A 72,089-nucleotide genomic window follows, 5' to 3' on the forward strand; every position below is an offset into this window, starting at 1 on the left:
TGTGGAGACCAGAGGGGTTAACAGTGTCTCCTTAGGAATTTCAGTCTGGTTTTGCTAGGTGGGGGGAAGTCAATCCAACGATCTTGTTTTCTCTGAGTGTCAGACTGTCCATCTCTTCGATTACTTGCCCCAAATTAGACAATCTCTTCTTCGAATTGAAATTGTCAATAATTGTTCTAATGGTGTTAATGTTGAAAGCTGTTCTGTGAAAGAGTTGGTCGGTTATCAGACTGTGGTGCTGGGAGTTGATTTACAACATCCTGCCTTTCTGTGGAATTCGGCTCATGTTTCAACCAGGCTCCCGATCGAATCTTTAATTTGTCTGGTTCACGCTACATTTTATACAGGGTGCGCGACGGCTGAGGCCTTTCCGCCCTGTGCGAGTTCCTTCATGGGATTTATCCATTGTGTTGCAAGGTTTATCAGGGCATCCGTTTGAGCCCTTGGAAACTATACCGGATAAAATCCTGACTTTAAAGACAGTTCTTCTTGTGGCTTTATCCTCCCTCAAGAGAGTTGGGGATTTACAGGCTCTTTCTGTTTCGCCCTCGTGCATGGATTTTGCACCAGGTGCTGTGAAAGTATTGCTGCGACCGAGGCCTAACTAGGTCCCTAAGGTTGCTTCGAACCCTTTTCACTTTCAACAAGTGGTCTTGGAGGCTTTACCCCCTGCAGAGGCGGGGTCAGGAGATCTGAGTCTTTGCCCTGTCAGAGCGCTGAAGACTTATGTTGATCGAACAGCCCCATGGCGTGAGTCTGACCAGCTGTTTGTCTGTTTCGGACACAAGAATAGAGGCCATGCTGTCACAAAGCAACGCATGTCTCATTGGCTGGTGGAGGCAATATCTTTGGCCTATGAGGCGCGCGGACTCGCTTTGCCCGTAGGAGTTAGAGCTCATTCCACGAGAGCAGTGGATTCTTCACAGGCTTTTCTCAGTGGATCTTCTATGGATGATATCTGTGCTGCGGCAGGATGGTCCTCACCGAGCACTTTTATCAAGTTTTACAGTCTGGATGTGAGGATGGCTCCTGGCTCCCGGGTTCTCTCCGCTTGAGCAGATGCTTCCTTGGATCCCAGGTATCAGGTACATCAGTCATTATGGTATAGGGTTCCCATATGGTGACGTCACCGCAGCATCGAAGTGACCTATGAAAGGGAACATCTCGGTTACGTATGTAACCACGGTTCCCTGAATAGGGAATGAGATGCTGCGGTCCCGGCCGTTCCATACCTTGATAGCGTTCTTCTTCAGTTCATGAAATCTGAGCGAAATAGCACGCGGCACTCAGGTATACGATGCGTACGCATGCGTAGGGTGGTGCCAAGCGCTATTTGGCCAATAGGATTGGCGGGATGGTATAGGGCTTCAGACATTCATCACACCGAGAGGTGTTCCCATACGGTGACGTCACCGCAGCATCTTGTTCCCTTTTCAGGGAACCGTGGTTACATACATAACCGAGATAGGTTTTTTCACATCCGCATTTCGACTTCAGCTAATCAGTTTGGGAGAATGCAAACAACGTGATTCCAACATCCAGCCATGCAAGAAAACGTGCATTTTACCTGAGGGAAGACAGAATCAATAAGGAAAGTCATCTTTCTTTAATGTAGGTAATGTTATTAAATACCTAGATGAAACAATTTATAGTTTAGATTCAAGATGAATGGCGTGCTCAATCCCTTTTAAGTTTGATTTGGGTGCTCTTCGTTCCAAGGTAGAACATCTTAAAAGGCAGTGTAGAGAAAAGAAGATCTCTGATAGCCGAGGCACTCCGTAATTAAAATGTCTTTATTGCAAAAATGACATGTCCTAAATGGACAACTTTAAAAAGCTCACGCGAAGCGGCATGGGGCCTTCTTCCGGGCATAGTGAAGCAAATAAAAAACTGATCTTATAATGACAAAGACACACAGGTAGAAGCAAACACACAGGTGCTGACAATCAGTATTGAATGTCTACAGGTAATTACTAGGACACGCCTCTCACACCGTTCTCAGCACTAAAGCTTTTAGTCACAATAAATAACAGAAACACAGGCAACAGATAGCATGCATTTATATTCATGCATACATTGCTAGGGCACGCCTCTCACATGGTTCTCAACACTGAAGCTGCTGGTCACAACAATAAATAAAGAAGCAACAAATAGCATGCACATACATTCATGCATATATTACTAGGGCACACCTCTCACATGATTCTCAGCAATAAAGCTGTTGGTAACAATGCAAGCAAAAAACACAAGCAACAGGTAGCATGCATATATTCATGCTTACACCTTCATGTATGCATATGCATACACATATACATATACAATATATGGAAAGTTACAGGAAAGAACAATATTACAAAATCACAGAAAAGGTCTATAATCTATCTCCTCATTTAATCCTGGATAATCCATTGCTTTGAAACTCTATATCCAAAAAGGTTTCACATTGCAATAACTGTTTTAAAATATCACCTCCACGTATTGATTTTTTAATAATTTCAATGCCCTGAATTCTCAAAGATGAAGGGTCACTATGGTGTATTTCTTTATAGTGTTTGGCCATGGGGTAATCTTCGTTATTGACTCTAATTGCGTATTTGTGTTCATAAAACCGCTCTTTTAGTTTTCTTTTAGTTCTTCCCACATAGAAACACCCACATGGGCATTGTAGGCGGTAGACCACATATTCAGAGTTACAGTTAATAAAGCCATTGGTCTTAAATTCTATCTGCGTTCTCAGATCACAAAAAATCTTACTTTGAATGACACCCTCACAATGACTGCAAGATCCACACCTATAGGTTCCCCACAACCCTTTTTCTAGCCATGTTTTTTGTCTAGGACCTGGAAGGTAACTTCTTACAAGTTTGTCCCTTATGGATGGTGCCTTCTTGAACACAATCATAGGCGGCTCTGGAAAAACGTCTTTCAAAATAGAATCACTTTGAATTAACCCCCAATTGGACTTAATTATTTGTTGCATTTCAGAGGCACTACTACTATATTGGGTAACAAAGACTGGTCTAGAGTTGTTTTTACCTATGTCTTTCCTCCGCTTTTTTTTCTCTAGTAGATCAGAGCGTGTTGTGGAGCGTGCTTTTATTATTGCTTTTTCTATTATCATTGGTGAGTAGCCCCTAGCCCTGAACCTTAATGTCATATCTTGAGCCTGCATTTCGAAATCAGAGTCATTATTGCAGATGCGTCTAAGACGCTGAAATTGTCCAAAAGGAATATTATCTTTCAGGCTCCTTAGATGGAAACTGTCAGCCCTCAATAAAGTGTTTCTGTCTGTGCCTTTCCTATATATTGTTGTGTGCAAAAGATTATTGTCATCTATAGAGATAGTCAAGTCCAAAAAATTAATAGATGTTTTTGAATGTTCAATTGATAATTTTATATTAGGGTTAGTTGTATTGATATACTCATGAAATTGCAAAAGTTCTTCCTCATTCCCAGACCAGACAAAGAGGATATCATCAATAAAGCGTCCCCAAAATACTATCTTGTCACAGAATTTGTTACTAGATCGATTATATATGTATTGCTCTTCCCAGTGACCTAAAAATAAATTGGCATAGTTAGGAGCAAAACATGCACCCATCGCTGTGCCCTTGAGCTGTCTAAAGAAATCGTCTTGGAAGAGGAACACATTATTGTGTAAAATCCATTCTGTGAGAGAAAGTAAAAAATTATTGGGTGGTGATGTCTCCGACCTATGTGACAGATAATGTTGTAAGGCTAATAGGCCTTCCTGGTGGTCAATATTGGTATATAGGGAGGCTACATCTAGAGTCACCAAATAACAATTTTTGACTTTTTCAGTATTATTTGGTTTATATTGTTGTTAGGTTGTGTCTTCAATGAAAGAAGGGAGATCCCGCACTAGAGGTTTTATAAAAAAGTCCACAAATTGGGAGCAGGGCTCAGTCAAAGATCCATTGCCTGAGATAATGGGTCTACCCTCAGGTTGTTCTAAATTCTTATGGATCTTCGGCAACATGTAGAAACATGGCATTTGGGGATTCTCATTCATTAGAAAAGCAAATTCATTGTCTGAGATCCATTTTTGGTCTCTACCAAAGGATAAAATGTCCCTCAGTTCGTTTTTCATTTTTTTGTTGTATATTGCAAATGTCAAAAATTGTTATTTGGTGACTCTAGATGTAGAGGGTGTCATTCAAAGTAAGATTTTTTGTGATTTGAGAACGCAGAGAGAATTTAAGACTAATGGCTTTATTAACTGTAACTCTGAATATGTGGTCTACCGCCTACAATGCCCATGTGGGTGTTTCTATGTGGGCAGAACTAAAAGAAAACTAAAAGAGTGGTTTTATGAACACAAATACGCAATTAGAGTCAATAACGAAGATTACCCCATGGCCAAACACTATAAAGAAATACACCATAGTGACCCTTCATCTTTGAGAATTCAGGGCATTGAAATTATTAAAAAATCAATACGTGGAGGTGATATTTTTAAACAGTTATTGCAACGTGAAACCTTTTGGATATGGAGTTTCAAAGCAATGGATTATCCAGGATTAAATGAGGAGATAGATTATAGACTTTTTCTGTGATTTTGTAATATGTTCTTTCCTGTAACTTTCCATATATTGTATATGTATATGTGTATGCATATGTATACATGAAGGTGTAAGCATGAATATATGCATGCTACCTGTTGCTTGTGTTTTTTGCTTGCATTGTTACCAACAGCTTTATTGCTGAGAATCATGTGAGAGGTGTGCCCTAGTAATATATGCATGAATGAATGTGCATGCTATTTGTTGCTTCTTTATTTATTGTTGTGACCAGCAGCTTCAGTGTTGAGAACCATGTGAGAGGCGTGCCCTAGCAATGTATGCATGAATATAAATGCATGCTATCTGTTGCCTGTGTTTTCTGTTATTTATTGTGACTAAAAGCTTTAGTGCTGAGAACGGTGTGAGAGGCGTGGTCCTAGTAATTACCTGTAGACATTCAATACTGATTGTCAGCATCTGTGTGTTTGCTTCTACCTGTGTGTATTTGTCATTATAAGATCAGTTTTTTATTTGCTTCACTATGCCCTGAAGAAGGCCCCATGCCGCTACGCGTGGGCATTTTAAAGTTGTCCATTTAGGACATGTCATTTTTGCAATAAAGACATTTTAATTACGGAGTGCCTCGGCTATCAGAGATCTTCTTTTCTCTACACTGCCTTTTGAAACAATTTATATTTAAATAACTTACAGCGTACTCTTAACCTTGAATATCATTCTTAAAACACAAAACGACCAATGAAGAGTCAAGCACGCAGAGCAGTCCATATTAATTCTATAAGTTATCTTTAATTGTAAAATAAGCATTTCCATTTGTACTTTCTGTACTGTATAGCTATTACACACACGCAAATCAGAGTCAGAAAGAGCTTTATTGTCAAGTATGTTTGCACATACAAGGAATTTGTTTTAGTGTCACAAGCTTCCAGAACACTGAGAAAACAACAACACACAGATAATAAAAAATAAGATGTAAACAGATAATAAAAAAAATTATAAAATAAAGAAAAAACAAATTTTGTGAAATAGCCTATTATTGCAATTTAACATAACAGTTTTATATTTTAATATACTTTAAAATATAATTGATTCCTGTAAAGCCATGCTAAATTTTCAGCATCGTTATGATCCTTCAGAAATCATTAAATTATGCTGATTTATTTTCAGTGTTGGAAACAGTTATTAATAAAAATTATATTTAAAAGTATAATAAGAAAGGAAATCAATATTAGAAATTGCAATAATATTTCACAATATTACTATTTTTGATCAACTAAATACAACCTTGATGAGCATAAGAGACTCCATTAAAAAAATTACAAATCTAAACGATATATACCCGTTTATATATATATATATATATATATATATATATATAACCCGTATATATATATATATATATATATAATGTATGTATACAATATATCTCACCTATATAGTATCTTTAAAACCTAAAAACTTAAATTCTCTTTTCTTAAGATTTTTTGTATGTTCTGTACATTATTCTTTCTCTTTTCTGCATTTCACCTCTGCATTTCACCTCTTTTCACTTCATATATTAAAAATATATGTCAAATAAATATTTTTTGAGTCCTGTATGTCTTACAAGGCCATCCTGTTTAACACTGCACTGAGGACACTACAACCAGAGAGGTATAACATAATTCAAAATGAGACACAGATGATAATAAAAAAGTGCTTTGAAATTAAAATTAATACTGGTAAGACAGAACCGAGTACTGTGACTGTGCCTCACTTCAAAGTGAAACAGTCTGTAATGGTCATCTGTCATGCCAGATCGATGGTGAAGCTGGGAATTATAAGTAAGATTTTCTAAACTTTAAATGTAGTAAAGTGTTTGTTCAAGTAGACTTTGTTGCTTGTGGAAACCTCACACGAGCCTGAAATGTGTTTTTAAACTTAAAATCTTATTTGCACTCTTGAAAACTGTTCACCAAAGACTAAATTTCAGTCCAGCAGAATTTTCTGCACACTTCACCACCAAGATCAAAATGAGCATTGTGAATGTAAAAGCTTCACATTACATTTTCACCACCAAGATCAAAATGAGCGAAATTATATTGAATTATATTATGCCTTGATAGTGGACAATACCAGATTTTTTGACCAAACATATTTAGGGTTCAGATCGTGCTATACGTGGAGAATAATGCACTTTTTTTTTTTTTTTAAATGGCATTTATCAGTTTTTGCAAATTGAACTTTTCACACTTGCCATACTCCAACAGGGTGAACGCACTGACCAAACAAAACAAAATTGGTGGCAGTGTGAAATGACCATAATGCTGTATGTTAGGTGTGAGATTCATTAAACCTGGTTTGCTATAAAACATCTATTCAGAAGTGCACCAGTGTGAATCATAATTTCCCCCACATTTGCTGTATATCCATAAAGTCATATATATTGCCGTGTTTCCACCGAAATTACCCGGAACAATTGTACCAGGAACTATTTTCCCCTCAGACCTGTTGCTTTTTGCGTTTCCACTGTGGTCTAAAGTACTGTGAAGATTAGACAAATAGTCTGGTGAAGTACACCTGCGCATGTTTCTCAATACAGAGTACGCAAATTTCGGACTTGCATCCTCGGTAGTTCGGAGTTTGCGAGTTCGACTCGGGAGTGTGATCTCCCGCGGACGAAACGACGCAAGTCTGGTAATTCTGCAAACAACAGCGTACTTAACATCAGTCAGCTCGCCTTGGCTACTGCAATTTTCCTCACTGTATATTTACAATAAGACGAAATAGGCTATGATATCAAATACCACTGCCTCCTTTCGTTTTCATTTAAACATAATAATAGCCGCAGAAATGTACTTCGTTCAGGGAAATGTGTATATATACAGTCTACAATACTATGAAACGAGATATTATATCAATTTCCTTTTTATTTTCTTTTTAAAGGGTTAGTTCAGCCAAAAATGATGTCATTAATGACTCACCCTCATGTCGTTCCAAACCCGTAAGACTGTTGATGTACGACGCTGCTGACGTGTTTTCTTTGTTATTGGGCGCACCAGAAAACACGTCAGCAGCATCATACGTCAACAGTCACAGCAGTCAGTCGCACTCACAACAGACCGGGAAGAGAAGACAATCCTGAATAAAGTCATCATTTTTGGACCAAAATGTATTTTCAATGTTTCAACATTCTAACGGACCCTCTGATGTCACATGGACTACTTTGAAGATGTTTTTATTACCTTTCTGGACATGGACAGTATACCGTACATACATTTTCAATGGAGGGACAGAAAGCTCTCGGACTAAATCTAAAATTTCTTAAACTGTGTTCCGAAGATGAACGAAGGTCTTACGGGTTTGGAACGACATGAGGGTGAGTCATTAATGACATAATTTTCATTTTTGGGTGAACTAACCCTTTAACATATAGATCAATTGAATGAAGACCAAAGATTACCTGTTAGATTTACACAAAACTAATTATATTTTAAGTTTAACCACTAAAGAGACATCAGAGTCAGCGGCACATATCAGAAGGACTAGCCGAGTTGAGACTGCTCTAGGCGGATACATAAGCTCTGAGCTTCCGCTGATGGCATGGAGGTGATCGTCTCCGAAATCGGCGAAACACATTTTTAAATAGGCGCTGTCTTTATAAATAAACCACAGATTTGAGTTTTCAACTACTACATTCTCGCCTGAAATACTTTTAAATCTACATTTCATGATACAATAACAGTAATATTTTGAAAATTATCCGAATAAATGGTGGTTGAAATCACAATGCTGCATGAACTCAACCAATCAGCATGTTTAGAGCTCAAGTCCCGCCCCCGAAAGTTCCGGACCTTTGAAAAAGTACTACCTCGTGAGCAGGGACTTTTTGAGGGGCATTTTTCTACCCGGAACTTTATTTAGATCTTGGTTCCTGCTGTGGAAACACACCGAGTACCAGCACAAAGTCCCTAGTTCCTGGGTAAAGTTCCAGCGGTGGAAACGCGGCTTATGTCCTAGTCTTCTTTCAGTGGTTAAGATCCAATATTTTTTTATGACGGACACAAGTTTCGGAGGCATTGTGTAAATGTGATTGACACAACGTGAGGTCGTATTTATTTTTTAATGTGTGAAAATATCTGACTATAGTGTGCAGTGACCTTAAGGGTTAAGGGTACAAACACTTGACCAGAATCATGTCAAGTAACAACTGACTAATCCAAATGTTTTTTATCTTCTTTCTTGTTTTGTTTTGTTTGCAGATGCTGTCATGAAACGCCATGAAAAGGCAACTGCTGGACACCTGGGACAGGCCATCAATTCCAAGTTGGCGGAACTGAGGTTCCAACTGAAGAAAAAGGAGAGCCTGTTAGAGTTTAGAGTTGTCTAATAGAGAGGGTGAAGGAAGAACATCCAAACCCTGCCCCTGCTTCCTTCAAGATTTTTTGTGGATTTATATAATGGTGTTTTTTCGTAAATTAAAGGCAGTGGCTAAATTAACATGACACTACTTTGATGGTTTGTTCTACAAATTAAACTACACACACACTCCAAAAACACCAATTTTGATACAATTTGCATTTGCAAGAAAAAAAAAATCAAAGTAGTGTCATGTTAATTTTGCCACTGCCTTTACTTTACAAAAAAAACACCATTATATAAATCCATAAAAAATCTTGAAGGAATCAGGGGCAGGGTTTGGATGTTCTTCCTTCACCCTCTCTATTAGACAACTCTAAAATTGTGTTGTTTTGTTTTTTTTTAACACAGACTTTATTTCATTAATTAAAAAAAAAATAAAAATTCTCTTCAAGAATTACTTTTCAGGTTTTAGCATCATCCTTTAGTATTCATAATAGCAATTTCAGTAAAGTTGCTGGTTTGATTTATGTTTTAATTGTGCAGTTTATGTGCACTCTGTTCTTTTGTCAATGTCAATAAAATTCTTAGTTTTTCTATAGTAGGTGTTATGTCATATGAATATACTGCTCATTTTTGCAAGTGAATTTATACTGTCACAGTTTTTTAAGTTTGCATTGTCTGGGGATTTTTACATTTTTCAGTCTGCCCAATTTCTGTTTCAGTATTTGAATGTTTAAATTCATATATATATATATATATATATATATATATATATATTATATATATATATATATATATATATATTTACTTACATGTACTGAAATGTAATATGTTAAATATTAGAAATTAATACATAGACATATATTGCAAATTAATACATAGTCTGATATCTAAATGTATTTACATATATGGGAAATAAATATATGTAAATATTTACAATATAAAATATATTTACATGTACTGAAATGTAATATGTTAACAAATATTAGAAATTAATATATAGACGTATATTCCAAATGAATATATTTACATAGTCTGATATCTAAATGTATTTACATATATGGGAAATAAATATATGTAAATATTTCCAATAAAAATATATTTATATATGTTTAATATATGTGGAAAATATTAAAAAGCAGCCAAAATCAAATATTTTAAATATATTTTTGTAATATATTTTAAAATATATTTACATATATTTAATAAAACATATTTTCTTCTATTTAAATTTAAGATATTTCAATATATAAAAATGTATTTATTTTAAATATATTTCGATCTATGTGACTTCTGTATGGGTCTGAATTGTGAATAGCGAACATGCAATAAGGGATGCTCTTGATATGCATTGTGACGCAGCTCTTGCAAATTACCTTTTTTGTTCGTTGTCTAGCTTAAGTTACATAAGGTTTTTGTTTAGTTTTAATTTGCCTAACTATTGAGCTGACCCCGGTTTTATTTTTATTTTATCTTTATTTTTTTAATGGTGCGCGTTTACGCAGTTGGCTAGAGCAGAGCTGATTGGGGAGAACGGAGGTGCGCTCCCTCTATTGGTTAGTAAGACTGCCACTCAAGGCTGGCAGTCATGCATATATGCTCTGGAACAGAGTAATATCGCGTCCACATCGCAGGCTTTTGCGATTAGCAAATCGCAACGTCTCAAATCGCGATTTCGATTAATTGCACAGCCCTACACGGGGAGCAACTGGGGGTTCAGTGCCTTGCTCGATGGCACTTCAGCCATAGGCATTGAGGATGGAAGAGAGCGCTGTTCATTCGCAATGATAAGACTAAAGCTTGCCAACTTCAAATATGTTTCTAAAACACGAAATGAAATGTTATTTGCAATGCAGAAAGACAGATTTAAATTTTTAGGAATTTTATGCTCATGAAGTAATGTTAGATCTTCTAAGCACAGGAGGCTTAATTTAGTGCTTCTGTGAATGGTAACACTGTTATTGCAACTAAGCAAATGAAGAGAATGTAGCATCATGAGCACCATAACCCATTTTAGATGTTACAGGCATGGATATTGAAGTTATTGATTTGATGAATTTGGCTTCAAGTTGCACATCCCTTCTTTTCAGACAATCAACCATTGATTGAACAAGTTCCTGTACAGACATTTCCACAACTTTCTTGCCTCTCTCACATTCACGTTCCATTTAATACAGCAAATGATCTTCCATCCCTTTACATTTGTTCTGGAATTCTTCTTGTGATAACCAACCACTCATCTTCTTCACACATTCATCAACTATTCATCAACTCGCCCCCCCAACCAGAGATGTTTGATCTGCCATTGTATATTAACTATTTTTAAACAACTAGTCATGGTACCTATTCGGGTGCCATTTATATAATCGTATCCTTAATCTCAAAAAAAAAAAAATTGTTGGTTATAAATCTGTTTTATAGGGAGGGATTCCCTAACTAGAGTTTGTAAAAGGCACAACAGAAGATGTCAATAAGGCAAATTAGCTCTATATATTGCATGCAATAACTAAAACCTGAGACCTATAAATAAAACCACAAATAAAGGCTTCTCATTCATTTACCTTTCAAACCCCTTTATAAACCATACTACAAACAGACATATTTCGCCAACAGAAAATCAGACCAGCATAGAAATCAAAATATATCTTATCTGTTCTGATGATGTGATGATGATGATGATGATGATGGACAATGATACAAATGCTGAATGTTCATTCCACACTGTGTAGAAAATCAGTGTCCATGAAATCCCACCGTTCAAGAACATCATCCAAAGATGTCCCCAGTGCAACACGTAATCCTTAGTGTAGGCATCAGTCCCAACAATGAGCCAGTCTTTGGAGTCACCTTTGTGGCATAACCCGGTTCAAGAATCCACAACAGTTGACAACATAATTCACAGTCTCAAAACCCACTTTAAAGTCATCCTTTTGATGTAGGCCAAAACCAGGCATATGAATAGAAGGATACATCCCACAGAATGTGGAGTCCTTCTGAATAAAATGAAAGAAATCACATTAGAAATATAATTACATATAAATTACCCAAAAGCATTCAATCAATACAAAACAAGAAACAATGCTTACTTCAGACTGAGCATAAAACGCAAGGTTTTTCAATCAGGACAAGTGATTGTATGGAGCTACAAGCCATGACTACTTCCCTCCATTACGAATCTGACTTCTTCTACTCTACTCCCTCCCCCCATTTTTATATCTGAGAGTATAGCTCCATGTTGGTGGGTAGTACAATTACAAAACATAAAAAAACATGCTAACAGGTTTGTGACTGTTACAGTAAGCCCACATATGGTTGCCCACATCAAAGATATTTCAAAACATGAAATGAAATGTTATTTGCAATGCAGAAAGAGAGATTTTTGTGTGTTAGGAGTTTTATGCTCATGAAGTTATGTTACAGCTTCTAAGCACAAGAAGCTTACTTTAGTGCTTCTGTGAACAGTAACACTATGTTAGTGCAAATAAGCAAATGAAGAGAATGCAAGCCCACTTATGCTGAAAACCTTATGCTGAGCCCGTTGTGTCCGAGCCCGGCCCGGCCCGACATGTTCACTGTAATTATGAGCCCGAGCCCAATATAAACCCGACCATTTTTAATATGTGGGCCGTTATAACCAGGGGCGGCGCCAGATGTTTTATTAACGCAGATGCTACTGTGCTAGATCATTTAGGCTACAGGGGGGAGCTGCGCAATTATATATATATTATATAAATACTATTAATAAATGAGCAAAAATTGGCCACTCAATATTAAATATTCAATTATTTTAATTATCAAAATTAAAGTTTATTTTTATTAAATTGAACAAGCACAACATTCAGCATTCAATCAAATATTCTTAAAGATTATTTATTATTAATAATGTTACTTCAACATATTGTTATTTCAACATAATATGTGTGTGAGCAACAAGCGAAATGTGCATTTGTAAATCATTGTAGTTGTAGCTGAGGCTAAATAGAGTACAGTAGGCTATAGAAATGCCAGGGTTTAAGGATGTATTATGTGTCATTAAGAAATTTTCAATTTTGAGGGAGTTGAAATGTGATTTTTATGATTTTACTAGTAATTATGTTTGTTTACATTGCTACATTTCAGATGCTGTTGCAGTGAGCTGTTCATTGATGTAATGTTCCTGGTTTGCAAAGTTTGCTCCACAAAAAAGAAAGTGGTCCAGGAAATATATGAAAATGAGGATGTTCATGATTCAATGTCAAAAACTAAAGCCTTCAGGTAAAATAATGTTTTTGTTTTTATTTATTATTATTTAACTATTTTTTTTTTATAATTATTAGTGTAAAATTGAATGCGCTGCTTTTATGGATTTAGTATTCAGTAATTATTTTCAAACACTTCTGGAGACTTTAAGAAACTGCCTTTGAGAAGATATCTGGCAAGGCGACCTACAGTATGCCTGGCCTGGTTTAAAGGGAGCACGTTTCAAACTACAGCAGTTTAATGATGCATCTACCTTTTCCTATGAAATCTTCCTGTGTGTTGTACATGCATTTAATTCACTGGATTTGTTTTTTATTGTTAAAAAGAGAATGTAGTCATACTTATACTTGATTATTTTTTTGTAATATTGGACCCGTAAACTGATTATTTTCAATCAACATTTAATTTTGTTCTTACACAATCTGTACAACAGACATTGAATGAAACAACATTTACAGCACAGTATAAAAAAAAAAAAAAAAAAAAAAAAAACGGCTTAATTTCCATAATTTAACAGCCTATGAGAACATTAAGTGGTTGCACATAGATTGACACCGGGAACGTTTTAAAAATCACATTTATGTGTCACCAAGTCAACTCAGGACTTCTCTCACAAATTCAGATGGCAATTGTTATTCATATAGACATATGTAAAAAATAATTTACATGGCACCTCAGTGATAACTCATGTATTTGATGATTTATTCACAGTGGAGAATAAAAGATGTGAGATCATTATGAACCTAGGAATGCACTGCTGACATGGCCAGTTGCATAGTTGTCTGCTCTAAATAAAATGCCATACTCTCTGGAATAAAAGATTTTAAATGTAATACTATACTATTTTTATTTATTTAAATCTCTCTGGTTAAAAATAGGGAAAATAGACCCAATATAGCTGAAATGGTTCTTAATTTTTATCTCTCAAAATGATGGGTGTCATTAAAAATGTGGAGATTAGCATTAATAAGTAAATGCAACCTCTTATTTACATGAGGTAAACAAAGCTGCTTGGTTTGCATTTTCAAGTACGTAATTGTAGGCCTATACATATTAAAAATGGTATTTGTATACCTGTTACTACTGCCATAATAATTACCCATTTCAAATGTTTACATGCTTTTTTCTGGTCTTTTTTGTTCTTAACAAGCATCCAATCACTGTGATGGAGCAGTTCTGAATTAGTATTCTTGTAAACATTCTAGCATTTCAATATATATATAATATATATATTATATATATATATATATATATATTATATATATATATATATATACTATATATATAATATTTTTTTAGTAATATGCATTCAAAGTACAATAGTTAGTATATGGTGTTAAACTGGTGAAAATGGATTTTAAACGGTTAATTTTTGAAACGATTTATTCTCAGAGATGTGGATTTGGATAGCAATTAAATTACCACATGACCTTGGTAATTAGGCCAGGGATTTTCATGGGGATGGTGGGGAGAAAAAACAGTGACATTCTGGATTCAGATGGCAGTAAAATCAGAATCGACTTACCCCTGTAAATGTTGATAATCGCTTAGGTCCCCATGAGAACCCATTTACCTTCCGAATTTGGCTATTATGTGCTTTTATCAGGTGGAACCAAACACACAACATTTTTCATACATCTCCATTTTTGCACCATTTTTTACTCATCAGCATCAGATGCCTCTTCAGTGTTAGCTCCTTTGAATTGTCCAGTTTCTGCCAGCTCCTCCAGGTAACTGGAGAATAAAATAAAAAGATCAATCAATAATGCAGAAATTGTCTATTGAGTTATTAAATGTAATGATTTGAAAAAAAAAACAAAAAAACTGAATACTCTTAAAAATATGCATACATTTACTAGCCTATAACTCGTTAATATAAACAGGAAAAACTCAACTCAAACTCATGTCAATACTATGTAGAACAAATTAAAAAATATATATTATCTATGCAGTGTAGACTACACTGTATATTAGACTACACTGGCGCTGACAGCCATGTTTAACGAATGTTGTTCATGACTGATATAATTTGTTGTTTAAAAGAATGAAACAAATGGTTAGGCTGTAGAGAATAGCACATAATGCACTTAAAAAAACAGTGATATGAATATCAAGTACTATCTCTGCCCTGAGAGCAGCACAAAGTTCAATAAAAATAATAGTAATATGAATATTGAGTACTCCTGCCCTGAGAGCAGCACGTAATACACTAAAAATAACAGTAATATGAATATTGAGTACTCCTGCCCTGAGAGCAGCACATAGTACACTTAAAACTAACAGTAAATAATGAAATATAGGAGAACTCCTGCCCTGAGAGCAGTGCATAGATCAGTAAAATAATAGTAATATGAATATTGAGTACTCCTGCCCTAAGAGCAGCGCATAGTTTAGTAAAATAACAGTAATATGACTATTAAGTACGCCTACCCTGAGAGCAGCACATAGTTTAGTAAAATAACAGTAATATGAATATTGAGTACTTCTGCCCTGAGAGGAGCGCATAGTTTAATAAATAACAGTAATAATGAAGAGTACTCCTGCACATGAAAGCAGCACATAATACACTAAAAAATAACAGTAATATGGAATATTGAGTACTCCTGCCCTGAGAGCATGCACAGTTTAGTAAAATAACCAGTAATATGAATATTGAGTACTTCTGCCCTGAGAGCAGCGCATAGTTTAATAAATAACAGTAATATGAATGAGTACTCCTGCCCCTGAGAGCAGCACATAATACACTAAAAAATAACAGTAATATGAATATTGAGTACTCCATTAATGGAGCCTGAGAGCATGCACAGTTTTAGTAAAAATAACAGTAATATGAATAGGGGAGATTCCTGCCAACACAATAGAACACTAAAAAATAACAGTAATATGAATATTGAGTACTCCTGCCCTGAGAGCAGCACATAGTTTATTAAAATAACAGTAATATGAATGAGTACTCCTGCCCTGAGAGCAGCACATAATACACTAAAAAATAACAGTAATATGAATATTGAGTACTCCTGCCCTGAGAGCATGCACAGTTTAGTAAACTAACCAGTAATATGAATATTGAGTATTCTGCCAACACATAGAACCCTTAAAAATAACAGTAATATGAATATTGAGTACTCCTGCCCTGAGAGCAGCACATAGTTTATTAAAATAACAGTAATATGAATGAGTACTCCTGCCCTGAGAGCAGCACCACTAATACACTAAAAAAATAACAGTAATATGAATATTGAGTACTCCTTCCCTGAGAGCAGCGCATAGTTGAGTAAAATAACAGTAATATGAATATTGAGTACTCCTGCCCTGAGAGCATGCACAGTTTAGTAAAATAACAGTAATATGAATATTGAGTATTCCTGCCAACACATAGAACCCCCCTCAAAATAACAGTATATATGAATATTGAGTACTCCTGCCCTGAGAGCAGCACATAGTTTATTAAAATAACAGTAATATGAATGAGTACTCCTGCCCTGAGAGCAGCACATAGTTTATTAAAATAACAGTAATATGAATATTGAGTACTCCTTCCCTGAGAGCAGCGCATAGTTGAGTAAAATAACAGTTATATGAAGATTGAGTACTCCTGCCCTGAGAGCAGCGCATAGTTGAGTAAAATAACCAGTAATATGAAGATTGAGTACTCTGCCCTGAGAGCAGCGCATAGTTTAGTAAAATAACAGTAATATGAATATTTGAGTACTTCCTGCCCTGAGAGCCAGCGCATAGTTTAGTAAAATAACAGTAATATGAATAGTGCGTACTCCTGCCCTGAGAGCAGAGAGCGCATAGTTTATTAAAATAACAGTAATATGAATATTGAGTACTCCTGCCCTGAGAGCAGCGCATAGTTTAGTAAAATAACAGTAATATGAATATTGAGTGCTTCTGCCCTAAGAGCAGCGCATAGTTTAGTAAAATAACAGTAATATGACTATTAAGTACGCCTACCCTGAGAGCAGCACATAGTTTAGTAAAATAACAGTAATATGAATATTGAGTACTTCTGCTCTGAGAGCAGCGCATAGTTTAATAAATAACAGTAATATGAATGAGTACTCCTGCCCTGAGAGCAGCACATAATACACTAAAAAATAACAGTAATATGAACATTGAGTACTCCTGCCCTGAGAGCAGCACATAATATACTAAAAAATAACAGTAATATGAACATTGAGTACTCCTGCCCTGAGAGCATGCACAGTTTAGTAAAATAACAGTAATATGAATATTGAGTACTTCTGCCCTGAGAGGAGCGCATAGTTTAATAAATAACAGTAATATGAATGAGTACTCCTGCCCTGAGAGCCCAGCACATATAATACACTAAAAAAATAACAGTAATATGAATATTGAGTACTCCTGCCCTGAGAGCATGCACAGTTTAGTAAAATAACAGTAATATGAATATTGAGTATTCTTGCCAACACATAGAACCCTAAAAATAACAGTAATATGAATATTGAGTACTCCTGCCTCTGAGAGCAGCACGGGGGGGGGGTAGTTTATTAAAATAACAGTAATATAAATGAGTACTCCTGCCCTGAGAGCAGCACATAATACACTAAAAAATAACAGTAATATGAATATTGAGTACTCCTTCCCTGAGAGCAGCGCATAGTTGAGTTAAAATAACCGTAATATGAAGATTGAGTACTCCTCCCTGAGAGCAGCGCATAGTTGGTAAAATAACAGTAATATGAATATTGATTACTCCTGCCAGCAACTAGTACCCCAAAAATAAAACAGTAATATGAATATTGAGTACTCCTGCTCCCCTGAGAGCAGCGCATGCAAAGTTTAGTAAAATAACCAGTAATATGAATATTGAGTGCTTCTGCCCTGAGAGCAGCGCAAAGTACACTAAAAATAACTGTAATATGAATATTGAGTACTCCTGGCCTGAGAGCAGCTCATAGTACACTAAAAAATAACAGTTATATGAATATTGAGTACTCCTGTCCTGAGAGCAGTGCTAATGCTAACGCTAACTGACTGATGAAATGTCAAGGATATATGAACAAGTTCTTTTTTCGCTCATATTGGTTTTCACAGACGTCGCTGTAGCATTGGAAAAGCGTTGTTTTACTCATGTTACCCACATATAAACAGCTTTGGGTGCAATCAACAGATGTAGCAGTCAAATAAAAATGCATGCTATATTATATTTAGACCATGATTATTTGTTCTGGTGCATCTTTGTTCTCTAATTATCTTATTAAATGTTAGAGATGTTCATTTTTTTTTTTTCATGAAAATACATGGTAAATTAACTTACCTTGCAATAAATGCATCCCACGAAAGCGCCAGTAAGTATCTGTCTGAAGTATTCCATCTACACTTTCAAATTTCCTGACTCCGCCTCTGCTTCAATTTCATTGGTTGAATCTGTAAACCAATCATTTTCCTTTCTGCCCTCAGAACATGTTTGAGTAAGTAAAACTCCCATCTGCTCTTCTCATGCTCTTCTATTCTTTGATGAACATGCCATGGAATGCCATATCTGCCATTCCAGATATAAAGGGGCTGGTGTCTGTGGGCTTTGCAAATGCCATACAAATGAAGCAATGTAATGCATGGTTCTCCTCACTGTCACTGTCTTCCTTGTTGGTGCCATCTTTACAGCAGAAAAACCTTTTGAAACCAAAGCTTTTCTTGAATTTTGTTGAGGGTGGAACTTGAAAAATATGTCTAGAGTTTTTCTGATGTTGGTACAGTGAAGAAATCAAAGCTGGGGATGGCTTCCTGACTCTGACTCGGGTCCTATCTTCCTGAATCTGAATAAATGAATGAGGTGAAAATGACAAAATGAATAAAACTAATAATAATAAAAGGTTGTTTAAGTTTATTTAACATATAGGTGCAGTTCCTCACAAAATAGGCTCATCTGTGTGTTGACACACTGTTACCTAGCACTAAAATGCAAAAAGACAAGTAATATTCATACTCATAAAACCTGCCCAGAAAGCAACACGGACAAAAAGGTGCAAACTTCTTGTGTAAGATGTGTTGGTCCTATCTGCAATGATCATAGCTACAAAATCTACAAAGGATAGTAGCAAATTTAAATTTCTGTATAACATTATAACATAAAGATAAAGAGTTAAGAACTGATTTCTCAGCACTCAGCAGTGTTTGGAATTAATATTAATAACTACCATCATTGTTAAAATCAGTAACTAGTTTACTAGTGCGAGCTAAATAACGCTACTGTTTCATTTCAGCTTACCGGTTCAGTTTGATTGCCATCTTCACTACTAGGCTCAGGTACAGGTAGGGAGGGGGGCAGAGTAGTTCTTGATCATCATCAGCAGGTGCTGGTTCATCATCAGTGACCGTGGTGCTGGGTCCAGGCTCGCTATCATTGGCCTTGGCTTTAAAACTTGAGCCGTCAGAGCCTGCTGAACTGCAACTTCCCTTTGCGCCGATTCCCCCAAATGCATAATCAGTTAATTTGAAACATTTCAGAGCATCTACCTCTAATGCTTTTTTTTTTCAGCTCCACCTTTTCTTTTCTTCCCCCTTTCATCCATAGACAATTATTTGTTATTATCTTATCTGCTCAAAGAAATTCGCTGTACCGGATAAGTCTCTCTCTCTCTGTAAAATAGACGCCGTGAAAGGGGGCGTGTTTCAAGATATGCAATGGAAGTAGACCAAACTAAACAGGGAAGGAGGACAAAACACTCACATGCAAACAAAACACACTCCTTGTTGGCCGTGGCTGTGCCCACGCAATCAACTCACTCCATCCATTTGCGTAGAAAAGAGATGTAATATTATGATTTCCGTCATTTGAAAAAAAATATATATATATATTTGTGTATACCGGGTAAAATGTATTAAATTCAACTTAAGAAGTTCTGTATATACCCTGTAAGACTAAAGCTTGCCCACTTCAAAGATGTTTCTAAAACATGAAATTATATGTTATTTGCAATGCAGAAAGACAGATTTTTATGTGTTAGGAGTTTTATGCTCATGAAGTAATGTTAGAGCTTCTAAGCACCGGAGGCTTAGTTTAGTGCTTCTGTGAACAGTTGCAATATGTTAGTGCAACTAAGCAAATGAAGAGAATGCAAGCCCACATATGATTAAAACCTTTTTTCTCTGAAAGAGAAAAATGATTGGTTTAAGCAATGTTAATACTAAAGCTTGCCCACTTCAGAGATGTTTCTAAAACATGAAATGAAGTGTTATTTGCAATGCAGAAAGACAGGTATTAATGTGTTGAGTTTTATGCTCATGAAGTAATGTTAGAGCTTTTAAGCACAGGAGCCTTAGTTTAGTGCTTCTGTGAACAGTGGTACTATGTTAGTGCACCTAAGCAAATGAAGAAAATGCAAGCCCGCATAATCTAAAAAAACCTTCTTCCTCTGTAAGATAAAGTTGGTTTATGCAATGTTAAGACTAAAGCATGCCCACTTCAAAGATGTTTCTAAAACATGACGAAATGTTATATGCAATGCAGAAAGACAGATGTTAATGTGTTAGGAGTTTTATGCTCATGAAGTAATGTTAGAGTTTCTAAGCACAGGAGGCTTAGTTGAGTGCTTCTGTCAACAATAGCACTATGTTAACACGGTTTCACTCCTATTCGTCACATACTGCCGTTTGGTCATTTCCCCCTCACGTCCATAAGTGATTTTTAGGGTACCCCCTATTCGTCGCTTGACAACGTAGAGGGGTCCATATGATTTTTGTTTGGATTTTGATCGTATTTGGGTTTTCCATCCAGCAGTTTGCCTGTGCTGGAAAGTATGGTTTTAGGCGATAATTTTATGCTTCAAATGTGTATTTTTGCAGTTGAGTAGCGGGCAGCGCATATAGCATACTGTTACAATTATTGGTGCGGTGATCCATGCAATTTCGTGGGGTCAGAAACCTTGTCTATACTCGGTATCACAACTTTTTTTTATATAATTTTGGGATACATTAAAAACGACATAAATTGCAGGACTGCATATTTGCTGTAGGGCTTAAAAACATGCCTTTAATTTAGGTGGGATTATTTTCTAATTTCGATGGTATTTCAATTTTTAATGGCTTATTAGAGTGAGCCTACAACTTTGCTTTTTTTGCTAAAAAAAAAAAAAAAAGATTAAGACGACTTTTATACACAACTTTCATCTCAATACTATGATTATGAAGTTGTGATAAATTAAAATACCCTACTGCAGAAATGTTTATTGCTTAATCTGGACATATCCTTTGGCAAAGGGATTGGATGCATTCTAGGAGAAGTGATGTGTTTAAAATGTAATGGCTACATATACCAGTGTTTCCCTTCAGTTAGACATTAATGCTGACCAACTTAAAATTTTGAGCACAAGGATATAAAATATTAAGACTGTACTTTTTCATTATGATTGATATTTTGGCACAATTTTGTGCAACACGTCACTGTGTGTGACCATCACAGAAACCATTGCCCAGCACGATTCCACCACGGTAAGTCGCATACAACAGTCTAATAAGCAAGAGAAATGAATAAGCATTTACACGTCCAATATATTATATATATATATATATATATATATATATATATATAGATAGATATATATATAATATATATATATTATAATATATATATATATTATATATATATATATATAGACTATACATATATACATGCCATGTTTTTTGTGGAAATAAACTACTCAAATGCCTTATTGAGGGATTAATGGGGGAAATGGTTAGTTGGGGTTGGGGATATATATAAAACAGTTTAAGTCTGGCAAAGTCAAAGTTTATACAGAGTACCTGATCATGTTATTCATGTTTGTTTATCCATTAGAATTAAGGCAGAACCAGGATGTGTTCAAAAATATGATAGAGCCCTTGCTCACACAATGTCTTCTTTTTAAAATCATTCATTTTTTTTATGATATTGTGATTGCATGAATAAACAAGAGTAGCATTTACTTAACTTCTTAGCTAGTAGTTATTAATATGTAATATGTGTAGTTTTGGTGATCTATTCTTTTTTGATTTGTTCGCTTTTCTACTGCAGGTCCCTTAATTCCTGTCCTTTCATAAAAAAAAACAGACCTCATTTACATCGAAAAAAAGGCAGTTTAAGAGCCACATTTGTCTTGTATCTTGTTACTCTCTCTACTGTTGTATTGTGGTCATCTCTCTCCCTCTCTTTGCCTGTCTTACTATGGGTGCTGAATTAGAACATATATGAGGTTATTATTACGTACCTGTGGTATAGTATAAGGTAAAGTTTATGTCAATTGAGTGTTAAAAAGCAACAGCTTTTTTGTGATACAGCAGGTCCCAGTCAAGAGCCAGAGTCGAAAGACGGGTGTTTCTCATAATCAGGGCTCCGGGGAAACCAGTGTGGAATATAGGACTGTAGTGACTTTCCTTCCGTTACTTCAGGTGTGTGTTATTTATTTTGACTTTACTGATTCAAAACAGTATGTTCATTTATTATAAAATGGCCATTGTTCAATGCTATTCTCTTTTGTTATAATAAACTACTGTTTTTAAATATTTTGCATTGTTTTAACAGAGTCCTTCCTTCAAGAGCTTAAAAGCTCACTGGGGGGGTTTAAATACCCATACATGAGGATGAAACGGCCACTTTAAGCCTCAACAGACTGGTCGACCCGAAGGGCTTCATATCAGGGGGTGGGGAGAGAAGAAAGAGAGAGACCCCGACTGATCAACACCATGGTGGTATCGACAACATTGTGGAAAATAGTCCAGCCGTTACATCTGTTGTTGTGAATGCCGATCACACCCATTCATACTGTATGTGGCCAGTTGTGTGTCAGGGTCCACCGAGGTCAGTGTTCTACAACAGGGATTCGATGACATAGCATTTTTTCATCCATTGCCCTCCCCACAACTTGTGTTGTGGAGAGGGTTCTACCCAACCCAGTGTGGTAAGTTGTAGTTTTAAAAGTCACATTCTTAGACTTGACTGAAAAACTGATGGAAACATGGCTGGACCCCATCGGTATTCAGAACGAAGCTGTAACACAATCTGATAGGCTTCTCTGTTTATTCGGATGGACAGGGACTGTGGGGCCGGCAAAAACAATGAGGTGGCGGGGTCTGGTTCATGGTCAACAATAAATGGTGTGACACCCAGGAACATCACCATTTTGTCACGTTCCTGTTTCGCCTTCATCTGGAGCATCTGACAATCATGTGCCCGGCGTTCTATTTGCCTTGTGTTTACAGTGGTCATCGCCACGGTGATTGCCATCTCCATGATGTGCTTAGTGTATGCTGCTTAAACAACCACCCGGACGCTGCCATCATTGTGACAGTGGGACTTTAATAAAAGCCAGTCTTAGACATGTGATGCGCAAACTTGTACCAGCACATTTCACTGTCCAACAGAGGGAGGACAATATATTGGGACCAATTGCTATTTCTCAGTTCAGGAATGGCTATAATGGCCGGTGGTGAAACGCTGGTCTCCCCAATCAGAAGCTGCACTACAGGACGCACTCCAATGACGTCAGTGAGTTTGCGTCAGTGGAACTAGACGCTAAACATCTCCTCAAAACCGGGAATACAAAAAAAAAGCTCATGCAGGCAGCTCCAGAGATGGCACCGAGGGTTAAAACGCTGGTTCCGCCCAATCAGAAAGCTGCGCTACAGGACGCGGTCAATGAGAGTGGACTGGACATCATGATTTAGGTTTAGTTCCACTGACATCAAGTGAGTTGCGGGAGGATGTAAGCTATCCAACTTTGTACTGCATTGCTGGTTTGAGGACCCGTTAACACAAACCATAATCAATTAAAAACTTTTTGACCAGAAGAAGAAACAATGGGTCGCATAAACAATCCGGGCAGCAGTGAAATGCACGCGCCACAGCCGCGTATAATGCGGGGGCCTCTTTGGTGTTGGGAGACATGAGCGGTCACAAAAACTGCCTGTTACGCTCTCCGACGCGGCGTGTGAGAACCGCTTTAAACCAAAGTACAGAGATACGAGTGGAGTTCTCATTTCCAACTGAAATGACTCCAGGACGCATGTGGCAGGGACTGAGAACTATCACGTATCTTTTAAACAGTAAAACCCTCCGTTCGACAATCGTGGGTGCTGGACTCTTCACTAGCCAACGAGCTGAAACCCCTTTTATGCACCAACTTTTGAAGCCAACCTGCTTCTGGCGATACTGACGTGCACAGAGGAAAATAACACGCTTACGTCATTACGCGATGCGCAATCACTGTATCGGAGAGACGAGGTTCGTCGAGCTTCCTGAAGCATGGTGAACATCAGGAAAAGCGTCATGGGCACAGACGGAATTTCCGTTGTGTATTGAAGATCATGCAGCTGATCACAGCTGACTGATTGTTTAGTCCTCCATCTTTAATGATTCCCTTGCTCAGTCAGGTCGTCCTACATGCTTTAAAAAAAAAATCTATCATTGTTCCTGTATCAAAAAGAGCCACAATCCATCTTGCCTAAATGATTATCGACCAGTAGGCACTCACATCAATAATTATGAAGGTTTTTTGAGAAGGCCTTATGACGAACACCATCTGCTCCTCTATCCCGGAAACACGCACATTGGACCCACTCCAGTTCGCCTATAGACCTATATAGGTCGTACTGAGGATGCTGTGTCCCATCCTCCTGCACGCCACACTCTCACCCACCACTGACAGCAATAAAGGGAAACTATGTGAAGGCTTTTGCTGTTTATAGATTATAGCTCAGCCTTCAACACTATAGTCCACCACCAATCTGAAGTCTCCAAGCTTAGAAACCTCGGACTCTGAATGCCCCCTCACTCTGGGTTCTTGATTTTGCTAATCAGTGCAGACCTCTAGGTAGTGGAGGGTGGGTCAGACCACTCCAACATCATCACCCTGAGTACCCCCATGTAAAAGTAAATGTTCTGACATCATGCTGCCAACCATATACGGTCTCTTTCTGAATATGTCAGCAAAACCAAGGAGCGGTGTGGGACTTAGGAGTGCCGCTTCCTCACTTGGCAGCAAGCAGATCTAACACCCCACTCCATCATTAACAGGGACCCAGTGGATGAGAGAGGTGGCAGCTTCAAATACCTTGGCGTACCACATTCCGAGGACATGGATTTGGACTAAGCACAATTCAAGCTCAAGTTAAACAAAGCCAGACACATGACTAGGACCATCTGAGACTCCTGAGAAAAATTCAAAGGTTTCCCCTAGAATCCCTGAAAACGTTTCTGATATTCGGGGGCTATAGAAAGTATATTGACTCAGTGGCATCTCATCATGGTATGGGAAAACAGCTCAGCCCAGGATCGTAAAGCCCTGCAAAGTGTAGTGTGCTCCGCTGAGGAGCATATCCAGAAATCTATCACATTATGCAAGGCCATCCACACAGGAGAGGTACATCTAGGGTATAAAGATCCTTAAAGGGCCCCACCCACCTGTAAATCCACTGTTTCATCTGCGTCCAGTGTCATCGCAGGACAGTCCATAGTTGTGGTTACAATGAATGGTAAGAAGAACTTTATGGGTTTGGGTGGGGGTCACTTCTGTAGAAGTGTCTGCTGAATCTCACCCACAGCTATTTGCTGATCACACCTCGTATATACTCCCTCTCACTTTTTGTCACAATTATGCACATATACGTATCATGTTAAATTCATACATGTTACATTGTGCAAGAAATATTCTTTATCATGGCTGGAAATCCAGAGGTGTCAATAGGTTGTGTGTTGATTAGATTGGCTGGGCCCAACTATGTGATGGAAAACAATTAACCTTTGTTTGAAAGGGGATAGTTAATTTGCCTGACAAATGTGTGACTTCCAATAGAGTGCCTTACAAAATGTTTGTAGAAGTATCCTCCTGATCCATCCTTAGTCAAAGGTTCCCATATCAGTTGTCAGAATGACACAGTTTAGTCTGTCAGAATTAACTTTGTGTATATATTTCCTTCTTTTTCCAGGGCGATATGATCTCAGATTGCCTCAGATTAGATGCAAAGCATGTGAAGCCACTTGGAGTCCTGGAGTGGATGACCTGATCCGTAATGACTACTGGCCTGCCACTTCTCACTATTCAACTGTGTATGCAACAGATGTCCTTTTTTCTTTTGAAGAGCTGAAGATGGCAGCACCAGGGATGTCTAGCCAAGCATTTCTTAGAATGCTGGATCAACGCACTGTTCGATTTGGCCGTGTAAGTATTTGTGGTAATAATTGCGTAACTCCATAAATAATACTATGAGGGCATGATGATGATGATAGTACACATGAACATTTGCACTGTTTAGGAAAAAAGTTGTGTTCAATTTAGACCCTTTATAAACAACCATAAACTCATGTTCTCTCATCAGCAGTTTGCACTGAGACATTTCCAAAAAAAAAAAAAACAGGTAATTCTGAAGATCTCAACTTCTACTCCATTGGCTACAGACTTTGACATCTTCTCCCCAATATCATTTCCTGATCCCAGAAGTGTTCCCTTGGATTAATGGCCCAAACACTGCACAGGCTTACTTCTAAACAATATTGTAGCTGTTGTAGCCCTCTTTGTGTATAGATTTAAACTTAATGTCAAACAATATCCTGTATTTTTAATGGCCAGGTCCCCCAAATACACCAGTGTATAGTGTATGAGTGAAGTCTACACATTGTTTATTTCCTTTGATATGTATTCTAAGGAGTGGTTACGAAGTTAGTACAAACATCCCATATGTATCCATTTAGAACATTTTACTTCAGTGTAGTATATTGTTTAATTTGATCCGTTTTACTGTTCTCTTTTGTTCTCTTTTACTGAACTCTTCTTTGAAACAGAGCGGAAACATCACAGCAGACAGCTTCCGGAAAAGCTTTTTGGAGTGGGAAGCTGTCCGATTCGAAGTGGACAAATTATGCCAGGAGGACCACTTTGACTGCCCAGCGTGCAGCCCAGACATGCTTGCAGTATCCGTTGATGGAAACCGTAAGTACTACAGATTCAAGAGTGCAGCAAGGTACTGTGTGTGCATTGACGGTCCATTACTTTGAAAGTAACTGCTGTGAATTGAAAATCATATGAATATTTAAAGTTAATATGTATCTCTTTTATTTAGATCGGAGGAAAAAGCCATCTTTGATGGCGTGTTCATCGCAAATGATGATGATGTCGCAAGATTCGTGGACTATGTCCATACCTCAACCAGTCATGTAAACTTGCACAACTTCTCTATATTTACCTATAAAACACCACGTCCTACAGAGGACTTAGTTTGAACAAGTTTGGAATGTTAAACATCTTCCATGTTTTAGGTCTCTGGAAGAGGTGTCTGTGGAGGGCAATGGTCAGCGGCGCGTGAAACTTCTCAGAAGTCCTCAGGAAAAACAGACGAGGAGGGCCTGGAGCTCGCTGTATGTCGTCATGGGGTTCTCCTTCGTGCCCTCAATATGTTCAGGGGGGAGATTTTTGCCTACCCCCTGTACCTCCAAAAGCAAATGGCCTGTAAGCCAGTTAAATTTTTTGCAATGGATGTGGCATGCAAGTACTGGCCTTACCTCCAGAGAGTGACAGAGAAATGCCCTGAGCTTGAGGATCTCCTCACCATGAGGCCATTTCTTTCTGTTTTTCATGCCAAAGCTCATGATTTCAAATGTGAGGTAAGAAAAAATGATTGTCCATGATATTTTCTTTCCCTAAAATCCTGCATAAGATTGTTGCCACTTAGGTTTTGTTTTTTTGTTTTCTTTTTTAAAGGTAAAATGGAGTGGAGCATATCAGGAGGGGGCTGGTTCGACTCTTGGGGAAGAGGTGGAGCAGTGCAACGCCTTCCTCTTGAGGATTGCTGTTACGACAAAGCACATGTCAAAAGCAGGTAAGGTAACCAGTAAATTTTGATCCTGATGACATGGGTGAGCCAGTGATGTTTTAATGCTGACTCTGAAAATATAAAGATCAGAATATATTAAACACAAATGGATGGATCGATTACAATAACATCATCCTATTTTATTTGACGTGAGGATAATAAGGAAGGGCAGTGCGATATAAAAAAAAACACATCCAAGTACCATTCACCTACTGTCCTGCCATAGTGCTCCATACCATTTAAATACTGTCCTGCGCCACTGTGTCATGCTATTTCTTCACTATCCTGTGCGATTTACCTAACCCTTTCATGGGACAGTAATCAAATGGCACAAGACAGCATATTAGTACCATAGTACTGTACTGTATGTTATTATCTCTGAAAAGTTTGTGATTCAAGTCTGCACACTTTCTTCTCCTACTGCTACTGGAAAGAAGGGTGATAATCTCATATTTTTTATTTTTGCAGGACGCATAGACATGCTGACGATCATGGCCATGCGCTGGAACCAACAAAAGTTTGACAAGTTGGCTTCTACCCTTGCCCGCCGATATCGGAAGGTAAAGACACCAGTTTTCCCTTATGCAAAATGCATAGCTATATTGTAAAATAAAGCAAATAAATGGCATATATCACAAAAATATAGAGAACACTTGCCCAGATATTCTTTAATATATATTAAATATACGGATGGTTGCATGTGTAGTGTCAATTGTATTTTTTAGTGTCTTGATATAAAATATTACATGTTCATACCACATATATTGATAGTCCACGTATATACGAATATACTGTATATTTAATTAGTGTTGTATGTGGTTTTCTAATAGTGAAGGTACTTCACAATCCTTATCAACAATAGTCAAAGTGGTAGGCGTTTTCCTCATTGTCATTTATGTTTGAAGGCCACAATAGCCCTGCAATGCCAGTTGCATAACCTGGAGGCCATGAAAACGGAAATGGACGTCTCAGACAATCAACTGGAGAGGTGGATCATTGATATCAATGAGTGGGCAGAAGGTAGGATATACTGTTTTATACTGTTTGATATGGTGCTTGATGTATCACTTCTGACTTATTTTGGCTGCAATTCCAAAGAGGCTCATTGTAGTCGTAGTCAAAGAGCACATACTCTGATTGCTGATGACGTGTGGACAAGATTATCCCTATGGGGACAATAAAGAACCTAACTATACTCAACCTTAGCTACAAGTGTAGCCTCTCAGTTACAGATAAATATGAAAAGATTGTTGAGGCTTTATTTTGCTCATACACCAGAAATAATATTTTTTCATGGAATCAAGAAGCAATATTTCTTATCTCTTAATTTCTTCCTCTCAGCAACAACATCCCCAAATGATGCTGATGTTGCCGCTGTTGCCAGCCGAATTGAGGAGCTGGTGGCAAGTGTTAAGAGGAGGTCCCAGCGTCTTTACAAGGATAGTGACGGATGCAAAGGACGTGCCCGAATCCGCCGAAAGATCAGGGAGGAAAAAAAAATCTTAAATTCTGTAGTGGAAAAGTACAACACCTTGGTTCCTAATGCAGAAAAACTGTCATTGGACACCATTCTATCTGACGAGATTGTTTGGCCATGGCAGCTTACACACGGTGGTATGTACACAATTCCATTGTCACATAGTGGGACAAAATCTGTCATGCCTCGATTTTACACCTGAAAATCTCTAAATACTAATCTCAAATACAACCGACTTATGTTTCATCTATGTATTCCAGACTCTGTTGATCTAAGGACAAAGAGGAAGGCATTCGACATTGTGATGGCAGTAAGGAGACTTGAGGAGGAGAAGAGGATTCTTATTGCAGAGATGAACAAGCATTGGAAGTCTCTTTGCTCCCGTGCAGACACCCTGAAGCAGATGTCATCCAAGCTTTCTAATGTGACATCAGGTATGTATTTGTTATACTTGGCATACATTACAATATTTCTGAATGTTTTTAATTAATAAAGGCTCAATATGTTTTAACATGTAGGTGAGACTTGGGGCCTGCTTCAAGATGGTATCCGAGGTCTACAGAGCTTGACGATGAAGAACAAGCGAGCAAGCAACAGCCTGGCAAAGCATGCAAAGAAATATTATGTTCAAGTTCTGACTGAAACAGAAATTAACTTTGATAGTGATTCTGAGGAATACCATACCAGTAGTGACTCTGAGCAAGATTAAACATGGCCAGAGTCCTTTTTATGCTGTTGTGTGCTGGGGAGGCAGCATTAAAGAAGAGGGCCGCTGGGACAGGTTGTTAAGGAAAGCTGGCTCTGTGTTTGGCATGGAGCTGGAGTTAATTATTTAACAAACTGAGGATAATTTGCAGTAGCAGTCTTCTGTCATGCTCAACATTGAGGAGGTCCTTTGTCCCCAGGGCATACCAGCAACTCAATGTCACAGAAAAGGTTAGGGGAGAAATGGACTTTTCAGCATGAGTCTCACCCTGCGCCAACCATTACATCGCTTTGTCTATTGTCTAGTATCCACTATCCATTTGACTGTCTTACAGGCTACATTAGCCCCTCTACACATTCTGAACTGTGGTTTCAACATTTACCCCTGTTGGCTTGTATAATCTTTTTTTTTTTTATATATATATTTAAGTTTCTGTTTTTCTATCTATTTTAACTTCTTTGTATTGTTTTTGTTAAGCAATACTATTATGCTCAGACTCTTTTTTCCATAGTCATATTAAACATGCACAGCTTTGCACTGATTAAATCCCTGCACTGTTTACTTTTGCACTACCACCACTGCAAATCACTCTATAGTTGCCCATCATGTATCACAGGGTCAGTCCCTACCAGGCCTTTGTAATCACTTGACATGCTCTTCACTTTTTACATTTGTGATTTTTGTTATGTGTCTGAGTTGTGTGTTGTTTTTGTGGTTGTATAAGCTAATAAATGCCTAAAATGTGGTGTGTCGTCTTAAGTAGCCTACTGTGTCTGTACTAGGGGGAAGAAGACATTTCATCATGACAGTTTCCTCCATCTCCTAGAGACATCTTACATGGATACACAGATAACATTTATTCACGAGATCATATATTTTGTATGTATTTGTTTTAATGTTATTATTTCTGTCTTATTGCCAGGGAAGCTGGATTGCTTTGTTTATTGATATTTTTAAAACTACAATGCTACATCTATCAACATTTATTTAGATGTTATCATGGTATTCATTACATTATTTTAATAATATAATTTCAGTCTTATTATTGGTGAAACATTACAGTATGCTGTAAGACAGAACACTACAATGTGGGCCGAGTGGGTCACATGCGAATCCCCTATCCCACAATGCAGGTCAGGGGGTCTTTAACGCCAGTATAGCTTCAATGTACATATTTAATCAGTGGTTTTGTCACCAGCAACAACACTTTGCTCAGTTTTGAACTTTTTGAGTGTAGTTGAAGCCCATTCACAGCAGACAGCAGTCCACCCACCCAGCCCGGAAGAACTACAAGTAACACTAGCTTTGTAACTGTTCTGTGGTGTGTCTCTAGTGGAAGTTGTAGTTTTAAAATGTAGTGGTATATTTCTCATAAGTAGAAGTTGGCAGTGTAGAATTTTGGATATACCCTGTTTTTGGGATGGGGAACACACTGATGTCAACAGATTTTAAAAATTGAATAGTTAAATATGTATAGTTAGATTGTTAAAATTTTTGTATTTGTTTATTTTGGTTTGGTTTTGGATTGGATATCTGATTGACAGCTAAGGTCCAGAGCTTTCTATAACAGCAGGTCCTTTGTGTGTGGCACCTTCTGTTGCTAAATGGCAAGCCTTCAAACATGTACTGGGTTCAAGGTTCAGAGCAGAGGTCAATAATTCAAATCAGGGTAATGTATCCTCTTCAGACTGACATATGTTACTGTCGAGGTTGAGACCTTTCCAATGATGTGCTTGCTATAGTCCTACGACAACGTTTTAATTTTTACATATCATGAAGACCACTTTGCAGGTGATAGCCTCCTTTATTGGCCCCAGAGGGGATATTTGCCTTGAGTTCAAATGCGTCGCACATAAGACTTAACATATTATTTTATCATACATCCGACATATACTTACAATAAAAAATAACATAAACAAAGTGATATGTAGCCAGAGTGAAGCGCATCAAAGCCACAGTCTATTGCTCATCTTTCAACCTACACACAACCCTATATGCATTATATCATTAAGCAATTGCACAACCGCTGCAGCCTCAAGCAACATTATTTAAAATTTTAATTGAGGTAGGTTTAAATTAGGCCTATAGTTTAGACATATTTAGTTTACATTTGGGTCCCCTATATCTTATGCCTGAGGATAAGAGCTCATACTTGGCATGGAGAATAAAGATAGAGTTAGGGTTAGGGTTAGAATAAGTGGGGACTGAGTGTATTTCATGAATAATGCAACATTTTCCTTGAAAAATTAAGACCAGAGGCCTTTGATCATGAAGACATTGGCCAGATTAAACAGCACATCAGGCCACATGTGGCCCACATTGCACAACCAGGCCTTAGATTTCCTACCACTGTCATAGGCCTTAGTAAACCGCCCACAGTCAAGTCATTCCAGGGTGACCAGATTGATGTCCTCAGTGTCCTGGCACGTTCCCTATTGTCAGGGAAACATAGGAAACCTACCTCTCCCTGGTTTTATGACAAGAAAACATTAGACTTTTAAATTATATTGATGGCCAAGCTGGAATTGTTCCTGGCTTTAACGATTTCTCAGGCTCATGTCTCCGGTCTTTCTGATCTCTGAAGTCTGATCACCTTATGTCATGCACATACTGTATGTTGATTGTTGACACAGAGGATGAGGAAATTATTTGTGAAATTTGACACCAATCTGTCTTTGTATGAGGCAAAGGATATGAAAAAATGGCCTGAGTGGCGCTTCAGACGCTGTTTGATTTCAATTCACTTTCATATTTTTTGTCATAGTTCTTTCCTGACCTGAAAAATCATTGCTGACCCATGTACCATTGATGAAAATTGATAAATGTGCCTCTTCTCTTCATTGGGAATGTTTGAAATGTCTTAAGAACTCTCATAATTGTTCTGAACAGACAACCATGATAACAAAAACAAAGTGTTGTGTGTTAGCGATCAGAGGTAAAAAAGGATTCAGTAATACATCCTGATGCGGGAGGCATCTGTCACCATGGATAGGAGCCCATTTACTTTGCTCCAAAATTACCATCAATACTAACTAAAATTTTCATGATCAGTTAGTATAATGCCAATTTGGTACTTGTTCTGGTTGCCTTGGCTTTTGGCTTGCTTAGTTGCTTAGTTTGGCTTGCTAATCTGCCTTAAGGTGGACGAGGATGTAATTTTCTTCTAGAAAGAAACTTTGTTGTATTATTTTCATGTTATCACTGTGAAGCTGCTTTGAAACAATCTGTATTATAAAAAGTGTGCTATATAAATAAAGGTGACTTGACTTGACTGTCACTACATGCAACTTTCAGCTATTTAACTTTTCCAAATACAGCACAAAGTCATGACACATTAATTATTCAGTGCAGTCATTGATTGACAGACAAATCATAAAATGTAACAATAGTGAATTTAATTATTGACAAATATATACAAAACAAATAGTACAACAGTATTGGTCATCAGGCGAATTTGCTGGCCGGCTCAGGTGTCCTCCCAGACTCTGCCACTGTAAATAGTCCAAAAGTCAATCTTACACACAGCATATACAGTACAGCCTACAGCTCACAACTAGTCTTCTGGCTCAAGTTTGAAGATATGTCATCTGAAGCTGAAAAATAAAGGTTTACCCTTTTTCTGTTGGATAATTTCTTTTGGTTTATTTTATATGGCGTTTGTCAAGCAGCAGTCATTTTGTTGCAGACACAGTCATCCCTACAGTCAACACTTTGAAGTTCTGCATCGGGTTAACCATGTCGCTATGCAAATACTCACCACAACGGGATGGGCACAGAACTGATGTGGTTAAAGGCCTCTATATGTCGGCCGCAGAGGGGGTCAGCAAAGATGCAATGGCACAACAAAGGCATCTGCGTCGCATCTACATGTAACTATGAATTGGGCTTAAGACCCCATCAGAGCTGAAGTGGACTAGAAAGTGATCTGCATCATCTTTAAGTGAACTCATAATGTGAACACAAAGAGACAAGAGTTGTTTTTGGTTCAGTCCACCTCACAGGCCATTTAAATTGGTCTACATTTGGTTCATAATGGGAGGTTTCACTTTGTAAAAATAACTGCTGTTTGGCAAACACTGTATAAAATAACACAAATAAACAAAATAGAATTAGCAAATGTATAGGGCAAACAGGTTAGAATGTATTTGCTTCAGATGTCATATGATCAAACTTGAGCCAGATGACTACTTGAAGGCTGGTGTGCACATGTTCTCATGCGGTCTCAGTTCAGTTCACTTTAAAAGGGATCCGAGAATGCTTAGATAGTTCCTTGTGCCCAAAACAATTATCAGTCCCACTTTCACTTTCACTTCAAAGTTCACTTTGAAGGCTGAAAGGGACCAGGTTTTAAAACACTAAGACTGTGTGGAGCTATGGATTAAATTACATCAGCCATCACTTACCAGGAAGAGCAAGGTAGCCAGTGCACTTTGACCTCTGCTGCCTTCCCCTGCAGAAACATGCACACACACACACACACACACACACACACACACACACACACACACACACACACACACACACACACACACACACACACACACACACACACACACACACACACACACACACACACACACACACACACAGAGACAGAGACACACAGACACACACACTTAATCAGGTTAGTGAACTGTAATGATTTTACCATTCAAATAATGTTTTTACTTAGCTCTCTATACTGGCGTTCTTACTTGGAACATCATTTAGTTGACAAGAGTACTTATGTATTTTTTGTAAGCTCAATAAAAAATAAGAATATGTTGCATTCCATTTGCACTGTTGTTTTTGTTTAGGATTTACAGTATGTCCCTTACGAAAAAGAAGTTAATTCAAGTTTTCTATTAGTATACTTTTTTTAAACAAACAATAAGAAAGTATACTTTAAGTCTAAATTTTATCATTCTCAAAAACATACTTTATGTACTTCGTAGAAATACAATTAATTACACTTAAGTGTACTTGACTTATACTGAGAGAAAAGTCCAATTATATTTGGCCTTTACTTGTACTCTATCTTTTGATCGAGATATACTTAAAAGTATAATTAAGTATTCAAAGTATTCAAATGGTTTTGATCGAGTAGCCTATTAAATAAACTTTTTTTACATAGTTTCATATACAGTCTTATGAAACTTGTGAAAATATTGTTTAGAATATTGATATAAAACAGATATGTTTCTAATTCTGCATATCTGAAATTTGTCTAGGCTAGTCCACTGGCATCGGTACATCGGAATTTACTTTAATTCTACTTTACTCTTTCCCCACCATTGACTGAATTTTCCAGCTATCCATGTTTTCACTGTTATACGGTAGGATGCGCTGTGACACATCTTCTAGTACAGAAACTCCGGATCAAAACACAGGAGAAGAAGCTGAACCAAGTGATAGTAGATTACTTACGCAAATGTAAAATAATGTGATCATCAAATATTAAACAGCTTGTAAATCAAAACTGCTTAATATTACCAAATGAAATGAAGCGTAACACATGAAGAGAAAACGACTGTGAAGCTTTGGGGTTGTTGGACTTGATCTACTCCATCTGTGTTTTGATCACCGTTCTGAATCTGATCAAGGCGCAGTCTTTGACAAAAATGTGATTTTCTCAGCTTCTTTGTTTAAAATGTTGCCTTTATGAAAATAACCGACAAGTGTTGATAAAAAAGAAAGCATGAAGCTAATAAAATGTTATTAAAATTAAAGTACAGTTAAATGTATTTTTCAAGTATAAAAAATAATATCTACATTTGAACATAGTAGTATACAGCAAGTGCAAAATAATATATAAATAGTATAATGTTATGTTCACTTAAAGAAAACTTACAAGTATACTTGCAGTATAAACTTCTAAACTAGCAGTTTACTGAGAGTACACTTCAGTGTGTACTTTCCTAACTAAAAAATGTACTACTTGTATTAAAATAGTAAACTACTAGTATACTTATAAGTTCACTTGTAGTAAAGATGCATTAAAAATGAGAAACCTAGTTGTGTACTTAAAGTTTACACTTTTAGTACACTTAAACATATACTTTTATACTAAAAGTGGGCCAATTTAGCCCCAAGCAGTATTGAAATAGTACACATTGATACTAGTATACTTACTCCATAAAGTATACTTAAAAATATACTTGAACATTACTTAAGTATACTTCATAAAATAACTTGAAGTATACTTTTTTTTCCTAAGGGGTAGCACTTGTGAGAGGGTTGATAGTTGAAAAAGTTTGATACCTACTGCTCAGTGTTACTGTTTTGTCACATGTGGATTGAAAGATGAGACAGACATGAGTCAAGAGATAATCAGACAGCCTAATGAAAAATATGGTTCTACATCTTACCCCATTCATCCGTCTTTCCAATATTTTATCGTATGGATAAATTGTCTGTCGACTGCATTTGCAACCTAAATGACAAAGGCAAAAAAACGTTTGGTTCATTTCAAATGGGTCTGAGTTTGCTTGAGGTGTTCATATATGAGTCACTGTTCTTAGTTCACTTTGAGGGCTGAAAAAGACCAAGTGTGAATACACCCTGAGTTTGGTCCAATTAAAGGGGGCTACATGCAAAAACACATTTACACCCAACACATGGCTGCTGATATACACATGGGGTGCAAAGAATAGAAACAAATATACACATGGGGTGCAAAGAATGTCTACCTTGCTTTTTGTTTTCTTCTTTTTGGCCAGGGTAGAGGGTGGGGCTTGTGTGGCTCCTTTACCTGTGGCTTAGGGTGCAAGGGGAAAAGATTAAGAATTATATATTCAGTATCTTGGGGAAGTGGCTTAATTAATAGAAGGGGGTGAAATTCACATTGGTTAACTTATTTTATATTAATACAATGATTACAAAACCATGGGACCAATTTACAGATGGGGTGCAAGGCAAGATTACTTACTTTGTCTTTTCTTTAGTTGAGGTTGGATGGATGGTGGGGCTCGTTTGCCTTGGCCTGGGGTGGATGGTAGGCCCGGGGTGGATAGTGGGGCTTAAGATGCAAGGGAAAAAGGTTGAGAATTGTATATTCAGTATCTTGGAGGAGTGGCTTAATTAATTAAAAGAGGTGAAATTCACCATGTGTAACTTTTTTATATTGTGCACTGATTGCAAAAAAACATAGGACAAATTTACAGATGTGGTGCAATGCAAGATTACTTACTTTGTCTTTTCCTGGGTGGTAGAGGCTCCACATGCTGCTGAGCCTGTGAGTCGATCGTAAATAGTTCAAGTTTAATAATTTGCTGGTCTGTTGGGGTAGGCTGGTCTTGTGGGATTAGCTGGTCTAGGGGCAGGGGCTGGTCTTGCTGGGGCTGGTCTTGTGGGATTAGCTGGTCTAGGGACAGGGGCTGGTCTTTCTGGGGCTGGTCTAGGGGCTGATCTTGTGGGATTAGCTGGTCTAGGGGCAGGGGCTGGTCTTGCTGGGGCTGGTCTAGGGGCTGGTCTTTCTGGGGCTGGTCTAGGGGCTGGTCTTGTGGGATTAGCTGGTCTAGGGGCAGGGGCTGGTCTTGCTGGGGCTGGTCTAGGGGCAGGGGCTGGTCTTGCTGGGGCTGGTCTACGGGCTGGTTTTGTGGGATTAGCTGGTCTAGGGGCAGGAGCTGGTCTTTCTGGGGCTGGTCTAGGGGCAGAGGCTGGTCTGGGGGCTGGTCTTGTGGGATTAGCTGGTCTAGGGGCAGGGGCTGGTCTTGGGGTAGGGGTTGGTCTAGGTGGAGGGGCTGGTCTTGCTGGGGCTGGGGCTGGGGCACATCTGTTGTGAAGTTAGCAACAAAAATATAAATTCAGTACACATTGTCAAAGAAATCAACGACAAACACTAATGAACTATACATAAAACTTATCTTACCATCCAGTTTGATTATGAAGTCATATGCCCTCTTCATGCTGGTTAAGAAACGTGTGTTGTTTTGCGTCGGTGGCAGATGCGTGACTACATCTGCCATCAACTTGCCTGTGCCCTTGTGCCTCTGGCTGATAAATAATATGGGCATATAGCCCAAGGCAGAAAGTTTTTGGACCTGAAATGAAACAAAGTAATTAACACATTTCCAATATATTATGTTGCTAAATTACTACATATATGGCAGTCCATCTACTATTTAAAGACCTAATCTGGCAAAGAATATTTGTTAAGTATGTGATGATTAAAGACATATTGTAAAATTAATACACAGAAATATTGATTCATGAGTATTTCTTAAATTGCAACTGTCTGTACTCAATTTTGTTTGAAAATAATTAATCAGATGTTGTGACAGTAATGAAGATGGCGTCTACTCCACACTGACTTTGAATCAGAAACAGAGGGCAGTTTACTTGGTGTATAAACTAGGTACTACTTGATTCATAGTTCATAGTACACAAGTATTTTAAGATAAGTGTAGTCTAGAATATTGCCTACTTATGTACATACACCAATGCATATTCAAGATTTTTTTTCACAACAGAAGTACACCTGCATAGAATGAAAATATTGAAAATATTTACATATTGTGTATGGGGAGCTTTTTGGCAAACTGTTTATCAGAGCAACTTGCATGTGATGTACATTTATTACTTGAGCGTCATGTGTGCTGCAAAAGCAATTTAATAGGGATGTATGGTGTGGTTTTTAAAGCGATTGTCTGTCTAAAATTTCATACTGACAAGATGTGCCAACTTCCAACATCCAGGCACGCATGTGAAGCCTGGTACACAGCACACAGCATGGCTGCTATGTCCATCAACAAACATGGTACCAAATACTGTATGTTCTTTGGGCTTAATATTGATTACTACTCAATTAATGAAGCATGAGCATTTTTACTTACAGCTATTTGGGCAGAGGCCACCACCCGAGATGCATTTTTGTTTTTGACGACCCTCTGGCCCCAGTCATCATTAATTTTTGCAGTTTTTAATAACCGCTTGCTTGGCAGTGTGGCAAAACAAGCACTGCATGTTTTGCGGTTGGCCTGCTGACGGACTTGGCAGCTTGGGCAAGGCCTGAATTTTGGCTTTGTCATTCTGAAATGTACACACATACAAAAAATATAAATATTAAATATCATACAGGGATCCGAACACACATAAGTACAAGAAAGACAGAGCTAGTCAATCTTTTAGCATGTGTCATACAGCAGTAGGTTATGCTTAACGTATCACTTTTCTAACATTATCAAAGGTAATACTAGATCTGGATGTTTGCAAGCTGGCAAATTATTGAAGTGCAGAAAAATCCTGAAACATAAAGTCGCCAAGCGAGCTGTTTGCTTTCCTGTAGTCATAAACCATCTTTGAATACTGGCATTCCTCACAAAACTTAAGTTTGATTTACTTAGACTTCATGCCAACAGCAATCTTATCTTATAGGTTGGCCTATATTGTGCAGACTCCTGCAAATTTCATTTGGTGCAATAACCAGGTATTATATGCCAGTCTCTATCCATTAAATTGGTATATTGTGCGCTTAAAACAACACCAACAAATGAATCTATATTCTTTGATCCCGACCTTTACACTTTCAGTTAATTACAATGAGTGAAGAAGAGGCAGCAACCCAGGTCCTCCGTCCCTCTAAAAAGCAACCACCACTCAGATGGTAGGGGAGAGAGAGAGGGAGAGAGGGATGGAAAGAGAGTGAGAGAAAGAGAGAGAGAGAGAGAGAGAGAGAGAGGGAGAGAGGGATGGAGAGAGAGTGTGTGAGAGAGAGAGAGAGAGAGACTGAGATAACAAGACAATAAACAATACAAATAAGACAATAAACAAAACAAATGTGGCTCTTAAAAGTGCCTTTTTTGATGTAATGAGGTGCTGTTTTTTTTAAAGGGACAGGGATTAAGGAACCTGCAGAGAAAGAGAAGAACAAATAAAAAAATAATAGATCACCAAACTACATATTACAATATGAATATCTACTAGGGCTAAGAAGTTAAGTAAATGCTGCTTTTGTTCATTCATGCAATCACAATATCATATAAAAATTAATGATTTTAAAAAGAAGTCATTGTGTGAGCAAGGGTTCTATCATGATATTTTGAACACATCCTGGTTCTGCCTTAATTCAAATGGATAAACAATCAGGAATAACATGATCAGGGTTCTAGTTTGGTGATCTATTATTTTTTTATTTGTTCTTCTCTTTCTCTGCAGGTTCCTTAATCCCTGTCCTTTTAAAAAAACAGCACCTCATTACATCGGGAAAAAAAAGGCACTTTTAAGAGCCACATTTGTTTTGTTTATTGTCTTATTTGTATTGTTTATTGTCTTGTTATCTCTCTCTCTCTCTCTCTCTCTCTCTCACACACACTCTCTCTCTATCCTCTCTCTCCTCTCTCTCTCTCTCTCTCTCTCTCTCTCTCTCACTCTCTCTCCATCCCCTCTCTCCCTCTCTCTCTCCCCTACCATCTGAGTGGTGGTTGCTTTTTAGAGGGACGGAGGACCTGGGTTGCTGCCTCTTCTTCACTCATTGTAATTAACTGAAAGTGTAAAGGTCGGGATCAAAGAATATAGATTCATTTGTTGGTGTTGTTTTTAAGCGCACAATATACCAATTTAATGGATAGAGACTGGCATATAATACCTGGTTATTGCACCAAATGAAATTTGCAGGAGTCTGCACAATATAGGCCAACCTATAAGATAAAATTGCTGTTGGCATGAAGTCTAAGTAAATCAAACTTGAGTTTTGTGAGGAATGCCAGTATTCAAAGATGGTTTATGACTACAGGAAAAGCAAACAGCTCGCTTGGCGACTTTATGTTTCAGGATATTTTTCTGCACTTCAATAATTTGCCAGCTTGCAAACATCCAGATCTAGTATTACCTTTGATAATGTTAGAAAAGTGATACGTTAAGCATAACCTGCTGCTGTATGACACATGCTAAAAGATTGACTAGCTCTGTCTTTCTTGTACTTATGTGTGTTCGGATCCCTGTATGATATTTAATATTTATATTTTTTGTATGTGTGTACACTTCAGAATGACAAAGCCAAAATTCAGGCCTTGCCCAAGCTGCCAAGTCCGTCAGCAGGCCAACCGCAAAACATGCAGTGCTTGTTTTGCCACACTGCCAAGCAAGCGGTTATTAAAAACTGCAAAAATTAATGATGAATGGGGCCAGAGGGTCGTCAAAAACAAAAAATGCATCTCGGGTGGTGGCCTCTGCCCAAATAGCTGTAAGTAAAAATGCTCATGCTTCATTAATTGAGTGGTAATCAATATTAAGCCCAAAGAACATACAGTATTTGGTACCATGTTTGTTGATGGACATAGCAGCCATGCTGTGTGCTGTGTACCAGGCTTCACATGCGTGCCTGGATGTTGGAAGTTGGCACATCTTGTCAGTATGAAATTTTAGACAGACAATCGCTTTAAAAACCACACCATACATCCCTATTAAATTGCTTTTGCAGCACACATGACGCTCAAGTAATAAATGTACATCACATGCAAGTTGCTCTGATAAACAGTTTGCCAAAAAGCTCCCCATACACAATATGTAAATATTTTCAATATTTTCATTCTATGCAGGTGTACTTCTGTTGTGAAAAAAAATCTTGAATATGCATTGGTGTATGTACATAAGTAGGCAATATTCTAGACTACACTTATCTTAAAATACTTGTGTACTATGAACTATGAATCAAGTAGTACCTAGTTTATACACCAAGTAAACTGCCCTCTGTTTCTGATTCAAAGTCAGTGTGGAGTAGACGCCATCTTCATTACTGTCACAACATCTGATTAATTATTTTCAAACAAAATTGAGTACAGACAGTTGCAATTTAAGAAATACTCATGAATCAATATTTCTGTGTATTAATTTTACAATATGTCTTTAATCATCACATACTTAACAAATATTCTTTGCCAGATTAGGTCTTTAAATAGTAGATGGACTGCCATATATGTAGTAATTTAGCAACATAATATATTGGAAATGTGTTAATTACTTTGTTTCATTTCAGGTCCAAAAACTTTCTGCCTTGGGCTATATGCCCATATTATTTATCAGCCAGAGGCACAAGGGCACAGGCAAGTTGATGGCAGATGTAGTCACGCATGTGCCACCGACGCAAAACAACACACGTTTCTTAACCAGCATGAAGAGGGTCATATGACTTCATAATCAAACTGGATGGTAAGATAAGTTTTATGTATAGTTTCATTAGTGGTTGTCGTTGATTTCTTTGACAATGTGTACTGAATTTATATTTTTGCTAACTTCACAACAGATGTGCCCCAGCCCCAGCCCCAGCAAGACCAGCCCCTCCACCTAGACCAACCCCTACCCCAAGACCAGCCCCCTGCCCCTAGACCAGCTAATCCCACAAGACCAGCCCCCCCCAGACCAGCCTCTGCCCCTAGACCAGCCCCAGAAAGACCAGCTCCTGCCCCCTAGACCAGCTAATCCCACAAAACCAGCCCCGTAGACCAGCCCCAGCAAGACCAGCCCCTGCCCCTAGACCAGCCCCAGCAAGACCAGCCCCTGCCCCTAGACCAGCTAATCCCACAAGACCAGCCCCTAGACTAGCCCCAGAAAGACCAGCCCCTAGACCAGCCCCCAGCAAGACCAGCCCCTGCCCCTAGACCAGCTAATCCCACAAGATCAGCCCCTAGACCAGCCCCAGAAAGACCAGCCCCTGTCCCTAGACCAGCTAATCCCACAAGACCAGCCCCGGCAAGACCAGCCCCTGCCCCTAGACCAGCTAATCCCACAAGACCAGCCTACCCCAACAGACCAGCAAATTATTAAACTTGAACTATTTACGATCGACTCACAGGCTCAGCAGCATGTGGAGCCTCTACCACCCAGGAAAAGACAAAGTAAGTAATCTTGCATTGCACCACATCTGTAAATTTGTCCTATGTTTTTTTTGCAATCAGTGCACAATATAAAACAAGTTACACATGGTGAATTTCACCTCTTTTAATTAATTAAGCCACTCCTCCAAGATACTGAATATACAATTCTCAACCTTTTTCCCTTGCATCTTAAGCCCCACTATCCACCCCGCGCCTACCATCCACCCCAGGCCAAGGCAGACGAGCCCCACCATCCATCCAACCTCAACTAAAGAAAAGACAAAGTAAGTAATCTTGCCTTGCACCCCATCTGTAAATTGGTCCCATGGTTTTGTAATCATTGTATTAATATAAAATAAGTTAACCAATGTGAATTTCACCCCCTTCTATTAATTAAGCCACTTCCCCAAGATACTGAATATATAATTCTTAATCTTTTCCCCTTGCACCCTAAGCCACAGGTAAGGAGCCACACAAGCCCCACCCTCTACCCTGGCCAAAAAGAAGAAAACAAAAGCAAGTAGACATTCTTTGCACCCCATGTGTATATTTGTTTCTATTCTTTGCACCCCATGTGTATATCAGCAGCCATGTGTTGGGTGTAAATGTGTTTTTTGCATGTAGCCCCCTTTAATTGGACCAAACTCAGGGTGTATTCACACTTGGTCTTTTTCAGCCCTCAAAGTGAACTAAGAACAGTGACTCATATATGAACACCTCAAGCAAACTCAGACCCATTTGAAATGAACCAAACTTTTTTTTGCCTTTGTCATTTAAGGTTGCAAATGCAGTCGACAGACAATTTATCCATACGATAAAATATTGGGAAGACGGATGAATGGGGTAAGATGTAGAACCATATTTTCCATTAGGCTGTCTGATTATCTCTTGACTCATGTCTGTCTCATCTTTCAATCCACATGTGACAAAACAGTAACACTGAGCAGTAGGTATCAAACTTTTTCAACTATCAACCCTCTCACAAGTGCTACCCCTTAGGAAAAAAAAGTATACTTCAAGTTATTTTATGAAGTATACTTAAGTAATGTTCAAGTATATTTTTTTAAGTATACTTTATGGAGTAAGTACTACTAGTATCAATGTGTACTATTTCAATACTGCTTGGGGCTAGAATTGGCCCACTTTTAGTATAAAAGTATATGTTTAAGTGTACTAAAAGTGTAAACTTTAAGTACACAACTAGGTTTCTCATTTTTAATGCATCTTTACTACAAGTGAACTTATAAGTATACTAGTAGTTTACTATTTTAATACAAGTAGTACATTTTTTAGTTAGGAAAGTACACACTGAAGTGTACTCTCAGTAAACTGCTAGTTTAGTAGTTTATACTGCAAATACTTGTAAGTTTTCTTTAAGTGAACATAACATTATACTATTTATATATTATTTTGCACTTGCAGTATACTACTATGTTCAAATGTAGATATTTTTTATACTTGAAAAATACATTTAACTGTACTTTAATTTTAATGACATTTTATTAGCTTCATGCTTTCTTTTTTATCAACACTTGTCGGTTATTTTCATAAAGGCAACATTTTAAACAAAGAAGCTGAGAAAATCACATTTTTGTCAAAGACTGCGCCTTGATCAGATTCAGAACGGTGATCAAAACACAGATGGAGTAGATCAAGTCCAACAACCCCAAAGCTTCACAGTCGTTTTCTCTTCATGTGTTACGCTTCATTTCATTTGGTAATATTAAGCAGTTTTTGAATTACAAGCTGTTTAATATTTGATGATCACGTTATTTTACATTTGCGTGAGTAATCTACTATCACTTGGTTCAGCTTCTTCTCTTCTTCTGTGTTTTGAGTTTCTGTACTAGGAGATGTGTCATAGCGCATCCTACCGTATAACAGTGAAAACATGGATAGCTGGAAAATTCAGTCAATGGTGGGGAAAGAGTAAAGTAGAATTAAAGTAAATTCCGATGTACCGATGCCAGTGGACTAGCCTAGACAAATTTCAGATATGCAGAATTAGAAACATAGCTGTTTTATATCAATATTCTAAACAATATTTTCACAAGTTTCATAAGACTGTATATGAAACTATGTAAAAAAAAGTTTATTTAATAGGCTACTCGATCAAAACCGTTTGAATACTTTGAATACTTAATTATACTTTTAAGTATATCTCAATCAAAAGATAGAGTACAAGTAAAGGCCAAATATAATTGGACTTTTCTCTCAGTATAAGTCAAGTACACTTAAGTGTAATTAATTGTATTTCTACGAAGTACATAAAGTATGTTTTTGAGAATTATAAAATTTAGACTTAAAGTATACTTTCTTATTGTTTGTTTAAAATAAGTATACTAATAGAAAACTTGAATTAAATTCTTTTTCGTAAGGGACATACTGTAAATCCTAAACAAAAACAACAATTGCAAATGGAGTGCAAGATATTCTTATTTTTTATTGAGCTTTCAAAAAATACATAAGTACTATTGTCAACTAAATGATGTTCCAAGTAAGAACGCCAGAATAGAGAGCTAAGTAAAAACATTATTTGAATGGTAAAATCATTACAGTTCACTAACCTCACTAAAGTGTGTGTGTCTGATTAAGTGTGTGTGTGTGTGTGTGTGTGTGTGTGTGTGTGTGTGTGTGTGTGTGTGTGTGTGTGTGTGTGTGTGTGTGTGTGTGTGTGTGTGTGTGTGTGTGTGTGTGTTTGTGTGTGCAGGGGAAGGCAGCAGAGGTCAAAGTGCACTGGCTACCTTGCTCTTCCTGGTAAGTGATGGCTGATGTAATTTAATCCATAGCTACACACTGTCTTAGCATTTTAAAACCTGGTCCCTTTCAGCCTTCAAAGTGAACTTTGAAGTAAAAGTGAAAGTGGGACTGATAATTGTTTTGGGCACAAGGAACTATCTAAGCATTCTCGGATCCCTTTTAAAGTGAACTGAACTGAGACCGCATGAGAACATGTGCACACCAGCCTTCAAGTAGTCATCTGGCTCAAGTTTGATCATATGACATCTGAAGCAAATACATTCTAACCTGTTTGCCCTATACATTTGCTAATTCTATTTTGTTTATTTGTGTTATTTTATACAGTGTTTGCCAAACAGCAGTTATTTTTACAAAGTGAAACCTCCCATTATGAACCAAATGTAGACCAATTTAAATGGCCTGTGAGGTGGACTGAACCAAAAACAACTCTTGTCTCTTTGTGTTCACATTATGAGTTCACTTAAAGATGATGCAGATCACTTTCTAGTCCACTTCAGCTCTGATGGGGTCTTAAGCCCAATTCATAGTTACATGTAGATGCGACGCAGATGCCTTTGTTGTGCCATTGCATCTTTGCTGACCCCCTCTGCGGCCGACATAGAGGCCTTTAACCACATCATTTCTGTGCCCATCCCGTTGTGGTGAGTATTTGCATAGCGACACGGTTAACCCGATGCAGAACTTCAAAGTGTTGACTGTAGGGATGACTGTGTCCAAGCGACTGAGTCCAGTACTTTTCACATGGAACAAAATGACTGCTGCTTGACAAACGCCATATAAAATAAACCAAAAGAAATTATCCAACAGAAGAAGGGTAAACCTTTATTTTTCAGCTTCAGATGACATATCTTCAAACTTGAGCCAGAAGACTAGTTGTGAGCTGTAGGCTGTACTGTATATGCTGTGTGTAAGATGACTTTTGGACTATTTACAGTGGCAGAGTCTGGGAGGACACCTGGGAGCCGGCCAGCAAATTCGCCTGATGACCAATACTGTTGTACTATTTGTTTTGTATATATTTGTCAATAATTAAATTCACCTATTGTTACATTTTATGATTTGTCTGTCAATCAATGACTGCACTGAATAATTAATGTGTCATGACTTTGTGCTGTATTTGGAAAAGTTAAATAGCTGAAAGTTGCATGTAGTGACAGTCAAGTCAAGTCACCTTTATTTATATAGCACTTTTTATAATACAGATTGTTTCAAAGCAGCTTCACAGTGATAACATGAAAATAATACAACAAAGTTTCTTTCTAGAAGAAAATTAAATCCTCGTCCACCTTAAGGCAGATTAGCAAGCCAAACTAAGCAACTAAGCAAGCCAAAACCCAAGGCAACCAGAACAAGTACCAAATTGGCATTATACTAACTGATCATGAAAATTTTAGTTAGTATTGATGGTAATTTTGGAGCAAAGTAAATGGGCTCCTATCCATGGTGACAGATGCCTCCCGCATTAGGATGTATTACTGAATCCTTTTTTACCTCTGATCGCTAGCACACAACACTTTGTTTTTGTTATCATGGTTGTCTGTTCAGAACAATTATGAGAGTTCTTAAGACATTTCAAACATTCCCAATGAAGAGAAGAGGCACATTTATAAATTTTCATCAATGGTACATGGGTCAGCAATGATTTTTCAGGTCAGGAAAGAACTATGACAAAAAATATGAAAGTGAATTGAAATCAAACAGCGTCTGAAGCGCCACTCAGGCCATTTTTTCATATCCTTTGCCTCATACAAAGACAGATTGGTGTCAAATTTCACAAATAATTTCCTCATCCTCTGTGTCAACAATCAACATACAGTATGTGCATGACATAAGGTGATCAGACTTCAGAGATCAGAAAGACCGGAGACATGAGCCTGAGAAATCGTTAAAGCCAGGAACAATTCCAGCTTGGCCATCAATATAATTTAAAAGTCTAATGTTTTCTTGTCATAAAACCAGGGAGAGGTAGGTTTCCTATGTTTCCCTGACAATAGGGAACGTGCCAGGACACTGAGGACATCAATCTGGTCACCCTGGAATGACCTTGACTGTGGGCGGTTTACTAAGGCCTATGACAGTGGTAGGAAATCTAAGGCCTGGTTGTGCAATGTGGGCCACATGTGGCCTGATGTGCTGTTTAATCTGGCCAATGTCTTCATGATCAAAGGCCTCTGGTCTTAATTTTTTAGGAAAATGTTGCATTATTCATGAAATACACTCAGTCCCCACTTATTCTAACCCTAACCCTAACTCTATCTTTATTCTCCATGCCAAGTATGAGCTCTTATCCTCAGGCATAAGATATAGGGGACCCAAATGTAAACTAAATATGTCTAAACTATAGGCCTAATTTAAACCTACCTCAATTAAAATTTTAAATAATGTTGCTTGAGGCTGCAGCGGTTGTGCAATTGCTTAATGATATAATGCATATAGGGTTGTGTGTAGGTTGAAAGATGAGCAATAGACTGTGGCTTTGATGCGCTTCACTCTGGCTACATATCACTTTGTTTATGTTATTTTTTATTGTAAGTATATGTCGGATGTATGATAAAATAATATGTTAAGTCTTATGTGTGAAGCATTTGAACTCAAGGCAAATATCCCTCTGGGGACAATAAAGGAGGCTATCACCTGCAAAGTGGTCTTCATGATATGTAAAAATTAAAACGTTGTCGTAGGACTATAGCAAGCACATCATTGGAAAGGTCTCAACCTCGACAGTAACATATGTCAGTCTGAAGAGGATACATTACCCTGATTTGAATTATTGACCTCTGCTCTGAACCTTGAACCCAGTACATGTTTGAAGGCTTGCCATTTAGCAACAGAAGGTGCCACACACAAAGGACCTGCTGTTATAGAAAGCTCTGGACCTTAGCTGTCATGCAGATATGGTCTCCAATGTTTAACCACTGTAAACACTGTCAAATATGGTAATAAGCTATTTTGACCTATTTAACTATTCAATTTTTAAAATCTGTTGACATCAGTGTGTTCCCCATCCCAAAAACAGGGTATATCCAAAATTCTACACTGCCAACTTCTACTTATGAGAAATATACCACTACATTTTAAAACTACAACTTCCACTAGAGACACACCACAGAACAGTTACAAAGCTAGTGTTACTTGTAGTTCTTCCGGGCTGGGTGGGTGGACTGCTGTCTGCTGTGAATGGGCTTCAACTACACTCAAAAAGTTCAAAACTGAGCAAAGTGTTGTTGCTGGTGACAAAACCACTGATTAAATATGTACATTGAAGCTATACTGGCGTTAAAGACCCCCTGACCTGCATTGTGGGATAGGGGATTCGCATGTGACCCACTCGGCCCACATTGTAGTGTTCTGTCTTACAGCATACTGTAATGTTTCACCAATAATAAGACTGAAATTATATTATTAAAATAATGTAATGAATACCATGATAACATCCAAATAAATGTTGATAGATGTAGCATTGTAGTTTTAAAAATATCAATAAACAAAGCAATCCAGCTTCCCTGGCAATAAGACAGAAATAATAACATTAAAAGAAATACATATAAACCATATGATCTCGTGAATAAATGTTATCTGTGTATCCATGTAAGATGTCTCTAGTAGATGGAGGAAACTGTCATGATGAAATGTCTTCTTCCCCCTAGTACAGACACTGTAGGCTACTTAAGACGACACACCACATTTTAGGCATTTATTAGCTTATACAACCACAAAAACAACACACAGCTCAGACACATAACAAAAATCACAAATGTAAAAAGTGAAGAGCATGTCAAGTGATTACAAAGGCCTGGTAGGGACTGACCCTGTGATACATGATGGGCAACTATAGAGTGATTTGCAGTGGTGGTAGTGCAAAAGTAAACAGTGCAGGGATTTAATCAGTGCAAAGCTGTGCATGTTTAATATGACTATGGGAAAAAAGAGTCTGAGCATAATAGTATTGCTTAACAAAAACAATACAAAGAAGTTAAAATAGATAGAAAAAACAGAAACTTAAATATATATATAAAAAAGAAAAGATATATACAAGCCAACAGGGGTAAATGTTGAAACCACAGTTCAGAATGTGTAGAGGGGCTAATGTAGCCTGTAAGACAGTCAAATGGATAGTGGATACTAGACAATAGACAAAGCGATGTAATGGTTGGCGCAGGGTGAGACTCATGCTGAAAAGTCAATTTCTCCCCTAACCTTTTCTGTGACATTGAGTTGCTGGTATGCCCTGGGGACAAAGGACCTCCTCAATGTTGAGCATGACAGAAGACTGCTACTGCAAATTATCCTCAGTTTGTTAAATGATTAACTCCAGCTCCATGCCAAACACAGAGCCAGCTTTCCTTAACAACCTGTCCCAGCGGCCCTCTTCTTTAATGCTGCCTCCCCAGCACACAACAGCATAAAAAAGGACTCTGGCCATGTTTAATCTTGCTCAGAGTCACTATTGGTATGGTATTCTTCAGAATCACTATCAAAGTTAATTTCTGTTTCAGTCAGAACTTGAACATAATATTTCTTTGCATGCTTTGCCAGGCTGTTGCTTGCTTCTTGTTCTTCATCGTCAAGCTTTGTAGACCTCGGATACCATCTTGAAGCAGGCCCCAAGTCTCACCTACATGTTAAAACATATTGAGCCTTTATTAATTAAAAACATTCAGAAATATTGTAATGTATGCCAAGTATAACAAATACATACCTGATGTCACATTAGAAAGCTTGGATGACATCTGCTTCAGGGTGTCTGCACGGGAGCAAAGAGACTTCCAATGCTTGTTCATCTCTGCAATAAGACTCTTCTCCTCCTCAAGTCTCCTTACTGCCATCACAATGTCGAATGCCTTCCTCTTTGTCCTTAGATCAACAGAGTCTGGAATACATAGATGAAACATAAGTCAGTTGTATTTGAGATTAGTATTTAGAGATTTTCAGGGGTTAAAATCGAGGCATGACAGATTTTGTCCCACTATGTGACAATGGAATTGTGTACATACCACCGTGTGTAAGCTGCCATGGCCAAACAATCTCGTCAGATAGAATGGTGTCCAATGACAGTTTTTCTGCATTAGGAACCAAGGTGTTGTACTTTTCCACTACAGAATTTAAGATTTTTTTTTCCCTCCCTGATCTTTCGGCGGATTCGGGCACGTCCTTTGCATCGTCACTATCCTTGTAAAGACGCTGGGACCTCCTCTTAACACTTGCCACCAGCTCCTCAATTCGGCTGGCAACAGCGGCAACATCAGCATCATTTGGGGATGTTGTTGCTGAGAGGAAGAAATTAAGAGATAAGAAATATGCTTCTTGATTCCATGAAAAAATATTATTTCTGGTGTATGAGCAAAATAAAGCCTCAACAATCTTTTCATATTTATCTGTAACTGAGAGGCTACACTTGTAGCTAAGGTTGAGTATAGTTAGGTTCTTTATTGTCCCCATAGGGATAATCTTGTCCACACGTCATCGGCAATCAGAGTATGTGCTCTTTGACTACGATTACAATGAGCCTCTTTGGAATTGCAGCCAAAATAAGTCAGAAGTGATACATCAAGCACCATATCAAACAGTATAAAACAGTATATCCTACCTTCTGCCCACTCATTGATATCAGTGATCCACCTCTCCAGTTGATTGTCTGAGACGTCCATTTCCGTTTTCATGGCCTCCAGGTTATGCAACTGGCATTGCAGGGCTATTGTGGCCTTCAAACATAAATGACAATGAGGAAAACGCCTACCACTTTGACTATTGTTGATAAGGATTGTGAAGTACCTTCACTATTAGAAAACCACATACAACACTAATTAAATATACAGTATATTCGTATATACGTGGACTATCAATATATGTGGTATGAACATGTAATATTTTATATCAAGACACTAAAAAATACAATTGACACTACACATGCAACCATCCGTATATTTAATATATATTAAAGAATATCTGGGCAAGTGTTCTCTATATTTTTGTGATATATGCCATTTATTTGCTTTATTTTACAATATCGCTATGCATTTTGCATAAGGGAAAACTGGTGTCTTTACCTTCCGATATCGGCGGGCAAGGGTAGAAGCCAAGTTGTCAAACTTTTGTTGGTTCCAGCGCATGGCCATGATCGTCAGCATGTCTATGCGTCCTGCAAAAATAAAAAATATGAGATTATCACCCTTCTTTCCAGTAGCAGTAGGAGAAGAAACTGTGCAGACTTGAATCACAAACTTTTCAGAGATAATAACTTACAGTACAGTACTATGGTACTAATCTGCTGTCTTGTGCCATTTGATTACTGTCCCATGAAAGGGTTAGGTAAATCGCACAGGATAGTGAAGAAATAGCATGACACAGTGGCGCAGGACAGTATTTAAATGGTATGGAGCACTATGGCAGGACAGTAGGTGAATGGTACTTGGATGTGTTTTTTTTATATCGCACTGCCCTTCCTTATTATCCTCACGTCAAATAAAATAGGATGATGTTATTGTAATCGATCCATCCATTTGTGTTTAATATATTCTGATCTTTATATTTTCAGAGTCAGCATGTATGCATAAGTGGCTCACCCATGTCATCAGGATCAAAATTTACTGGTTACCTTACCTGCTTTTGACATGTGCTTTGTCGTAACAGCAATCCTCGAGAGGAAGGCGTTGCACTGCTCCACCTCTTCCCCAAGAGTCGAACCAGCCCCCTCCTGATATGCTCCACTCCATTTTACCTTTAAAAAAGAAAACAAAAAAAACTAAACCTAAATGGCAACAATCTTATGCAGGATTTTAGGGAAAGAAAATGTCATGGACAATAATTTTTTCTTACCTCACATTTGAAATCATGAGCTTTGGCATGAAAAACAGAAAGAAATGGCCTCATGGTGAGGAGATCCTCAAGCTCAGGGCATTTCTCTGTCACTCTCTGGAGGTAAGGCCAGTACTTGCATGCCACATCCATTGCAAAAAATTTAACTGGCTTACAGGCCATTTGCTTTTGGAGGTACAGGGGGTAGGCAAAAATCTCCCCCCTGAACATATTGAGGGCACGAAGGAGAACCCCATGACGACATACAGCGAGTTCCAGGCCCTCCTCGTCTGTTTTTCCTGAGGACTTCTGAGAAGTTTCACGCGCCGCTGACCATTGCCCTCCACAGACACCTCTTCCAGAGACCTAAAACATGGAAGATGTTTAACAGTCCAAACTTGTTCAAACAAAGTCCTCTGTAGGATGTGGTGTTTTATAGGTAAATATAGAGAAGTTGTGCAAGTTTACATGACTGGTTGAGGTATGGACATAGTCCACGAATCTTGCGACATCATCATCATTTGCGATGAACACGCCATCAAAGATGGCTTTTTCCTCCGATCTAAATATAAGAGATACATATTAACTTTAAATATTCATATGATTTTCAATTCACAGCAGTTACTTTCAAAGTAATGGACCGTCAATGCACACACAGTACCTTGCTGCACTCTTGAATCTGTAGTGCTTACGGTTTCCATCAACGGATACTGCAAGCATGTCTGGGCTGCACGCTGGGCAGTCAAAGTGGTCCTCCTGGCATAATTTGTCCACTTCGAATCGGCCAGCTTCCCACTCCAAGAAGCTTTTCCGGAAGCTGTCTGCTGTGATGTTTCCGCTCTGTTTCAAAGAAGAGTTCAGTAAAAGAGAACAAAAGAGAACAGTAAAACAGATCAAATTAAACAATATACTACACTGAAGTAAAATGTTCTAAATGGATACATTTGGGATGTTTGTACTAACTTCGTAACCACTCCTTAGAATACATATCAAAGGAAATAAACAATGTGTAGACTTCACTCATACACTATACACTGGTGTATTTGGGGGACCTGGCCATTAAAAATACAGGATATTGTTTGACATTCAGTTTAAATCTTTACACAAAGAGGGCTACAACAGCTACAATATTGTTTAGAAGTAAGCCTGTGCAGTGTTTGGGCCATTAATCCAAGGGAACACTTCTGGGATCAGGAAATGATATTGGGGAGAAGATGTCAAAGTCTGTAGCCAATGGAGTAGAAGTTGAGATCTTCAGAATTACCTGTTTTTTTTTTTTTGGAAATGTCTCAGTGCAAACTGCTGATGAGAGAACATGAGTTTATGGTTGTTTATAAAGGGTCTAAATTGAACACAACTTTTTTCCTAAACAGTGCAAATGTTTATGTGTACTATCATCATCATCATCATGCCCTCATAGTATTATTTATGGAGTTGCGCAATTATTACCACAAATACTTACACGGCCAAAGCGAACAGTGCGTTGATCCAGCATTCTAAGAAATGCTTGGCTAGACATCTCTGGTGCTGCCATCTTTAGCTCTTCAAAAGAAAAAAGGACATCTGTTGCATACACAGTTGAATAGTGAGAAGTGGCAGGCCAGTAGTCATTACGGATCAGGTCATCCACTCCAGGACTCCAAGTGGCTTCACATGCTTTGCATCTAATCTGAGGCAATCTGAGATCATATCGCCCTGGAAAAAGAAGGAAATATATACACAAAGTTAATTCTGACAGACTAAACTGTGTCATTCTGACAACTGATATGGGAACCTTTGACTAAGGATGGATCAGGAGGATACTTCTACAAACATTTTGTAAGGCACTCTATTGGAAGTCACACATTTGTCAGGCAAATTAACTATCCCCTTTCAAACAAAGGTTAATTGTTTTCCATCACATAGTTGGGCCCAGCCAATCTAATCAACACACAACCTATTGACACCTCTGGATTTCCAGCCATGATAAAGAATATTTCTTGCACAATGTAACATGTATGAATTTAACATGATACGTATATATGTGCATAATTGTGACAAAAAGTGAGAGGGAGTATATACGAGGTGTGATCAGCAAATAGCTGTGGGTGAGATTCAGCAGACACTTCTACAGAAGTGACCCCCACCCAAACCCATAAAGTTCTTCTTACCATTCATTGTAACCACAACTATGGACTGTCCTGCGATGACACTGGACGATACTCGTAGACAACCGCATATTGTCTCTGGCATCTCCAAAGGTAGTTCTGGGAGATGCGCTCAGCGCGGAGCACAATACACTTTGCAGGGCTTACGATCCTGGGCTGAGCTGTTTCCATACCATGATGAGATGCACTGAGTCAATATACTTTCTATAGCCCGATATATAGAACGTTTTCAGGATTCTAGGGGAAACCTTGAATTGTTCTCAGGCGTCTCAGATGGTATAGTCATTGTCTGGCTTTTTTAACTTGAAGCTTGAATGTGCTCTACCTTAGTCCCAAAATCATGTCCTCGGAAATGTGTACGGCCAAGGTATTTAGAAGATTGCTCACTTCTCCAATGGGGTCCTGTTAATGATGAGTGGGGTGTAGATCTGCTGCTGCCTTCCTCCTGAAGTCCACAACCAGCTCCTGGGGGGGTTGCTGACATTCAGAAAGAGACCGTTGTTTGGCAGCAATGATGTCAGACATTTACATTTACATGTACTCAGGGTGATGAGCGTGGAGGTGGTTGGACCCACCCTCACTACCTGAGGTCTGCATGATAGAAAATCAAGAACCCAGAGAGTGGGGCATTCAGTCGAGGTTTCTAAGCTGGAGACCAGATTGTGGGGACTATAGTGTTGAAGGCTGAGCTATAATCTATAAACAAGCAGCCTCAAATAGTTCCCTTTATTGCTGTCAGTGTGGGTGAGAGTGGCGATGCAGGAGATGGGACCACAGCTTCCTTAGTAGACCTATTAGGGCGATAGGCGAACTGGAGTGGGTCAATGTTGTTAGGGATAGAGGTAGCAGGGATGGTGTTCTTCATAAGCCTCTCAAAAACCTTCATAATTAGTGATGTGGAGTGCCACTGGTCGATAATCATTTAGGCAAAGATGGATTGTGCTTTTTTGATACAGGGAACAATGATAGATTTTTTTTTAAAGCATGTAGGGACGAATGATGAGCAAGGGACTCCATTAAAGATGCTGGACGTAAACAATCAGTCAGCTGATCAGCGCATGATCTTAATACACAACCGGAATCCCGTCTGGGCCAGACGCTTTCCTGATGTTCACATGCTTCAGAGCTCGACGAAACTCGTCCTCCGATACAGTGATTGCGCATGCGTCACGGACGTAGCTGTTATTTTCCTCTGTGCCCGTCAGTATCGCCAGAGCGGTTTGCTTCAAAATGTGCATAAAAGGTGTTCAGCTCGTTGGCTAGTGAAGAGTCAGCACCCACCGCAACGGAGGGTTACTTTTTCAAAGAACTGATAGTTCTCAGTCCCTGCCACATGCGCTCCTGGAGTCATTCAGTTGGAAATGAGACTCCCACTCGTTCTATGTGACGTGTTGTTTAGCGGTTCTCACAGCGCGTCGGAAGAGCGTAACAGGCAGTTTTGTGACCGCTCATGTCTACCCAACACAAGCCCCGCATTATACGCCGGCTGTGCGAGCGCATTCACTGCTGCCCGGATGATTTATAGACCCATGGTTTCTGGTTCAAAAAAAGTTTTATTGTTATGGTTTGTGTTAACTCGCCTCAACCAGCGTGCCGAAAAAGCTGATAGCTACATCCGCAAACTCAATGACGTCAGTGGAAATAGACCTAAACATGTCCCGGTCCACGTCATCGAGTGTGTCCTGTAGCGCAGCTTCTGATTGGGAGGACCAGCGTTTTACCCTCGGCCATCTCTGGAGCTGCCTGCATGAGCTTTTTTTTGTATTCCGGTTTGAGGAAGATGTTTAGGTCTAGTTCCACTGACGCAAACTCACTGACGTCATTGAGTGCGTCCTGTAGTGCAGCTTCTGATTGGGGAGACCAGCGTTTCACCACCGGCCATTATAGCCATTCCTGAACTGAGAATAGCAGTGGTCCAATATATTCCTCCCTCTGGTTGGACAGGAAATGTGGCTGGTACAAGTTTGGCAATCACATGTCTAAGACTGGCTTATTTAAAGTCCCCCACTCACAATGATGGCAGCGTCCGGGTTGGTTGTTTAAGACAAGACACTAAGCACATCATGGAGATGGCAATCAACCGTGGCGATGACCACTGTAAACTCACAAGGCAAATAGAAACGGTCCGGCACATTGATTGTCAGATGCTCCAGATGAGGCGAACAGGAACGGGACAAAAATGGTGATGTTCCTGGGGTCACACCATTTATTGTTGACCATGACAACTAGACCCCGCACACCTCTCTGTTTTGCCGGCCTCACACAGTCCGGTCCATCCGAATAACAGAGAAGCTATCAGATGGTGTTTACAGCTTCGTCTGGTACGAGGGGGGTTCAGCCATGTTTTCCATCAGTTTTTCAGTCAAGTCTAAGAATGTGACTTTTAAAAACTACAAACTTACCACACTGGGTTAGAACCCTCTCCACAACACAAGTTGTGGGAGGCAATGGATGAAAAAATGCATATGTCATCGAATCCCTGTTGTAGAACACTTGACCTCGGTGGACCCTGACATCACACTGGCCACATACAGTATGAATGGGTGTGATCGGCAGTCACAACAACAGATAACGGCTGGACTATTTCCACAATGTTGTCGAGCCACCATGGTGTTGATCAGTCGGGGTCTCTCTTTTCTCCCCACTCACCCTGATATGAAGCCCTTCGGGTCGACCAGTCTGTGAGGCTTAAAAGTGCCGTTTCATCCGCATGTATGTCCCCCCCCAGTGAGCTTTTAAAGCTCTTGAAGGAAGGGACTCTGGTGGTTAAAACAATGCAAAATATTTAAAAACAGTAGTTTATTATAACAAAAGAGAATAGCATTGAACAATGGCCATTTTATAATAAATGAACATACTGTTTTGAATCAGTAAAGTCAAAATAAATAACACACCTGCAGTAACGGAAGGAAAGTCACTGATCATTTCCACACTGGTTTCCGGAGCCCTGATATGAGAGACACCCGTCTTTCGACTCTGGCTCTGACTGGGACCTGCTGTAGCAAAAAAGTCGCTGTTGCTTTTTACACTCAATGACATAAACTTTACCTGATACTAGACACAGGTACGTAATAATAACCTCAGATATGTTCTAATTCAGACCCATAGTAAGACAGGCAAGAGAGGGAGAGAGAGAAAACACAATACAACAGTAGACGAGAGTAACCAAGATACAAGACAAATGTGCTCTTAAAACTGCCTTTTTTCGATGTAATGAGGTGCTGTTTTTTAAAAGGACAGGAATTAAGGGACCTGCAGAGAAAGCGAACAAATCAAAAAAGAATAGATCACCAAACTACATATTACAATATGAATAATACTAGGCTAAGAAGTTAAGTAAATGGGGACTCTTGTTTATTCATGCAATCACAATATCATAAAAAAAATGAATGATTTTAAAAAGAAGACATTGTGTGAGCAAGGGCTCTATCATATTTTGAACACATCCTGGTTCTGCCTTAATTCTAATGGATAAACAAACATGAATAACATGATCAGGGTACTTGTATAAACTTTGACTTGCCAGACTTAAACTGTTTTATATATATCCCCAATAACCATTCCCCCATTAATCCCTCAATAAGCATTTAGAGTTTATTTCCACAAAAAACATGGCATGTATATATGTATAGTCTATATATATATATATATATATATATTATATCTTATATATATATATATATATTATATATAATCTACTTATATATTATATATATATATATATATATATATATATTATATATTACGTGGACGGTGTAACATGCTTATTCATTTCTCTTGCTTATTAGGGGACTGTGTAGTGTATGCGGACCTATTACCGTTTGGTGGAATCGTGATGGGCAATGGTTTCTGTGATGGTCACACACCGCACAGTGATCGTGTTGCACCAAAATTTGTGCCAAAATATCAATCATAATGAAAAAGTACAGTCTTAATATTTTATATCCCTTGCTCAAAATTTTTACAAGGGGTCAGCATTAATGTCTAACTGAAGGAAACACGGGTATATGTAGCCATTACATTTAAACACATCACTTCCTAGAATGCATCCATCCTTTGCCAAAGGATTATGTCCATATTAAAGCAATAAATCCATTTCTGCAGTAGGGTATTTAATTTATCACAACTCATAATCAGTATGAGATTGAAAGTTGTATAAAAGTCGTTTCTAATCTTTTTTTTTTTTTAGCAAAAAAAAAGCAGAGTTGTAGGCTCACTATAAGCCATTAAAAATTGAAATACCATCGAAATTAGAAAATATCCCACCTAAATTAAGGCATGTTTTAAGCCTACAGCAAATATGCAGTCCTGCAATTATGTCGTTTTAATGTAGCCCAAAATTATATAAAAAAAAGTTGTGATACCGATATAGACAAGGGTTTCTGCCCCACGAAATTGCATGGTCACCGCACCAATAATTGTAACAGTAGGCTATATGCGCTGCACGCTACTGTCAAAAATACACATTTGAAGCATAAAATTTAACGCCTTAAAACCATCCTTTCCAGCACAGGCAACCCGCTGGATGGATAATAAACCAATTTAGTCAAAAATCCAAAAGAGGAGGGATTTGCATTCAAATTATCGGATGACCACTCTACGTTGTCAAGCGAACGAATAGGGGGTACCCTCAAAAATCACTTGGAGGGGAAATGGAAATGACACCAACACGGCAGTATGTGTACGAATAGGAGTGAAACCCGTGTTGACATAGTCGCTATTGTTGACAGAACGCACTCAACTAAGCCTCTCCTGTGCTTTTAGAAAACATCTAACATTGACTTCCATGAGCACAAAACTTCTAGACACATTAACATCTAGTCTTTCTGCATTGCATATAACATTTCGTCATGTTTTGAAACATCTTTGAAGTGGGCATGCTGTTGTTCTTAACATTGCAATAAACCAACTTGATTTTACAAGAGGAAGAAGGTTTTTTTAGATTTATGCGGGCTTGGCATTTTCTTTCATTTGCTCCTTAGGTGCACTAACATAGTATACTGCTTCCACAGAAGCACTAAAACATAAGCCTCCTGTGCTTAGAAGCTCTAACATTACTTCATGAGCATAAAACTCCAAACACATTAAAATCTGTCTTTCTGCATTGCAAAATAACACTTCATTTACATGTGTTAGAAACATCTGTGAATGTTGGGCAAGCTTTTAGTCATTAACATTGCTGCTGCTAAACCAAAACTTTTCTCTTTCAGAGGAAGAAAAAGGTTTTAATCATGTGTGGGCTTGCATTCTCTTCATTTGCTTAGTTGCACTAAACATATCTGCCAACTGTTCACAGAAGCACTAAAACTAAGCCTCCCGGTGCTTAACGAAGCTCTAACATTACTTCATGAGGCAGTAAAACTCTACAAAACACATAAAAATCTGGGCTTTCTGCATTGCAAATAACAGTCTAATTTCATGTTTTTTTTAGAGAACATCTTTGAACGTGGGCAAGCTTTAGTCTTACAGGTATATACAGAAATTCTTAAGTTGAATTTAATACAATTTTACACCGGTATAACCCAAATATTATATTTATTTTTTTTTTTCAAATGACGGAAATCCATAATATTACATCCTCTTTCTACGCAAATGGATGGAGTGAAGTTGATTGCGTGGGCACAGCCACGGCCAAACAAGGAGTGTGTTTTGGTGTGCATGTGAGTGTTTGTGTCCTTCCTTCCCTGTTTAGTTTGGTCCTACTCCATTGCATATCTTGAAACACGCCCCCTTTCACGGCGGTCTATTTTACAGAGGAGAGAGAGGACTTATCCTGGGTACAGAGAATTTCTTTGAGGCAGATAAGATAATAACAAATAATGGTTATGGATTGAAAGGGGGAAGCAGAAAAGAAAAGCGTGGAGCTGAAAAAAAAAAGCAATTAGAAGGTAGATGCTCTGAAATGTTTTCAAAATTAACTGATTATTGCATTTGGGGGAATCGGCGCAAAAGGGGAAGTGCAGTTCCAGCAGGCTCTGACGGCTCAAGTTTTAAAGCCAAGGCCAAATGATAGCGAGCAGGGCCTGGATCCCGCACCACGGTCACTGATGATGAACCAGCACCTGCTGATGATGATCAAGAACTACCTCTCCCCCTCCACTTACTGTACATGAGCCTAGTATCGTGGAAGATGGCAATCAAACTGAACCGGTAAGCTGAAATGAAACAGTAGCGTTATTTAGCTCGCACTAGGTAAACACTAGTTAAATGATTTTAACAATGATGGTAGTTAATATTAATTCCAAACACTGCTGAGTGTCTGAGAACTCAGTTCTTAACTCTTTATTCTTTATGTTATAATGTTATACAGAAATTTAAATTTGCTACTACCTTTGTAGATTTTGTAGCTCATGATTCATGCAGATAGGACCCACAACAATCTTACACAAGAAGTTTGCACCTTTTTGTCCGTGTTTTGCTTTACTGGGCAGGTTTATGAGTATGAATATTACTTGTCTTTTTGCATTTTTAGTGAGGTAACAGCTGTGTCAACAAACAGATGGCCTATTTTGTGAGAACTGCACCTATATGTTAAATAAACTTTAAAACAACCTTTTATTATTATTATTTTTTATTCATTTTCATTTCACTCAATTCATTTTATTCAGATTCAGGAAGATAGACCGAGTCAGAGTCAGGAAGCCATCCCCAGCTTTGATTTTTCTTCACTGTACCAACATCAGAAAATCTTAGACATATTTTTCAAGTTCCACCCTCAACAAAATTCAAGAAAAGCTTTGGTTCAAAAGGTTTTCTGCTGTAAAGATGGCACCAACAAGGAGACAGTGACAGTGAGGAGAACCATGCATTACATTGCTCCTTTGTATGGCATTTGCAAAGCCACAGACACCAGCCCCTTTATATCTGGAATGGCAGATATTGCATTCCATGGCATGTTCATCAAAAGCATAGAAGAGCATGAGAAGAGCAGATGGGAGATGGGAGTTTTACTTACTCAAACATGTTCTGAGGGAAAGGACAGAAAGGAAAATTGATTGTTTACAGATCAACCAATGAAATTGAGAGCAGAGGCGGAGTCAGGAAATTTGAAAGTGTAGATGGAATACTTCCGACCAGATACGTTACTGGCGCTTCGGTTCGTGGGATGCATTTATTGCAAGGTAAGTTAATTTACCATGTATTTTCATGAAAAAAAAAAATGAACATCTCTAACATTTAATAAGATAATTAGCGGAACAAAGATGCACCCAGAACAAATAATCCTGCTCTAAAATATATAATACTGCATGCATTTTTATTTTTGACTGCTACATCTGTTGATTGCACCAAAGATGGGTTTATGTGGTAACATGAGTGTAAAACACGCTCTTTTCCATGCTTACAGCGACGTCTGATGAAAACCAATATGAGCGAAAAAAGAACTTGTTCATATATCCCTTGACATTTCATCAGTCAGTTAGCGTTGATGCATTAGCACTGCTCTCAGGACAGGAGTTACTCAATATTCATATAACTGGTTATTTTTTAGTGTACTATGAGCTGCTCTCAGGCCAGTCAGGAGTACTCAATATTATTCAGATTTTAGTGTTATTACAGTTATTTTTAGTGTACTTTTTGCGCTGCACTCAATATTCCTCAGGGCTATGGCTGCTCTCAGGGCAGAAGCACTCAATCTTCATATTACTGTTATTTTTACTAAACTATGCGCTGCCTCTCAGGGCAGGAGTACTCAATATTCATATTACTGTATTTGTTATTTTTAGGATTTAGGGTATCTGTGACTATTGTTTTTTACTCTAATGCACGGCTCTCAGGGGCAGGAGTAATCAATATTAGACTACTGTTATTTCTCAGGGGTAGGTACTGCAAAATCCTACGAAATATGCGTGCTCCAGAGCCTCTCAGGGAATTTTATAAAAGGGCTTCAGGGCACGGAGTCTACTCAATCTTCATATGTTACTTGTTATTTTACTCCAAACTATGCGCACACTGCTCTCAGGGAAGGAGTACACAATATCATATTACTGTATTCATATTTCCAGTATATGTGTTGGCAGAGTACTCAATTCATATTACTGTTATTTTTTAGTGTATTATGTGCGTTGCTCTCAGGGCAGGAGTACTCATTCATATTACTGTTATTAATAAACTATGTGCTGCTCTCAGGGGGCAGGAGTAATCAAAATTATTATACTGTTATTTTCTAAACTGTGCGCTAGTCGCAGTGGCAAGGAAGACTCAATACTATTATCGTACCGTTATGTACACTAAGACTCTGCCTTGCTCTCAGGGCAGGGTAATCAATATTCATATTACTGTTACTTTATCGGTGTACTATGGGCTGCTCTTCACGGACGGATGTACTCAATCATATTACGGCATGTATTAAAATATTAACTACGTACTGCTCTCAGGGCCGAGGTACTCAAGATTCCTCTTCCTGTTATTTACAAAGGGTACTATAGTGTCAGGGCAAGGCGTACTCAATATTTATAGTACTGTATTTTTTCGTATATTATGTGCTGGCTCTCAGGGCAGGAGTACTCATTATCATATTACTGTTATTTTGTAGTGTAAATATGTGCTGCTTTCAGGGCAGGCGTAACAAATTCATATTACTGTTATTCACTACAACTGTGCGCTGCTCTCAGGGCAGACGTAACTCAATCTTCATATTTACTGCTATTGTACCTAAACTATGCGCTGCTCTCAGGGCCAGGCGTACTCAACATTCACATTACTGTGATTTTAATCCACTGTGCGCGGCTCTAGTTCAGAAGAAGGAGTACTCAATCTTCAGATTACTGTTATTTTTTAGTAAATTATGCGCTGCTTGTAAGGGCAGGAGTACCTCATATTCATATTATTGTATTATTATAACTAGGCGCTGACTCTCAGGGCAGGCGTAACTCAATATTAATATTACAGTTCTTGTACTTAAACTATGTGCTTGCTGCTCACGGGGGCAGGAAGTATCCAATATTCATGTAGTACTTGTTATTGTACTAAAACGATGCGGCTGCTCTAAGGGCAGGAGTACTCACTATTCATTATTACTGTTATTCTTAAGCGTCGTATGTGCTGCTCTCAGGGCGGCAGGAGATACTCATTCTTCATATTACGTTATTTTACTAAACTATGCGCTTGCCCTCAGGGAAAGGGAGAGTACTCAATATTCTATTACTGTGATTTTAGGGTACTATTGTGGCCAGGAGTACTCATCTTCATATACTTTATTTGCATAAATACGCACTGCTCTCACGGGAAGGAGTATCATATTCATATAATGTTATTTTAGGGTTTACTATGTGTCTGGCAGGAGTACCACTATTCCTATTACGTTATTTTTCGTGTTTAGTGTGCTCTCCGGGGAGGAGGAATCAATATTCTATTACGTTACTGTACTACACTATGTGCTGCTCTGTCAGGGCAGCAGTAATCAAAATTCACTCTTACTGTTAGTTTACTAAAACTGTGCGTACTCTCAGCGGCCGCGCGTTAATCAATAATCATTATACTGTTATTTTACTAAAACTATGCGCTTGCTCTCAGGGCAGAGAGGCACTCAATATTCAATATTACTGTTATTAATAGTGTATTATGTTGTGCTCGCAGGGCAGGCGTAATCAAATTCATATTCTGTTATTTAAAAAAATTGTGCGCTACTCTCAGAGGAGAGAGGAAAATCAGATCTTCATATTACTGTTATTTTACTAAACTGCCGCTTAAGAGAGAGGAGCTACTCAATATCTCACAGTACTGTTACTTCTACTTAAATCTATGCAAGCTGCTCAGGGCAGGAGTACTTCAACATTCTATTACCTGTTATTTATTAGGTATACGATGTGCTGCTCAGGCATTGAGATCTCTATTACTCATATACTGTTGTTTTAATTAACTACGCACTGCTCTCAGGGCCAGGAGTACTCAATATTCATATACTGTTATTTTAGGGTTCTATGTTGTTGGCAGGGATTACTCAATATTCATATTACTGTATTTACTAAACTGTGATGCTTCTCAGGGCAGGAGTACTCAATATTCAATACTGTTCTTTTTTCGTGTATTATGTGCTGTCTCAGGCAGGAGTACTCATTCATCTTACTGTTATTTTATTAAACTATGCGCTGCTCTCAGGGCAGAGATACGAAAATTCATATACTGTTATTTACTAAATGTGCATGCTCTCGGGCAGGGGCGTACTCAATGTTCATATTACTGTTTTTTAGTGTATTATGTGATGCTCTCAGGGAAGGGAGTACTCATTCATCTACTGTTATTTAATGAAACTATGCGTGCTTCAGGGCAGAAGTACATCAATCTCATATTACTGTATTTTACTAAACTATGCGCTGCTCAGGGCAGCGTCTCAATAGTATATTACTGGTTTTACTAAACTATGCGCTGCTCTTAGGGCAGGAGTACTCAATATTCATATTACTATTATTTTACTGATCTATGCACTGCTCTCAGGGCAGGAGTTCTCTATATTCATATTACTGTTATTTTAAGTGTACTATGTGCTGCTCTCAGGGAAGGAGTACTCAATATTCATATTACTGTTATTTTTAGTGTATTATGTGCTGCTCTCAGGGCAGGAGTACTCAATATTCATATTACTATTATTTTTATTGAACTTTGTGCTGCTCTCAGGGCAGGAGTACTTGATATTCATATCACTGTTTTTTTTAGTGCATTATGTGCTATTCTCTACAGCCTAACCATTGTTCATTCTTTTAAACAACAAATTATATCAGTCATGAACAACATTCGTTAAACATGGCTGTCAGCGCCAGTGTAGTCTAATATACAGTGTAGTCTACACTGCATAGATAATATATATTTTTTAATTTGTTCTACATAGTATTGACATAGTTTTTCCTGTTTATATTAACGAGTTATAGGCTAGTAAATGTATGCATATTTTTAAGAGTATTCAGTTTTTTTGTTTTTTTTTTCAAATCATTACATTTATAAATCAATAGACAATTTCTGCATTATTGATTGATCTTTTATTTTATTCTCCAGTTACCTGGAGGAGCTGGCAGAAACTGGACAATTCAAAGGAGCTAACACTGAAGAGGCATCTGATGCTGCTGAGTAAAAAATGGTGCAAAAATGGAGATGTATGAAAAATGTTGTGTGTTTGGTTCCACCTGATAAAAGCACATAATAGCCAAATTCGGAAGGTAAATGGTTCTCATGGGGACCTAAGCGATTATCAACATTTACAGTGGTAAGTCTGATTTTACTGTCATCTGAATCCAGAATGTCACTGTTTTTTCTCCCACCATCCCCATGAAAATCCCTGGCCTAATTACCAAGGTCATGTGGTAATTTAATTGCTATCCAAATCCACATCTCTGAGAATAAATCGTTTCAAAATTAAGCGTTTAAATCCATTTTCACCAGTTTAACACCATATACTAACTATTGTACTTTGAATGCATATTACTAAAAAACAATATTATATATATATATATATATACTGATATATATATATATATATATATATATATATATATTGAAATGCTAGAATGTTTACAAGAATACTATTTCAGAACTGCTCCATCACAGTGATTGGATGCTTGTTAAGAAAAAAAAAGACCAGAAAAGCATGTAAACATTTGAAATGGGTAATTATTATGGCAGTAACAGGTATACAATACCATTTTTAAATATGTGTAGGCCTACAATTACACATACTTGAAAATGCGAACCAAGCAGCTTTGTTTACCTCATGTAAATAAGAGGTTGCATTTACTTATTAATGCTAATCTCCACATTTTTAATGACACCCATCATTTTGAGAGATAAAAATTAAGGACCATTTCAGCTATATTGGGTCTATTTTCCTATTTTTAAACCAGAGATTTAAATAAATAATAAATAGTATAGTATTACATTTAAATCTTTTATTCCAAGAGTATGGCATTTTATTTAGAGCAGACAACTATGCAACTGGCCATGTCAGCAGTGCATTCCTAGGTTCATAATGATCTCACATCTTTCTTCTCCACTGTGAATAAATCATCAAATACATGAGTTATCACTGAGGTGCCATGTAAATTATTTTTTACATATGTCTATATGAATAACAATTGCCATCTGAATTGTGAGAGAAGTCCTGAGTTGACTTGGTGACACATAAATGTGATTTTAAACGTTCCCGGTGTCAATCTATGTGCAACCACTTAATGTTCTCATAGGCTATTAAATTATGGAAATTAAGCCGGTTTTTTTTTTTTTTTTTTTTTTTTACTGTGCTGTAAATGTTGTTTCATTCAATGTCTGTTGTACAGATTGTTTGTGTAAGAACAAAATTAAATGTTGATTGAAAATAATCAGTTTACGGGTCCAATATTACAATAAAATAATCAAGTATAAGTATGACTACTTTCTCTTTTTAAACAATAAAAAACAAATCCAGTGAATTAAATGCATGTACAACACACAGGAAGATTTCATAGGAAAAGGTAGATGCATCATTAAACTGCTGTAGTTTGAACGTGCTCCCTTTTAAACCAGGCCATACTGTAGGTCGCCTTGCCAGATATCTTCTCAAAGGCAGTTTCTTAAAGTCTCCAGAAGTGTTTGCAATGTCTTCCTGCATTTGAAATGCATAAAGAGTCTGGTTTCAATTTACACTAATAATTACAAAAAAAAAGTATGTTGCCTTGCCAAAATAAAAACAAAAACATTATTTTTACCTGAAGGCTTTAGTTTTTGACATTGAATCATGAACATCCTCATTTTTCATATATTTCTGGACCACTTTCTTTTGTGCAAACTTGCAAACCAGGAACATTACATCAATGAACAGCTCACTGCACAGCATCTGAAATGTAGCAATGTAAACAAACATAATTACTAGTAAAATCATAAAAATCACATTTCAACTCCCTCAAAATTGAAAATTTCTTAATGACACATAATACATCCTTAAACCCTGGCATTTCTATAGCCTACTGTACTCTATTTAGCCTCAGCTACAACTACAATGATTGAGGGCAGATTAGAGTAGAGTAGACGTTTGAGGGACAGCCAGTGACGTCCATAGGATGGCATTATGCAAACAAACCTAACAGGTAACTGGTAACATGAAGTGAGATTGGAGTTTCTGACACTCATTTCAGCACAGTAGTTCAGAATCAGTTCTTACTTTTAGGAGACAAAACGTTATTTGTCGTGAAATTTGATCTGAAAACTTTTGCAGACCTTTTTACATTTACAAACAGCTACAGGTCCTTCTCAAAAAATTAGCATATTGTGAAAAAGTTCATTATTTTCCATAATGTAATGATAAAAATTAAACTTTCATATATTTTAGATTCATTGCACACCAACTGAAATATTTCAGGTCTTTTTATTGTTTTAATACTGATGATTTTGGCATACAGCTCATGAAAACCCAAAATCTATCTCAAAAATTAGCATATTTCATCCGACCAATAAAAAGAAAAGTGTTTTTAATACAAAAAAGCAAACCTTCAAATAATTATGTTCAGTTATGCACTGCAATACTTGGTCGGGAATCCTTTTTGCAGAAATGACTGCTTCAATGCAGTGTGGCATGGAGACAATCAGCCTGTGGTACTGTTGAGGTGTTATGGAGGCCCAGGATGCTTCCGATAGCGCCTTAAGCTCATCCAGAGTGTTGGGTCTTATGCTCTCTCAACTTTCTCTTCACAATATCCCACAGATTCTCTATGGGGTTCAGGTCAGAGAGTTGGCAGGCCAATTGAGCACAGTAATACCATGGTCAGTAAACCATTTAGCTAGCATTACCAGTTGTTTTGGCACTGTGAGCAGGTGCCAGAGTCCGTGCTGAAAAACAAAATCTTCATCTCCATAAAGCTTTTCAGCAGATGGAAGCATGAAGTGCTCCAAAATCTCCTGATAGCTAGCTGCATTGACCTGCCCTGCCCTTGATAAAACACAGTGGACCAACACCAGCAGCTGACATGGCACCCCAGACCATCACTGACTGTGGGTTACTTGACACTGGACTTCAGGCATTTTGGCATTTCCTTCTCCCCAGTCTTCCTCCAGACTCTGGCACCTTGATTTCTTTTTGCAAAATTTGCTTTCATCCGAAAAAGTACTTTGGACCACTGAGCAACAGTCCAGTGCTGCTTCTCTGTAGCCCAGGTCGCTTCTGCCGCTATTTCTGGTTCAAAAGCAATCGCCTGTGCACGGTGGCTCTGGATGTTTCTATCCAGACTCAGTCCTGCTTCCTGCGAGGTCCCCCAAGGTCTGGAATCGGGTCCTTCTCAATCTTCCCTCAGGGTCCGCTTCACCTCTTCTCAAGCAGCAGCCGTTTTTGCACTTTTTTCCTTCCCACAGACTTCCCACTGAGGTGCCTTGATACAGCACTCTGGGAACAGCCTATTCGTTCAGAAATTTCTTTCTGTGTCTTACCCTCTAGCTTGAGGGTGTCAATGATGGCCTTCTGGACAGCAGTCAGGTCGGGCAGTCTTACCCATGATTGCGGTTTTGAGTAATGAACCAGGCTGGGAGGTTTTAAAGCCTCAGGAATCTTTTGCAGGTGTTTAGAGTTAATTAGTTGATTCAGATGATTAGGTTAATAGCTCGTTTAGAGAACCTTTTCATGATATGCTAATTTTTTTGAGATAGGAATTTTGGGTTTTCATGAGCTGTATGCCAAAATCATCAGTATTAAAACAATAAAAGACCTGAAATATTTAGTTGGTGTGCAATGAATGTAAAATATATGAAAGTTTAATTTTTATCATTACATTATGGAAAATAATGAACTTTTTCACAATATGCTAATTTTTTGAGAAGGACCTGTATATTGCAATTCATGTGATTCCCTTTCTCTAAGAAGGGACCAGTGATGGCTTCTGCTTTTTCCAAGAATGCTATTCTGCAAAGAGAAGAAAAACTACATGAAACACTGACAGCTGTAATAAAAAACAAATGTATGGGCCCTGAGAGCAGCACATAGTTTAATAAAATAACAGTAACATGAATATTGAGTACTCCTGCCCTGAGAGCAGCACATAGTTTAGTAAAATAACAGTAATATGAATATTGAGTACTCCTGCCCTGAGAGCAGCGCATAGTTTAATTAATAACAGTAATATGAATGAGTACTCCTGCCCTGAGAGCAGCACATAATACACTAAAAAATAACAGTAATATGAATATTGAGTACTCCTGCCCTGAGAGCATGCACAGTTTAGTAAAATAACAGTAATATGAATATTGAGTACTCCTGCCAACACACACATAGAACCCTAAAATAACAGTAATATGAATATTGAGTACTCTCCCCTGCCCTGAGAGCAGCACATAGTTTATTAAAATAACAGTAATATGAATATTGAGTACTCCTTCCTGAGAGCATGCATAGTTGAGTAAAATAACAGTTATATGAAGATTTAGTACTCCTGCCCTGAGAGCAGCGCATAGTTGAGTTACCCTACAGTAATATGAATATTGAGTACTCCTGCCCTGAGAGCACGCACAGTTTATTAAAATAACAGTAATATGAATTTTGATTACTCCTGCCCTGAGAGCATCACATAGCTTATTAAAATAACAGTAATATGAATATTGAGTGCTCCTGCCCTGAGAGCATAATACACCTAAAATAACAGTAATATGAATATTGAGTACTCCTGCCAACACATAGTACCCTAAAATAACAGTAATATGAATATTGAGTACTCCCTGCCCTGAGAGCAGTGGTAGTTGATTAAAATAACAGTAATATGAATATTGAGTACTCCTGCCAGCGCATAGTACCCTAAAAATAACAGTAATATGAATATTGAGTACTCCTGCCCTGAGAGCAGTGCGTAGTTGATTAAAATAACAGTAATATGAATATTGAGTAATTCTGCCAGCGCATAGTACCCTAAAAATAACAGTAATATGAATATTGAGTACTCCTGCCCTGAGAGCAGCACATAGTTTATTAAAATAACAGTAATATGAATATTGAGTACTCCTTCCCTGAGAGCAGCGCATAGAGTAAAATAACAGTAATATGAAGATTGAGTACTCCTTCCCTGAGAGCAGCGCATAGTTGAGTAAAATAACAGTAATAAGAATATTGAGTACTTCTGCCCTGAGAGCAGCTTATAGCATTGTAAAATAACAGTAATATGAATATTGAGTACTCCTGCCCTGAGAGCATGCACAGTTTAGTAAAATAACAGTAATATTTTTTTTGATTATTCCTGCCCTGAGAGCAGCAGCACATAGTTGAGTAAAATAACAGTAATATGAAGATTGAGTACTCCTTCCCTGAGAGCAGCGCATAGTTGAGTAAAATAACAGTAATATGAATATTGAGTACTCCTGCCCTGAGAGCATCGCATAGTTTAGTAAAATAACAGTAATATGAATATTGAGTACTCCTGCCCTGAGAGCATGCACAGTTTAGTAAAATAACAGTAATATTTTTTTTGATTATTCCTGCCCTGAGAGCAGCACATAGTTTATTAAAATAACAGTAATATGAATATTGAGTGCTCCTGCCCTGAGAGCAGCACATGAATACATAGAAAATAACAGTAAATAATATGAATATTGAGTACTCCTGCCAACACATAGTACCCCTAAAAAGAACAGTAATATGAATATTGAGTACTCCTGCCCTGAGAGCAGTGCGTAGATTATTAAAATAACAGTAATATGAATATTGAGTACTCCTGCCAGCACACATAATACACTAAAAAATAACAGTAATATGAATATTGAGTACTCCTTCCCTGAGAGCAGCGCATAGTTTAGTAAAATAACAGTAATATGAATATTGAGTAATCCTGCCCTGAGAGCATGCACAGTTTAGTAAAATAACAGTAATATTTTTTTTGATTATTCCTGCCCTGAGAGAGCAGCACATAGTTTATTAAAATAACAGTATGAATATTGAGTGCTCCTGCGCTGAGAGCAGCACATAATACACGAAAAATAACAGTAATATGAATATTGAGTACTCCTGCCAACACATAGTACCCTAAAAATAACAGTAATATGAATATTGAGTACTCCTGCCCTGAGAGCAGTGCGTAGTTGATTAAAATAACAGTAATATGAATATTGAGTACTCCTGCCAGCGCATAGTACCCTAAAAATAACAGTAATATGAATATTGAGTACTCCTGCCCTGAGAGCAGCGCATAGTTTAGTAAAGTAAAATAACAGTAATATGAATATTGAGTACTCCTGCCCTGAGAGCAGTGCATAGTTTAGAAAAATAACAGTAATATGAATATTGAGTGTTCCTGCCCTGAGAGCAGAACATAATACACTAAAAATAACAGTAATATGAATATTGAGTACTCATGCCAGCACACATAGTACCCTAAAAATAACAGTAATATGAATATTGAGTACTCCTGCCAGCAAAATAGTACCCTAAAAAGAAATAACAGTATTATGAATATTGAGTACTCCTGCCCCTGAGAGCAGCGCATGGATTTAGAAAAAATAGCAGTAATATGAATATTGAGTATTCCTGCCCTGAGACGGCGCTTATAGTTT

At 38.0% G+C, this 72,089-nt stretch overlaps 2 protein-coding genes and 3 long non-coding RNA genes across 5 annotated transcripts; 2 read left to right on the forward strand and 3 right to left on the reverse strand.

The window, feature by feature from the left end:
- Positions 1-25,556: 25,556 nt before the first annotated feature.
- LOC109053123 lies at positions 25,557-30,860 on the forward strand. Its single transcript, XM_042754344.1, has 11 exons — positions 25,557-25,598; positions 26,052-26,284; positions 26,905-27,083; positions 27,183-27,276; positions 27,379-27,723; positions 27,821-27,938; positions 28,401-28,492; positions 28,838-28,952; positions 29,274-29,546; positions 29,670-29,843; positions 29,928-30,860. The coding sequence occupies exons 1-11, from the start codon at positions 25,592-25,594 to the stop codon at positions 30,116-30,118; spliced, it is 1,821 nt and encodes a 606-aa protein (XP_042610278.1). The 5' UTR covers positions 25,557-25,591; the 3' UTR covers positions 30,119-30,860.
- Positions 30,861-33,580: 2,720 nt separating this feature from the next.
- LOC122143745 lies at positions 33,581-36,527 on the reverse strand. The gene is made up of 3 exons (XR_006159342.1): positions 36,463-36,527; positions 34,519-34,565; positions 33,581-33,606 (listed from the first exon to the last, which is right to left on the reverse strand). It is a non-coding gene; the product is annotated as an uncharacterized LOC122143745 (long non-coding RNA).
- Positions 36,528-36,793: 266 nt separating this feature from the next.
- Positions 36,794-37,333, reverse strand: LOC122143744. Its single transcript, XR_006159341.1, has 3 exons — positions 37,284-37,333; positions 37,023-37,112; positions 36,794-36,851 (listed from the first exon to the last, which is right to left on the reverse strand). It is a non-coding gene; the product is annotated as an uncharacterized LOC122143744 (long non-coding RNA).
- Positions 37,334-37,354: 21 nt separating this feature from the next.
- LOC122143746 (vegetative cell wall protein gp1-like) lies at positions 37,355-40,014 on the reverse strand. Its single transcript, XM_042754345.1, has 5 exons — positions 39,611-40,014; positions 38,929-39,124; positions 37,965-38,136; positions 37,667-37,868; positions 37,355-37,580 (listed from the first exon to the last, which is right to left on the reverse strand). The coding sequence occupies exons 2-5, from the start codon at positions 39,121-39,123 to the stop codon at positions 37,355-37,357; spliced, it is 795 nt and encodes a 264-aa protein (XP_042610279.1). The 5' UTR covers position 39,124; positions 39,611-40,014.
- Positions 40,015-43,544: 3,530 nt separating this feature from the next.
- On the forward strand, positions 43,545-46,706 carry LOC122143743. The gene is made up of 3 exons (XR_006159340.1): positions 43,545-43,749; positions 45,617-45,663; positions 46,601-46,706. It is a non-coding gene; the product is annotated as an uncharacterized LOC122143743 (long non-coding RNA).
- Positions 46,707-72,089: the final 25,383 nt, after the last annotated feature.

The sequence above is a fragment of the Cyprinus carpio genome, unplaced genomic scaffold, assembly GCF_018340385.1.
Source record: "Cyprinus carpio isolate SPL01 unplaced genomic scaffold, ASM1834038v1 S000006497, whole genome shotgun sequence".
In the NCBI taxonomy this organism is placed as follows: Eukaryota; Metazoa; Chordata; class Actinopteri; order Cypriniformes; family Cyprinidae; genus Cyprinus; species Cyprinus carpio.

What these genes read in the sequence shown, in the direction of transcription:
- LOC109053123 (XM_042754344.1), top strand. An exon ending in TCCATACCTCAACCAGTCAT is followed by an intron (nt 27,277 to 27,378) that starts GTAAACTTGCAC and finishes TCCATGTTTTAG; the next exon opens with GTCTCTGGAAGAGGTGTCTG. An exon ending in TTGCCCGCCGATATCGGAAG is followed by an intron (nt 28,493 to 28,837) that starts GTAAAGACACCA and finishes TTATGTTTGAAG; the next exon opens with GCCACAATAGCCCTGCAATG.
- LOC122143746 (XM_042754345.1), bottom strand. Translation starts at nt 39,123, where the DNA reads ATGACAAAGCCAAAATTCAGGCCTTGCCCAAGCTGCCAAGTCCGTCAG. An exon ending in TGGCCTCTGCCCAAATAGCT is followed by an intron (nt 38,137 to 38,928) that starts GTAAGTAAAAAT and finishes GTTTCATTTCAG; the next exon opens with GTCCAAAAACTTTCTGCCTT. An exon ending in CAGCCCGTAGACCAGCCCCA is followed by an intron (nt 37,581 to 37,666) that starts GCAAGACCAGCC and finishes ACCAGCCCCTAG; the next exon opens with ACCAGCCCCAGAAAGACCAG.